Raw genomic sequence first — 72,089 nt, 5'->3', positions numbered from 1 at the left:
CATGTTACATCACCAGAGCTTCAAGGTAGCATTATCACTTTTCTTTTCCCTTTGTGAGATTTTAGGATTTTAATTTTTAAAGAAAYTGAGATCTGACACCACCAGATATGTCATTAGAGCAACCTCTGCTCGCTTCCCTGTCTGCTTTTCAAATAATGCATATTGTATTCCCAGATTTTGACTCAGGCTTGATTCAAACAGCTGCTGTCCTCTATGCCTTCTCTCTTCTGATATGCTACAGCAATCAGTAGACTCAGCAGAGAAATACTCTATAGCATCCAATCTGTTTCATAATCTTTTCACATAAAGTATTAAACAAGAATGAGAGYATTTTGCATTATTTCTCATCATTAGGATTTTAGGGGGAACATCTCTGAAGCAAATAGTTTTCTCTTACTTCCAGCGTTGTGCTATTTTCTGCTGAGGGCAAGTTTGCTTCACTTGTGGGTTTTTTGTTTTTTTTTTTTTTTCTCCCTCTAGTGTAGCCCTAGAAATAATGTCATTTCACAGTGACATTACTATGAACCAGTGTACTGGTTTCATTCATCCATTTTCTTTTCCCTTTCCTTCCTCTCTTTTACCCTAGACAGTAAGAGTAAGTAAGTAAATAAGTTAAAAATAATCTTTCTTCCTCAGAAATTAATTACTCTTGTCCTTTTTTTCTAAAATGTTGTTATACAGTGTATGATTGAGAATGAAATAATGATTACAGAAAGCCAGGTCCTCTTTTTGGATAATTTCTGAACAGAAAAAGTATCATATGCTATCCCAACATAACATACAAACGTGTGTTATGTGTACAAATCAGCTAACCCTTCTCAAAGACACCGTCAGGATTTGAGGATTCATGTGTAAAAAGAAAGTCAGCAACCTGGGGATTAAGAAATTCAAGATACAAAAGCAGGTTTTATATACTTATTATAGCCCTAYTGATTGAGTGGAACTATGGCAATTTAAAGTGACTGCAGATTTATCCATAAGACTGAAAAAGGAATTAAGAAAATGCTAAAGAGCTGAGAATTGGAACACCAACAGTGCCTTAATTTGGTATCTGAGAGTTATGAATGCATTCATTATGAAACTCAGATTTGCTACCACTTTGTAATGGTTAATCAGAAGCTTAATGTAAGGTCTCAGCAATAGAGTTAGCTGCCTTGCACATGCAATTTTTTGTTCCTAGGTACAAAGGTAGTATTATTTTTTGGACTGTTGACTATATTAACAAAACTTGTAGAGTGAATTCTAAAAGAAACAATCTACAACTGCTGATAGCAATTTGCTGCTAGCCCTTTTCATGTCATTATTTGAACACAATGGCTGGGATTCATCTGTTCAAATGTCTGCACCTCAACTAGAGGTTTTCTCTGTGTTTACGGGGAGAAATGGTGGAAAAAAGAAATCTAGAAAAGTAGTGTTCAGAAGTAGTATTCTATTGGTCATGCAAATTCATATTTTAGAGTGCAACTTTCCTGCCAGGAGTAATAAAGACAAAGGTAATGACTTACTGATACGGACAAAAGATGAAAATTCACTGAGATAAAATCCAACTATATGTGCTTCATTCATTAGCAAAACTTCTTCCTGAATACTTCTCATATGATATTTGTCTTTCTTCTCTGCTGTCTCTTGTAAATTCAAGGATATTTTCTGACAACTTAAGCACTTGATTCCATTTGAATCCATCTCATTATCCCCTTAGACACTAACATTTAAGGAAAAGAAATAAAAATGTTTTGTAGATTTTTTCCTTCATGCCAATTGTGCCACATATGTTGTAATTTAAAAGAATGGTTACTCTAAAAGCTGTCCTAATGAAGGCATATGTTCATTTATAGCACACATATATTATATAAAATAGTTAAGATATAAAGATTATATTCACTCTAAAATTTTTATACACAACTGAATCTTTTCCTAAACTGAACTGAATGCAAGGACATAGGAACCTCTCCTTATTCCTTAGTTTTACAGTACACTGCAATAYAAGTTACCTCATCCTATTAAAGCACTGAATTTTTGACAAATTTGAGTTACTTTTCTGCAAATTTTCTTGTTGCTGCTTTTTCCGTCAGATAGATAATATAAGCTATGGCACAGAGCATCTTGAGAATTGACGTCAAAAATATGAAAAGGAATAGGAGACAGCTGTCACACAATATTACATCAGATTCTCGTTTCTAGTCCCTCTGGGAAATGTTCTGATTCATAATTAGTACATAATCAGTTTGTGGCTTTAATTAAAAAGGAAGGAAGGAAGGAAGGAAGGAAGGAAGGAAGGAAGGAAGGAAGGAAGGAAGGAAGGAAGGAAGGAAAAGCCAGGTAGCCAGATATCACACAGAAAAATATTTTTTTCCTTTACCTGGAAAAATAGAAGATGGATAACAGTGATCAGATTTGCCTTATGTCTATTGAATGGAAGTTACCAATAGGTTTGGAGATATATAGAAGTTTTCAAACTCACTTAATGTGGAATCCATCGACATCTTTCGTACAAAGAGGTACCAGTAACTGCATAAAAATAGAGGAAGACTTTGAGTGTTAATTTTCCAGGCAAATACCATATATTATTCCTATTCAAATAATACCTATTATTCCTATAAGCAAATACCTATTATTCCTGTTTCAAAAGGTTAAATCAATATCTAAAATTATTGGAGAATTGTCTGAGGTATACAGATTCTAGGAATATCACAATGAGTTTATTGCACTCTATATAATAAGAATTTGTTCCTCTATTCTTTTAATTATACATAAAAAAATGTATTCACTGAATGACATCTAAATAGAAGGATGATATTCTCTTAATGCAAAGTTTGACTTCATTAAGAACACCTAATCTGAATAGATCATGTTCAACTAGTRGGTAGGAATTTGAGGAAAAACTTGCAAATCTAGAACACACCAGATTCTGGAAGCAAAATAGTAAGTGAAATATCTTTATCTGCAGCCAAATCTTTCAGTTTCATGTTATGAAAATGCCAAAGCTCCAGTAGATGTCTCTATTGCTCTATTGTTTTCCTCATGCTAAAAAAAAAATTAAAAAATGTTAACCTCCTCTCTGCGTTGCCACAACATAACCCATAGCATAGCATACTTGGAAGGGAAATGTGAAGCTTATAGTGAAGCAGGTAATAATATGACTCTTCTCTTCTATTCTATTTACTGTCCTATGTTAGCTTACAGGAAGTAAACAGCTCAGTGCTATCTCACTAACATTATACTATAATACTAACTCTATTCTTCTTCTGAGATGGAGCCTAGGAAACATCAAATATTTCAGTTGGGTCTGTATTCTGGAAATTTTAGAATCCTAACTTGGTTGCCTGAGCAGAAGTCTGAACTGCCAGCCTGTTTGTGTCCGAGAGCCATGCCTGGTGACAGCTTCCTTCCTTCCTCACTTCCTCCCTTCCTTCCTCCCTTCCTCCCTTCCTTTCTTCCTCCCTTCCTCTCTTCCTGCTGTGTTTATGATCCCTGAATTTTTACATTGCTATTATGAAATATCTCATTTATGAACCAGCAAATAAGGAATTGCTGGAATGACAGAAGAACAGCTGTTTTAAGGAACTGATGTGCATGAAAAAAACAAGAAATATTTTCTACTACCAGCACAATATCAAAAACTATAAGCATCATGAAATGTAACATCACTTACAAAGTGATTTAATATTTAACATCTGACCAATGGAAACACTAACAAAATATTATTGCAAAGTGAGTCTAATTAATAAAGTGAATAAAATGTTTTTACAGTACCATATCGCTCCTTTAATTGAAAGTATTTGCTGAGTTATTATTTGAGCAGAGACCATATTTTCTGAAGGACAATGGATCACTGGAGGATCTTTACATCAGAAACATAAAAAGCAAACAAAAGAAATCTGTCTCTTTACACCTGTGTTTGAACTGAAAGTATCACAACCCATTTGGGCCTGTTCAGCCAGGAGAAGAGAAGGCTGAGGGGGGACCTGATCAGCGTGTATAAATACCTCAAGGGAYGGAGTGAGGAGGAGGGGACTGGCCTCTTTTCAGTGGTGGCCAGCGACAGGACTATAGGAAACGGCCACAAGCTGAGGCACCAAAAGTTCCACAGGAACTTAAGGAAACATTTCTTGACAGTGAGGGTGACAGAGCCGTGGAACAGGCTGCCCAGAGAGGTTGTGGAGTCTGCTTCTCTGGAGATCTTTAAAACCCACTTGGATGTAGCCCTGTGCCACGTGCTCTAGGTGACCCTGCGTGTGCAGGGGGGTTGGATTAGATGACCTCTGAGGTCCCTTCGAACTTTAAGCATTCTACGATTCTACGATTCTATGATTCATTTAGTAATTTCAAGAAAAAAAACTTGAAACAAGATTAGCTAAGCTAGCAGCAAAATATTGCTGGCAACACACTTTGCTTTTGCTTTCAAACAAACATAAAAGTGCTCACACAGTGTCTAACTTTATTCATTTCRAAAACTGGAGTAGACAGTTGGTGATTGCAAGGGATGAGTAACAGTGCAGCAAGCGAGGTGATAAAATTGACTTGAAAATGGCAGTGAAATCAACATTAAAACTATTCTGTGGTCTAGGATTTATTTGGAGAAGTGGTGCACATTGTTCGGTCTGTGTACTCCTGTTTCTTATTTTTTTATGCTTCATTTACCACTTTTCTGTGATTTGTTGATCAGGAAACACATATCCTGCTTAGTATCTCTATCTTTGAAAATTTTCTCCTCACAAGATGGAGTAGTGAAGGAAATAGTCATTTTCTCTGATGTCTTCCTCAAAAATATCTCTTTTTAATCCTCACCCTCCTTCCCATAGTATTAATTTATATTTATATCTTTTCTGTATTGCTCAGGTGTATAAGAATGCTTACAAATTTTAATTTACCTCATTAGGACATGATAATGAAATCTTTCTACCTCCATTCTCATCTTCTTTTAGACTAGATATCTCATCTGAATGCCTGAAATACTACTAGGAGCAACAGAAAAAAAATATATAAATATATAGAAAAGATTATATTGGGGAAAAAAAGGATAAGTGTTCCCTGATGTAGCATGAAACTTCAAGAAGCAGTTTAAAAATAATCTSAGAAATCTATTCAAAGCCAAGGATCAGGGCAGTACTACACCTTTACCTTCCTTTCCTTTTATATATCTCCTTCTTTTGTCTACCAAGAAACACTTGGTCTGGTAAAAAGATAGAAGGACCTCAGAAGACATTCATATTGCAATTTTAGCCTAGCCTGAAATTTCCTTTGAAARATATGGATATATAATTTATCTGAAAATGAGTTTAGAAAATAATTGTCTTATTATCTTGCAGCCATTGAACTTAAAGGATATTTTGACTCATAGAATATTTTAGAATGACATGTGTATATGTTCTTTCTCCATTGCTTTGTTCATTGATATAGAATAGAGAGGGAAAAGTCAAAGCTATGGCAGTGACAATAACAAAGAGTACAAAAAAAACCCCAAAACATAATCCAATCTCCTTCTGAGATTCACATCCTCAATTTTAATATTTTATTTTATTTTAATGAAAAGTGGTTTATTCTTGGCTTCTGTTACTTGTGAAATCATTTAAAACTATTTCTTTTTTGTTTTCCATTTCTAGCTACAGAGAAAACAAAGAGAGAAAGATCTCCAGAAAGAAATGTGCGCAAACAAGAGCCTTAAATAAGACTGCTCTAGTCTGAATGCCAGATGTCTAGATTTTTCAAGATGACTCACAAGTAGTACAAATAGATTACCAATAAAAATATAAAAAAGAGAAAGGGGAAAACAAGCTAACAGACAAGCAACATAAAGAAGATATTAAAGAAGACCAACACACAATTAATGGCATAATTCTAGGACCAAGGACAGTGTGACATAAAAGTTCGCTCTCCGCTTCTAATTCAGAGTGCAATCACCAAGGAACTGGATAGTCAGTGCCATTTCTGCTCCATGTGTCAAGTGCTTGGAGCTCAGCAGCAGATAGGCAGCTCTTCTGCATTCAGAACTATTGGCTTGTTGTGTGTGGTACTTGTGTTCTTTAGCTACAGCTACTATTTGACTTTTACTTATTTCATAATAAAATAAAGAAAAAAACATCATATTTTTGTATTTCTGTCAGATTCATAGATACTATTTGGAATAAATATTACAAATAAGACTATTTGAGGTTAAAAAAAAAAAAAAAAAAGGAAATGCTTTAGATTTAAAACTATCAACCAATTCTTAGATATTCAGAATCATATACTAGATTTTATTATGTGCATGCACCCATACTGATAATTAGCTGTAATTTTCTCTGGCACTGGGATTATATTGTAATAATAGAGAGCTAGCATGGGAATAAAATGGTCCAGAAACCATGATCTTAAATCAAATCACTGTAAGTTTAAGAATATAGAGATATTGTTTCCCTGGATTATCATCACAGAATCACAGAATCACAGAATCACAGAATAGTTGAGATTGGAAGAGACCTTTAGAGATCCCTACCCTAGGGATCTCCCCCCCAGTCTGGTCCAACCACGCTGTCCAAGTAGAAACACCTAGAGCACATGCCACAGGGTGGTATCCAAGCAGGTTTGGAAGACCTCCAGAGAAGGAGGACCTTCCACAACGTCTCTGGGCAGCCTCTTCCAGTGCTCTGAAAAGTACCCTGTGCCTCTCTCCCCGCAAAAAAAAAAAAAAAAAATCTGTAATAATTTCTACTAAATATCTCTTTCTATGAAATTCTTTCCAATACATAATAATCTTATTTTCATAATGAGTGGGAGTATAAGATGTCATGAAGCAGCTGAACATATTTTTTCCTAGCATTTCAAAGAGACAGCTTCAAGCAGGAATTCTGTTTTCTTCTTAGTTTTTATTAATATTATATTTAAAACATGCAAATCCTGCTATAAGCATTAAAACACCTGCTGCTCCATGAAATTATGCAGTACACAATTTATAATCCCTTAAATTCTGTGGTTTTTTTTCCTGCAAATCATGAGATTTGTCTATTAAATTCAAAGTAGTTCCAGCATTTAATTACTATATATTTAGTAATTTTAGATCTTTATGCAGTTTAACATGATAAATGTGTAGTCAGTCCTTAAAATATCTATCTATCTATCTATCTATCTATCTATCTATCTATCTACCTACCTACCTATCTGTCTGTCTGTCTGTCTGTCTATCTATCTATCTATCTATCTATATGTGAGTGTAGGAATATCTATATCTATACTTGACAATTATTGGCACAGCTTAATAGATAATGTATTTACCTTAAAAGGATATGAAAAAAAAAAATGCTAATAAAAGAAGCTTTCTTACATATTGAATAAAAAACATAAATCCTTATTTTGTACAGATTATGGGAAACAATAGCTCTAATGGTTTCATGTACTTTTGTGTTGCAGCTGGAACCTTGCATTTGTGACACATGGCGTGATGGCTTATTTCTTCCTCCACAATTTTCTGTATAATGCTGCATGTAGCTGGGAATCAGAGCAGTCAAGCAGCACAGAGGAGCTGCCCAGCTGCTTGCTTTGCCTTTGCTTTGCCCCTGCAGAAGTGTCATGTGTTGGTAGGAAGCTCTGCAGAGCTCCTTCCAGCCCAGAGTGCAGCTAAAGAAGGTGGTGATGACACAGCAGGATTAGGCAGCAAGGAGTGAGTCAGCTGCATGGGTCCTGGTTGGTGTGTTTCTAAGAAAATCAAAAGAACTGATTGTAGCAGTAAGCAGATGCCAAAAAGTAGAACTGAAGCAATGAGATTATGGGAAACAGATGACCTTTTGAAGACCCTTGAGATGGCGGCATGAATTGAAGTTAGAGAATCACTGTAAGCTGTTTAACTAAAAAGAAAAATGGAAGATCAGGGCTTTCCTTAGAGTCATTCTGGGTGACTAAATACCTGCAATACCATGTGTACCATACCTATCCATAGTAATCACATGTACAATAAGCAGAGCAGAGTACTCTGAGCTTTTCACTTGCCCTGTGTACATTTTTGGAGGAGTCTCTAAATGATTCTTCAGAATAACTCAATGTCAGCCTAAAGTAAATTTGGAAATGTTTCTCTCCAGACGAATGACAAAGATGACCATTGTTCCAACATCTGAGTTCTGATTCTGTCTTTCATTCTCTCCTGACTTGTGCTTTCTTTCCAAAACCTGCAGTCAGTGCCTTTATGTACTGCAGAAAGAGTATGGAAAGGGATGAGACATACACAGAAGTTTTCTATAATCTTAAAGGAGGTGAATGACGTATGCAACAGAAGCAATGGCTCTGTTAGAGACCCTACACAAAATTGTTTTGCCATGTGCAAGTAGGCAGGTTTGGGTGCAAATGTGCTATCTGACTGTGACTTTAATGTGACTATTTGATTTGAGATGAAATTTCAATTTCATCTCAAATTATGTATGGATTATATATGGAACCGCCATTATATGTGAAATTACGTGAACTCTGAATTGTGAGTTTAACTATCAATATTTTAAAATTTGGCTAGATTAATACACAAAAACTGTCATAAGATAAAGATATTTGAAAAAAGAATATTAGCAATAATCAATATATTTTAAAATTCTGGTTAAACCTATTCTTCCTTCTCCACCTTTATTTTTCTCTCTCTCTTTTAATTATGGAGCCCTTAGAGGTTTTGCATTTTCTATAATAATTTGAGAAAGATGACTGGTATTGGCCCCAAACTCTTATGTGTGCAGGTTGTGTAGGTTAGCAAAAGTTAAGTAGGTTCCACAATGGAGTTGGCTGCTTACATTAAAATGCTGCTATGCTGAAATTTGATTATTTGTCTAATTTGTGGAAAACAGATGTTAAAATTATACAAATAGTTTGTACAGCTGGAAACTCTCAAAATGACTAAAATTGAGAAGCCAAGGGTAAATAGACTTTAGACCTAACTGGTATTTTTTGTTGAAATAGTGGTATAAAAAAAAATCCTTGCTTAATGTACAGTTTATTTTGTGACTCAGAACTTCTGCCTGCAAGCAGTTTTGTGTGGCAGTCCGCACAAGATTAAATCCAGTGACCTGAAATGTGGGTGCTGACAGTATTGCTCTGCTAAGGCTCTTTGGCTTCCTAATCTAAAAATATCGAGGAAGAAACTGGTGTATTAATTGACTTCAGTAAATGCTCAGCTATGTACTCCATATATATATATATATATGTATATATATATGTATACCTTTCATATATTTCTAATTTGAGAGCATAATTGTGCTCTGCTAATTTTTTTTCAAGAAGATTTTATAGCCACCTTTCAATTTAGTCCAGAAAAGAAAAACAAAGTACAAAAGTAATCTATTCTATTGTTCTGGGGCTGAAAAACTCAGTATGATACTTTACATTCTAAGAAATAAMAACACTGCTGTCATGAGGAAAGAAGTGTGCCCTTGTGGATAAGGCGGCYAATGAAATTTGGGGTACATTAAGAAGAACGTCTCCAGCAAATAAGGGAGGTGATCGTCCCCTTCTACTCAGCCCTGGCAAGGTCACACCTGGAGTACTGTGTCCGGTTCTGGGCTCCCCAGTATAAGAGGGATTGGAAGTACTGTGAACTACTGGAGAGACTCCAGCACAGGCCTAAGAGGACGATCAGGGGCCTGGAACATCTGCTGCGTGATGGAAAGGCTGCATGATGGAAAGGCTGAGAGAGCTGAGCCTGTTCAGCATGAAGAAGAGAAGGCTGAGGAGGAATCTGATCAGTGCCTGTAAAAATCTCAAGGGAGGGAGGAGCGGACTGGCCTCTTTTCAGTTGTGGACAGCTATAGGACTAGAGGAAACAGCCACAAGCTGAAGCACCAAAAGTTCCATAGGAACTTAAGAAAAAATTTCTTAATAGTGAGGGTGACAGAGCCCTGGAAGAGGCTGCCCAGAGAGGTTGTGGAGTCTCCTTCTCTGGAGATCTTTAAAACTCACTTGGATGCAGCCCTGTGCCACATACTCTAGGTGACCCTACATTTGCAGGGGTGGGGGTTGGACTAGATGAGCTTTAAAGGTCGCTTTCAAATTTAATGATTCTAGGATTCTGTATTGATTTTGTACAGTTTACAGTGTACAAAAAAAAGAAGCAGCAAATGGATGGATTGTATATGTGTATGAAAATCATCACTGCTTATAAATTTCTTATTTAAAACTTAGGTCACAGTTTAAAAAAAAATCATATTGCTTTTAAATGAGGTGGAAAGCCATCCTTAAATTTGGTGGCAAACATAAAGAAGGATTGTCTTCACTTAATTGTATTGATTTATTAATTTTAATTGCTGTTCCTATGATTAATTTTGCTCTTAGAAATATGGAAATAGGAAGGATCTGTTTGGCTTTGGAGTCTAAATCCTGCTAATAGAGGAATATTTTTTGCAGACCAGAATATCCTTTATTTAGAAGTTATTTAATGATTTCTAGTTCAAAAAGACTCACAGCAATGCATATCCATTTATACCTCTTCCAACATTTTTTTTTTAACATAAATGTGTTATTTTCTACTTCTTATCCCGATATGTATAGGAAAACAAACCATATCTCCTGTTAGTGTTTATTTTATCAATTTAGCAATCCAGGCATTTTTAGTCTCCACTACTAAAATAACAACTCTGTTCCTATTCTTGCCCTAGCAGACCATCTTTGTACATGCTCCACTTTGAATTTCCTTTTCTGGACTATATTTGATCATAATTATACACAGTCTTCTGATTGTGAATGTTTTCTCATTTTTACTAGCAGTGCCTCAAAAGATATACCTCAGTACTTCATTTTCCTTTTTCTTTTCATCATCTAAATCATAGTGATGACTAGCTTTCTTCTCTTAAACATGTTTCATCTTTATCTGCTTTGTAACAGCCTTGGACAGGTCACTATTAAGTTTCATCTACTTTTATTGATGCAATTCTTAGAGTTTAACATTGTTCTTTCTAATATTTTGATCAATCTATATTTTTGATGTCTTCTAGCATACTACCATTTTGAAGTTTCTCAACTAACTTCTAATTTTGTGACAAAATAAATGATGAGTTTGTAAATTCCTTCTAGCATAATATATCACACCAATTTTGTCTACTTTGGATAGTTTCTCATTCAGTTTGAAGTAATTTTCTGTGTTATCATTCCCTAAGAAATAATGTGATAAAGTAAACAATTTCTTCAAAACAAAAATGCCACCAGACATGCTATAGCAGAAATTTCTGGGATAACGGAGGCCTATCAGTTTATCTGAYCTTTGCTCCTCAATCAAATTAATGTTATCAAACCTTTATCTAGCCATTAAATAACTTGACTAAGCACATGCAATCAGGAGCTTTTCATTGTTTTTTTCACACAATAAATCAGTTTCAAAGATAAAAATTTTTTGCATTTCATAGATTCCTGAGGGTTTTTTCCTTTTTTTTTTTTTTTTCTTTTTTCAAATATCATGACTGTGTCTTATCTTTTCTGGGCTACTTTTTCCCAGGAGAAGAAATATGATATTTTTATGATATGAATTGCTGTCATTTTTCATTAAACTGTCATTTTTCATTAAACTAGAATTATTTATTCCTGAAATAACTAGACATTTTTTAGACATAACCTTTAATCTTCACTCATGAGCAACACATAAGCATTCCCTTTATTGAATAATATACACACATTTTCAAAGAATTCAGGATCCACAACTTTACTGTGCTAAGAGAGAATATTCACCACAAACTGAGGCACCAAAAGTTCCACAGGAACTTAAGGAAAAAAATCTTAACAGTGAGGGTGACAGAGCACTGGAACAGGTTGCCAAGAGAGGTTGTGGAATCTCCTTCTCCGGAGATCTTTAAAACCCACTTGGATGTAGCCCTGTGCCATGTGCTCGAGGTGTCCCTGCGTGTGCATGGGGTTGAAGTAGATGATCTCTAAAGGTTCCTTCCGACCTTAATGATTATATGTGAATGGGCCTCCTCAAAACATGGTGCATGGAAATCATGAAAGCCTTCCAGAATGCCAACTGATGAATTAGAAAAGTCAACTTTTTCTATATCATACCTTTGTACATTACTTCATAAAAAATATTGTCTTTGTTTCTCCTTTAGCAGCATCTCAGATATTCTTTTATAGCATTTTGAGATAATATTTACCTACAGATGTCACTCCTTATCTCTTCTTTCTACATATCGTAAAGAAATAAGCATTTCTGAATTAAAATTCATATATTGAAAGAGTATATGCGAGGCAAATATCACTCTAAGAATTTTTACATCTCACCAGTAATTTTTTAAAGAAACTTTGATGATTTAATATCATTTTTGGCATATAAAGTTGAGTGAATCACTTCTTTCAGCCCATAATTGTAATAGTCCACTCTTACTCTTTCATTTATTTACCCTGTTCTTTTTATAGGAAAAAAGTAATTTTTTCCATATATTTGTTGGTTCTGTTGTCCTCCAGAATTTTAATTTGTGATCTTAATCAATATTAATTTTAAATATGGTAGAAAAGAAGATGGGAAGAAAGAGGAGAACTAATGTTTCCATCACATCAAAATTCAGGTAAATATTTCAGTGAACTATTGTAAATATTTTGCTTTCAAAAATTCTCAATGTGTAATTTATAAATGACTTATTAACATTAAAAGAAGAAGAGAGGAAAACAGCAATGACAGACACCAAGAAAATCTAACTGTTAAGAAAAARGAAGCGCAAAAATTTCATAAGCAACACAACAGAGTCAGAGCAGGACATCGTGCTAACATGTTAGATTATTCTGCGAGATAACAAAAGTATTTTCTTTTTTATTCAGAAGCAGTTCCCTGTCAGACCACACTGCATTAACTGGTTTTGTCACAGAGGAAAATGACAGAGCTGTTACAACACTCAAAAGAGGTGGCATCTTGCAAGGACAGTATCCTGCTGGCATATTTCTGTGCCACAGCAAAAGATATGAAAAGATGTTGTATGATAAGCAATCAGACTTGAAATTCAGGAAAGATGAACCTGCTATCAGAGCCCTCTCCCCACACACACACACATACATAGCAAAACTAAAAAAAAATAACAAACATCTGAAAGGATAAAAGAAACCTGGACTTCCTGAATAAACAGATATAAACAAGATATGTTCTATTGTTTAAAAAAAAAGACAAAAGCATCAAGAAAGTGCTCTGATGTTATTAAGTGCTTAAGCTAGATTTAAATCAATCAATCCAAAGGTCTTCCTTTTGGAGAGGAAAGATGTTTAGTTTATTAATACTGATTTCTATAAACTTTTCAGTTGAACAAATTGCAATTCAAAATCAGTTTACMCATCTTTCCATAAGCTCATGCATGTCTTGCTTTAAATCGCTCAATCCTAGAAGCTTTAGAAATTGCCTAAACATTTTTTTTTTAATTTTACATAGGAAATTTTCAACTCGTACCTGTGCGTCTCTTAAAAATAGGGTCGGATGATTAAAAGAAGCAGTCTTTGAGGTATCCCTCCCCTAGTGTAGCAAACACTAAATTAGTTTCTTATGATGAGTTCTATTGTCATATCTACATACGTATGATTTCTATTAAAGCAATTCTTTTTCCAAAGAATCAGACACCAATATACTTCAGTGGATATGGATTTATTTTCCCTCTACTCTATTGATCATTAAAATAATAGTGTTTCTGTTTATTCCCTGGACTTCTCATTAAATTCATTTGCTACTGTAGCACTAAGAGTGGAAGAGTGTAACTAAGAGTGTAAAATTTCAGTGATTCTTTGAATTAGTGGGAAAGAGTTCTCAGCAAGATTCCCTAAGAAACTGGGACTTAGCAAAACAAAAATAATCACAAGTGGCTGTGAAGATGTTGCTTTAAATTACATTTGAACAATTATCTTTTTAAGCAAGCTAAAAATTCAAAACCCATTTTCTCTATATTCAAAATAAATGTATATACAAAAACGTGAGCAGAACATGAGATTTAAGAGGACATAGTACAGTAAATTCTTATTTCTTCCAGAAAGCACATTAAAAGTTTATATCCTAATCTGAATCATTCTCTGACAAAAAGTGCTTTGTCATCTATATTTTTAGTAGAGATCAATAGAAAGCTATTTTTCTGACAAGAAAATAGTGTATAAACTTATATATTAAAATTACAAATAAATTTTGCTCTTAAGGATATTTCTGAAAGTATATTTCATAGTAGACATTTTTCATATTATAATCAGCTCTTTAAATCTTAGTGTAGAATTTTTTTCTGGAAAAAATTTTAAGAAACCTGAGAGAATTTTGTGTGTCTAACTTCTTTTGTCCAAGTCAAATGGCATAATTTGTCAACAGCAAACATAATCAAATGCAACTGGATGAATGATCTTGTATAATTACGGAGCAAGTTAGTTAAGAACTCTTGTGAGTGAGTTGATAATATTATAACAAGTGCAATTTTAAGTATCTTTATTTGGTGACTAACTTGATAAAATATTTATAGTACATCAATATGTCAGGTATTAATAAAAGTAATGAATCCTTTGTGTATGTTTTTATTTTCGGTTAATCTAGCAATATTTTGTTTTTATTAGATATCTGTTACTGTTCTTTTTAAAAAAATACAACTTGTGTGTAGAGCTGATGGAATTAAAAGAACAAACTCAAAGCATTTCATGTTTTCATTTAGCATTTTGGGTAAATACTCTTTGATAGTGAGATTATTATATTTGACAATACACTAATTAACAAAATACAAGTGACATATCTGAAAAAAAACTTCAAAGAAGCACTGATTAATAATTTAATACTATATTAAATATTAAATATTAAATATTATTATTAAATTTTATCAGTCTTCTGTTTTTTTTTTCTCCAAGAAACTTCTTTCTGAGGGGCTGCATTAGGAGTCTTATTTCTTTACCTCTTCTGTGATTTGACCTGTTTTCTCTTTTTTTTTCTACCTTTTTCATAATATTTTTGTATTATTTGATGCTTTCAGAAAGTGTGAATTAGCTTGTCAGAGAAATCTTAAGTGCATGTGAAGCATGGATGTGAAGTGTATCCTATGAATTCTTAAGTGCAGCAGCATTTTTTATCTCCTATCATCTCCTGCAAGTTAGCCAACCATATAGATATACAAAAGCACAGGTGTCCTTCACAGTATTTTTTTCAGACAGCACTGTTACAAGGCCAAGTTAGTCAGTGACACTGGTTATGTCTTGCTGAAGGACAATGACAACTGCAAAGGACCTTTTGTGCAGGGTGAGATGAAGTGTCTGACATGATCATGTGGAAAATCTATGAAATACTTAAAGTTCCTATCTTTCCTTTAAAATTTAACTGAAAGCAGTTGCTCTTGTATATGAAAGGCAAGTAGCAATGAATAAATGACTACCCCTTGTCTAGCACAGCTACACCCTAAGGCGTGTAGCCAAATATCAGCTGGATACTTGCTGGAAGGTTTGGTGGTGGGGCATGACGTTTTCTGGGATCGCTCTTACTGGGAGCCCAGTGACTGYAGTTACATGGGTGTAGATGGACTCAAGGCATCCTCTGCACTGTGTGTGCTGCTGGAGCTCTGCAGGCAAGATCTATGCCATTGTTGCTGTGCCAGCTGCTGAGTCTGAGGTATAAAAGTAGTTTGTTAGCTGCCATCATAGGAATAATCATTGCGGTTGTATGACTAATGAGGAAAGCTGCAAAGTAGCTGGTGAAATTGAGGCTTTGGGGAAAAATCAACCACCGCTTCCCACAACACACAAACACACACACACACGCACACAAAACCTCTATTTCTTTCATATAACAATACAATGAATTGTTAGAACAAACTGGAAATGTACACTGAAAACAAATGACGTCAAAAGAGCTTGCTCTTTATGAAATTCTCACACTGCATGTACTGGCAACTGTCCTGATGGAGAAACCTCAAGAAATGGATGTGATTATTCTATGGAAAAAAAACAAAGTGTCATTATTACCTCAAAATTTTTATAAGAGCCAGTTGTGACACAATTACGTATTACAAAAGGTTTTAGGAAGACAATAAACCATTTCTTGTTTAAGGACTGGAGTTTTAATCAAGAATAAATTGAATCAAGTCTTAAAAGCTTAAAACATCATGACCAATTTTTAGAAAAACATCGAACAAAGCTCTTTCTACCTCTTCAACCTCTTTCATGTGTCTAGAATAGAAGAATTGAGCACTTAAAAATTTTTCCCAGTTTCCTAAAACTTCTTATTTGTCGCATTTACARGTTTGCTTTTAAATATGTCTATTGGTAATATATACGAGTATAATATGAGTAATATGAGTAGACTCTCAGCATGCACCCAGGATTGTTGGAATTGAATTAATATAACTTACAAAGAAATATATTTCTCATTGTTGCAGAACCTTCCTATGATCTCCTGTAGCACCAAAAGCGGTCCCAAAACACACCATGGAATAAGTTCTTCTAGGTTTTGACACTTTACTCACCCTTGCACAGGTGAACACTTCCACTCCTGGCACTTAAGCATAAAAGCAGATATATTGTGAGTCCAAGCTGGTCACAGCTCTGGAGCGGCTTGGGGGAACCTGAATAATGTCACTTCTTCATCATGCTACACAAGGCTTTGGCTACGCAGGGAATTGTAACTGTAGGGAATACATTCTTCCTTTTGGCCCTTAACTGGTCTCACACCTGCAAATATTTCCACCTAAAAGATAATTTGGGGTACAGAGTTAGACTTGAGTGACTTAATGCCAAAAGTAATAGTTATAGGAAAATTTTGCGTGTATCTTGAAAAAATTGCAGTCAGACCAAGAAATGCTTCTGTGTTATCTGTGGTGTGCCTACCAGACTTGTAGGTGCTATCTTGCAATAATCCATTTGCAATTTCATGCTGTGACTACCTGATAAAAGTGTTATACATGTTAGCAGATGACTATCAAGGTTTGTGCTTGTGACATGTTCCCTTGTACTTTGCAAACACTAAAATTTCAAGAGCTGCAACAGTATCTAATTTTATTTACTATAAGCAGAGCATGTAAAAATTGCTGACACTTTTCATCCTAAGACTCATTTTCAGTTGATTGGATTGGAGTGGAATTTCAGACCACAATTTCTATGTAGTATACATTTTCCCAAATATAAATTAGTTTAAATTTTCTTTTCAAAATTGCAGAGAACACTGTTCAATCAGAATGAATTTGGGAACTTGTGAATTTGGGAATTTGTGTTCCCATATAARAGAAACATTAAAACATTTTAGCATGATACTGGAGTACAGCGAGAAGTGAATGCACATATGCATGTTTCAGAGGCCTGGTGGAAAAGTGCATTTGTTCATGTAAAATTCAGTAATATTTGACCAGATTATGACCATCTGAAAAACTTGCTTAGTTGTGCTCATTAGAAAAAATAGGAGTCTTATGATTTACTAGGGCAGACACCTACAAGCATGTGCCTGGCTTCCCAGATCAGAGTATGTGTTCGAACTATACTCCAGGTAGAGTATTATCCATCCTGCTGTGGTAGGATGTTTTAAAGACTCTCTCCATGATTTTAGTATTCATTGTTAATACTCTTAGCATGATCCAAGATTTCCCAGTGGTTACCAAACTGCACTAGGGAGAGATGCACTAATCCTTTGCTTCATAATGCACAGAACTCTAGAAGAATTTTGCTATGCCCAGATTGCTATAGTTTCTTCCTAATTCTACATTCTGTCCTACAATGAAGGCTATACTAGTTCCCTGTGCGTTTATCAACACATAGCATATAGATGCCCTGCTTGTGCATTTATGTGCATCACACAATCTTTATTTCTTAAAATAAAATGGAAAAGAGAGAGCATCAGTCTCCACTGAAACACATATATAATGTCTGCAAGGAACATTTTCATCCTCCTTTACAGCTATGATATTCTCATCAAGTAGAGTCTCCTTTTAGACTTTACCATATGCAGCTCAGATTTATACCCACAGCATGGCATAAGAATTTAAGACAACAGTTCACACAACTGTTGCTTCCAAGTCACTTGCACATGCTAAAGGCATTATTTGCTCCTATGTGTGTAATGCCAACTATGACTCAGGGCAGAGGTAGGATATGTCCTAGAAACCCATACACTATACATCTGAGCTCTCAGGCTCTTCCATTTCTTCTCGAGACCCTGTTTTGCCATGTGCTGGATTACAGACCCAAGGCAGAACAGGCTTAGACGGCTTGAGTGCCTGAGCAGAGCRTGCAGAGAATGTATCTTTCTTGCCCATGATAAGGGCACACTGTCACATTCTGGCCCTGTTCTTTATTATATCTTACTTACTTGTTATTTGGGGTCCTTATGCTGTTCCCAGTGCTGGAGTTTACTGGAGGTCTTCTTAGGCTCAGCAGAAATAGGAAACAGAACTGGGGACAAACAAATATACTGTGAGTAATCACATAAGCGTAAGCATGCATAGACACTTCACTCAAGAGATTGTAGAAAAAAAAAAAAGAAGCAGCTTTGTTACAATGATGAAAAAAAAGAAAAAAAAAACGAGTATTTTCAGGACATATTCTACAATCACGATTTGTAAAACGCCTCATATACTAAGGCTTGAATCTACAAAATAGAAAATCTCCCTTGACACAGTGGTATTTTGCTCTGTGAACAAGTGGCTCTACATGATCTGATCTCTTCTTTTTGCTTGTTTAGAGGTACAGCTTTAGAGATATCTGAAGAGATCTGAGGGTACCTCCAGTTGTGGTCTGAATTGGGGTGGGGGGCAAATTTGTTAAGAGATGAATCCAGTTGATCCTCAGAGGTTAGAGGCTCTGTCATAACTTCTGTTAGGCTCTAGTTTTTTTTTGTTTTTTTTGTTTTTTTTTCCCCCACAACTCTTGCCAGGAACAGTGTTTTTTTCACATTATCCACAGATTGGTCTGTTTGCAGAGATTTTTACCTACCTGTATCTATGGTAGTTTCAGTTGGCATTTTAAGCTCCAGTGAAAAGCTGTAGGATGTAATTACAAATTAAGAATTTCTACAATCTCATTTTCAGATAAAGGAAGCTTTAATTTGTAAATAGAATAGGATCCAGAGAGAGAAAAGGACTTTTATTATCCTCTATTGATGAGAAAGGGGAAAAAATCAAAATCTTTCCCAAATCTGGGAGGACTCTTCTTTAACATTCGGCAGATCATTTATTGTCCTTATTAGGCTGATTTTCTGTAAATGTATTATACCAAAGAAATTAGAATTTATACTTTCTTGAAATGAACATGTAGTATCTCCTACAATTAAAGCAACATATTTATACAGAATGCTACTGGACAACATAAGCAGAGACATTTTTCTAACATGAGCCAGTTAGACCCTCTTTTCCACATTCACTGAGAGACTATTGTTCCCTATAAAGAATCAGCCTTTCTTAATCAGATCTTTCCTTCAATTATCTCTCATCACAGATGATGCTATTATAATTTTCTATTTGAAGATAAATGGTAACTATAGTAGGAGAATGTTAAGGGAAAGTGTGCTTTGAGAGCTGAATTGTTTTGAACTAACTTTTATAATCAGCACAAAATTTTTGCTCTCTAAAGCATGCATACAAATTACTAATTCTAAGTATGCTACAGCCTGGTTTGTTGACTCTATCAAATGTAGATCCTCATCTGTCATTTAGCAACCATCTGGTCTCTATTGGCAAAGCATCACTTTATCATCTGTAGGATATTGCTCATGTAAGGGCCCTAGTCCCAAAGCAAATCTTGAGGTATTAATGCTTTCAACATGATCAGTTCTTATATTTGCTCTTACTGTTCTATATTTGTGGATTATTATTGATATCTGAAGTGTCATTTTCAAGCAGAAGCACATATAACGGGGCTTCAATAATCATTGAGGCTTGTAGGTAGATATCTCCATGTTCTTCTAAAAATCTTCAGGATTTTTAGAGCTAGTCAATGTGTGCCATTCTYGCTTAGTCTAGTCAGGCTTTGTGCTCAGCTATCCTCACTATTCTGAGCAATATGTGTTGATGTTCAGTGAGGTCATTGACATTTGAGTGTTAAGGGTGAATTGAAGGTAGTAATTTTAAATAACACTGAATCTTTTTTTTACTATGCAGTATAACTGACTATACAATTTTTTTGTACTACTATGCAATAATTTTCTCTAAAAAAACAGCTTTTTCCTAATGTTTCTCTAGCTTCCAACTGTTGCTTTGAAATTATATTGTTGTTTAATAGAATATAGCTAAGGTATCAGATTCATTTGGAAAAAAAAACAGAAAAAATAAAATGATGACTTCCAAAAAATTCAACTCAGTGCCAGAATTTGAAATTATATGCAAGTATAATATGAAAATTATGCATGGTTATTTGCTAAGTGCAGAATACAAGAAAGTTTTAGAAATAATACCAATGTTAGAATATATTGTTATTCCAGTCTTTTTGCATGCTTACATATAGGCATTATCCTGTTTCCCTATCTGTTGTGATTTTGTTGTTTTGGGAGGCTTTTATTTGAAAATTGATAAATTTAAAAATTCAGCCAGAGTCTCTCCTTCTGTGCTACTTCCTCACTCAAACTTGACTGTATGTCCTTTTTTTTTTTTTTTTTTTTTTTCCCTGTGGTCTTTTCTCACTCAAAAATCTCACTAACTACAAATTTCGTAAGACAGAATTCCCATGCTCTTTGAATATGTATAAATATATCTCCAGCATATTTGAAACCTGGTACTTTTCAACGTTTTTCCTTTTTTGAGAAATGAGTTATTCTCAGTTATTCAAAGTCTGCAGGTTTTTGTCCTTAGTTTGGGTATACGGCATAATCAGAACACAGTTGTCACTAATAAGTTCATGAGTATTCATGTATGGGTTGTAATTAATAATGTGCTTACTCTGAAGTCAAAAGGACTTGTGTATGGGTGGTGTTGTCACTATTGTATCTATGGCAGTAGGAAGTACAGCATGTACTAGCTGCCGAAAATGATTTAGCAGCTTCTGCTTAGCTTGGCTATACTGCTGTGTGTAGCTAAATGAAATTTTATCTTAGGTATTTGTATGTCTTCATTTGTATTTCTGTACTGAAAGTTACTAACCCATTTCAAGTTACTAATGTCAATAATAAAACTTTCCTGATGAGAAACAGTGAGAAGATATCTAATTTTAATTTGTGGAAAAGCTTTCAATTCTTCTCAGCTCTGATGCTTCATTTTCTTGCTAAAAATTCTTGGAATACATCATCCTGCTTAGTTAGAAATTTATCTTAGACACTATCTTTTTCTGTCATTATCTATTTGAAGATAATATTTTGTAATGTGCTTATTGCTTAAGACAGAATATGCCAAAAAATCACAACTTTCATCATTTATTATCCAAATATTCACAAACAAAGGAACTTTATTTCAACACTCTAGTCTATCCCTTGTCCCTAGATATGTCCTGCTTGTTTTTCGATTATCCAAATACTGAATAAGAAATGAACATAGAAATTTGTGCAAAAATGATATTAAATATTCAAATTTGGCATATTCTATTTTGCTAAAATAAAGTTTTGGCTGAATTTGGTGTAAGTTAGGAGCCTAGAGCAGAAAAGGACTTAGAGCACATTCAAAATCAGAATTGATAGTGGTCTTCAATTGCTAATTTCAGGCTGATGCAACCTTTATTTAACTCTGGTGTATGTTAGCATAACTGTTTGGGTTGTGAAAGGAATTCTAGAATCAGAGGTAAACTCAGATATAGATACAAATCAGCTCAAACATTTAAGAGTGGAAGTAACTATTCCTGTGAAATGTGGATATGTCCTGGTATTGTATATTTGGCTGCCCCATGTTTTCTTTTATAGAAATACCATGTGAATAKCTATGGGCTGGTATGATAGTTCAGAGAGAGGCAGAAGAACCTCAGGGCCATTTCTTTAAAGGGATTCTTCCAGCCACTAGGACAAGCAGGATTAGAGGCAACTTGATCCCATATTGAACAGACAAGCATAGATTGATCTCAGGCCTCTCTTGGTACCTGAATGTTTCTTCAGAGGAATAGTAATGTCAAGATACAATCTTACCTGGAATTCGGGGGAGATTCAATTAATCCTTCTTCTATTGTCATCAGTAGGCAGATGTGTTTCGTACAAGCTTTATGAGTTTACAGTTTTCTGCACAGTACAGTATAAGACAATCAGCCTGTACTGTTAACTTTACCTTGACAGTATATGAATACTAATTCTACTTGTCTGAAGACCTTTGTGATGACTGATAACACAGTAGAATTTAGAAAGGAGATTTTAAGAATCTCCATAGTAAGGAGATGGGTAAGTGACCTTCCCTCCCTATGTGAAATACAGTTTGGGTGAACCACTAATACACATATATAAAGAGATACTCAAATATATATATATATATACAAATATATACATATATATATATATGTATGTACACACACGTATTTATGCATGCATGCAATAAAAAAAATCATTTTTAGCAGTTGGATGAGGATGAGCTCAAACAAATGACAAATGAAATAGTCTGTTGGAGATGGGACAGTGAAGTGTGAATACAGCAGTGTTCGGGTTTAGGTTCATAAATATTCCCTGTGCCATCCTAGTTGTTACAGCTGCTATGATTCCATTACTTTTACTTTTCTTTTGAGATGTCCTCTCCACCATTGTTGTCCAGTGGACTTCGTTGTCAGTTTTGCATCTTTGAAGAGATACCGCAGTGAATCTATGGATATGTGGCATAGAAGCCYATATTTCTTCCATGATAAACATGTCAGATGACTATGATTCAATTAGTCTTTTTCTTTTTTTCCTGACTTGCAATGGAAACAAGATATTACAAAGCATAACTTCACCATTAAAAAAAAGTCTAACCCAAAACTGCATGTATTTATGAGGCCCTATACTGGGGAACAGGATTCTTTAGAAAGATTCTTTAGAAAGCAAAAAGCCTCTGAGCACAACTCGGGTTCAGGCACAGTTGAGGTTTGACCATGAGCAGCTAAGCTCCAGATAGATGGGGATCAGCTTTTCTCTGTTCCCTCCTGCCTTTTATATGTGCTGYCCTGTGCCACTTCCTCTTTTTATGTGTGAATTTAGCACTCCACCATACTGTGCATTATGAGGTGCCTCAAATCATGCTTTACATCTTTATTATTATTTGACCTGACCTAGTCCTTGCAGCTTATTTGCTTCTGGCTCACCAGGAATCTATAAGATAAAATGCTTGAAGTCCTGAGCTGCTTTGCTGTGGTGAAGGGATGGCATCTCCACATCCATTCTGCTTCCTGTGCTCTTTGACCTTCTTGTCTCTAAATCTTCCAAGCTATTGTGTGTCACTCCTTAAATGTCACCGATTTTCCTTTATTCTACTTTTTTGTTTGTGTCGTTTGATCTACTTAAAAAGCTTTAACATTTTCCTCCTACTGTAATTTTGTTATTGTGCTATTATATCTTGCTATATTGCTTGCACTTTTTTTCCCACATTATTTTCATTTACGTTCTTGGCAAATCTACTGTAAGATAATGTTTTTCTGCTTTCTTTTTGCTCCAGAGATTATTGAACAGCAATTTAAAACCGTCCTTTTTTTTTTTTTTTTTGGGGGGGGGGATGTTTTGAGACTGGTGATGGTGTTCACGTTCTTTTTCGTATTCTGCACGTTAGATGGCTTTTATACCCTGCTGCTTGGTGCGAGGCTGTACTGCCAGATGGGAACATGGTCCAGTTCTTTTCATTTTCAGCAGCAACGTCTGGCCAGTCTTTAATGTACATTTTTTTGTTTCCATTTCTTGAAAAGTATTTTAAGAAAAAAAAAATTTTGAGGTTCAGCATACATTTCTTGCTAGTAGTCTTAAATATCTGAGGTTGTATAGTTTTAAGTTTAATAAAAGAAAGCTGGCAGCAAAAGGGCTAAAATCTGCTCTTGAAAAATCAGTAGTTGTACCCTATACATACATGCATTATCAGAAGATGCTCTATCTCATATAAATATTAGTTTCTTATGTTTTAGTTATCTACAACTTTGCAGCATGCCCATACTTGTAAGTATACATGCATATTTTTAGATAAGAGAAATTCCTCAGCTGCAGGAGGCTGTGTTTATTAATTTGGCTCAGAGATTTGAGAATTTAAACAGAATCATGGGGAATTTCTACATGTCCATCAGAATTAGCAGCTTGATACCCAGCTCTTAGATTTGTCAAAGTTGAATGATTTCTTGGGGATACCCCAAAGTACAATTTTCTTATGCACAGAAATGTTTGTTGTATAGGTAGGTGACCTGACAGTGCCCTACTTGACCACATGATCCTATTTCCATCCCCACAGTGGTACCCCACACCCCYGGGCTCAGGCTGTCCCAGCTTGGCTGGATCCTGCTCCTTTAGGGTGGAGACACCACTAGATCAGCCCCACCAGCAGCCACTGACACCTGCAGCCGCCTGTGGTCCCTCTGCATCAGCCTAATGGTGAGAATGTAGAAGCCAAATGTATAAAAACATTTTCTTTAGCTTGGCTCTATGTAGATTGAACGAAAGTGATAGATGTCCAATCTTGGGTGGCCTGATAATTCTTTTGGAAGCCAAAGTGTGTCAGGTAGAAACCATAGCTGCCACAGAAGAATGAGATTGGAGAGGCCTTCAGGAAAAGATTTGGCATACTTTGGGGAGAATTCAGCGGTATTTTTCTTTTTCAAACACAGAGGGCACTGCCAGTATGGCAGGAAGATGTGCTGGGCATTTCTTACCTTATCATGGTATTGGCAGGAAGCTATTTTGTGATAAGTCTTATGGCAACAATGATCAAAAACAGATTCACACTAAGTCAAAATACTAGTTTTAGTAATTTACACAGAATCACAGAATGGTTAAGGTTGGAGAAGACCTCTAGAGATCATCTAGTCCAACTCTTCTGATCCAGCAGGGACACCTAGAGCATGTGGCACAGGGTCACATCCCAGTGGGTTTTGAAGACCTCCAGAGAAGGAGATTCCACAGCCTCCCTGCGCAGACTGTTTCAGACAGTAAAAGAGATTTTCTTCATGGAACTTCTGCTGTTTCAACTTTTACCCATTACCCCTTGTCCTATCACTGGCCACCACTGAGAAGAGTTTAGCCCCATCCTCCCTACATTCTCCCCTCAGGTACTTATACATATTGATCAGATCTCCTCTCAGTTTTCTCTTTAGGAGAAGAAGAAAGGCATCACACTGTGCTGGTTTTTGTTCTGATAGACTTACTTGACTTTTGTAAGTGTCTAGTCCAAGTTCTTTCTTATTCTTTAACTTAGAAATCACAACTTGTAAGTGCTTTTCAGCATCTTGTCTGCATTAACATGTCTGTCAAACTGGTCTCCAATGTGTCACTTTATAAGACCAGTCTTTCCTTTGGGTTACACTATTTAATTAATGGAGATTTTGAAATTAATGTCTTTACTTCTTCAAAAGCTTTTTCCTGTACTTCTGTCCATTTCCATAGATGACTCCATGTAATACTTGACTCAAAGTTCCGCTCTTTTTTGACAGATGATTAAGAAATTTCAGTATTATCCCTGAGGCTCTTTGAATAGAATATATTTATGGGACAGAGCATCTTTGTGATATATTTTTTTTCAACTTGTACTTTAGTTCTTTTGTCAGCGAAAGTGTGACAAATAGCACTTTCCCTTACTAGGCCAAATTGAATGCAATTTCAGGTTAACCAGGTTCTGTTTGATATTTTTCTCCCTMATTTAATTTCAGCTTCCCCTCATGAGATCTACATGGTGCCTTGTTCTCTAGTAATGAGAATGTCAGCAATTATTTGTGTAATAGTCAGACAGTCTTTCTTGACCTCAATTTAGTTTTGGTCAAGTCATCTCCTACATGCATAGTGTTTTTAACTGTATATGGCTACCTAGTACCTACTAGAAAAGTAATTAGGTAGCTTGGTGAAATGTTCTTTGCAATTTAGATTTTTGTTCAGTTATCATGAATATAAATATATTACTTATATTCTTACTATTAACTTTATCTGAAGAATATATGGATCTGATTAGTGTTTTCCTTCAAAGTTTATATCAGATTTTTTATGTCTTCTTTTTAAAGCTTTAAAAATAGTCTACTTTCACATTATTAACTTTCTCAAAGGAAATCTGCAGTGTTGCAGTCCTCATTCTGAAAAACGATTTCCCTGATACTTTAGGAAGGGCTATGTGTTTATTTTATCACTGAGTTATGCTTTACTTTTTAGGTATGTTTCTGAAGTGCATGCGAAGCTTAATTTTGTGTGAACTTTTCTGTCTTAAAAAAGTGGTTCTGTGATTGAATCAAATTCAAATACATTGTATATATTTTATGGTCATTTTTCATTCAATATAATTTTTATTTCTTGTATATTGTTTTTAAACATATATTCTTGTTTCCTTATTCTTTTTTCAAGTTTATTTTTTATCTATTCTCATTCATTAAAACTATGATTATGATGATGCTGTGTTTGCAGTCAAATTAGATACCTTCAATATTCTTTGTCCAAAAATATTCTAAATGCTTTCAAATTCATTTTAGATTTTTTTTTTTCAACTCTTATTTTAAAACTAAGTGATTTTATTTCCTTCTCCTTAACTGCTCATATTTCAGGGATTGTTTTTCTTCTATGTTTTTCTGCTCTCTCTTTTTTTTTTTAAGAGATCTGAGATACAGCTTAACTCTAGGTCACCGAAGTATCTGTGCAATCTTCTTATAATTATTGCTTATGTTTAAGAGGGTTTTGAAATGTACCAGGCAACTTTAAAAACTCATACTCAGTCTTAAATATTCTGATGATATTGATAGACTGCCATTATGCAGTTATCCATATTGAATAGAAGGAATACTGTTATTTATAATTTGTAAAAATCATTGCAAASTGTCCTGAAATCCCTTAAGGTGAAAAGATAATGACATGAGCTTGAAGTTTTTGTTGGTCTGTTYGTTTGTTTTTGTTGTTTTAATAAGCTTGGAAAATTATCTCCTACTATTTGCTTATTTCTTTAAAAAAATATTTGAGGTGAGATTGTCCATGTGCAACCATGGAGCCCTATAAAAAAGTATTGTTCTGGTTATTTAGGAATAATTTCACACATTTTCTATGAAACTAACAAAAATGGGATGACTTTGAGTCAGAGAAGATGAAACAATAATTTGCTTGCAAGAAGAAGAAGAAAAAAGTGTTTTATCACTGAAATAGGTAAAGTTTGAAGATAATAAAATGATTTAATGGCTTCTGTTCATACTTCAATCTACTTATACCTCCAGAAATCCAGGAAAAATCCATCTTGTTCTACTCTCTTTGCAGTATAATGGTTTCTCTCTAACTTATAGTGGAGGACTTCTCCACATTTATATATAAATTGTTAAATCATACAGATTGTGGTGGTGTGYCATCTAGTTTTGCATGTATTAAAGATCTGGATTACTTCAAGCCTCAATTGATGGCAAAATATTATGTTTTGCTATCATACTTTCAAAGATGTTTCTTCTTTGGCAAAAGAATCAGTGAAAGCTGTAAATCCTTGTTATTTTGGAAAAGGTGTCTGTATTTGTTTCAGGTAAAGTTTGATTCTTCAGTGCACTGTTGAATTTGTTTAGCTGCACTGTTGAGTTTGTTTTGCTATTTCAGTCATCATCCAGGATTAGATGGTCTCTCTCTTTTGGAATATTTCTGGTGAATTTTCCAATTAAGCGAAGCAATATAGTTATCTTCTTTACATCTTTACTCACAAAAAGTTTCAACATAGCAGTTTCATAATTAAAATGCTTAGGAGAATTCTCTATATCTTCTATACATATATTATTAAAAAATAAAAATAAAAGAAACATTTGGAAAACAGAAAAATAAGGAATCTGAGTAATAAAGTATATGCATAGTACAGACCATTGGCATGTTCCTCACTGAATATGCTGCATTGCATACAGGTTTTGCTTGCCAAAAAAGAAAAAAAAAGGCCCTAAAAGCATGTAATCATGAGTTAAGCTGGAAATTGCTGGTCTAAACATAGAGCTTTCTGAAGGGGCATTCAATTTTGATACGAGAACCATGAATATAGCCTGAATCAGAGATTTCAATGGCTTTCATTTATTTTTCTGTTTTAAATAATATGCCAGTTATGTGGTATCTGAAGTTTTTTATCTTTGATTTTATGTTGCTCATTTGTACTTCTCTTCCTTGTTGCTTTGTTCTACTTTACTTACCTCAGTTAAGCTAGCCCTGAAATGGGAGTCGGGTAGTATTTTGAACCATGTCTAAAATTGAAATTCRTAAAATCTGTGCTTAGCTGCTGCCTGCTCAGAGGAGATTTCCTCCCCTTGAGGGGAGCCGACAGTCCATAGCAGACTTACTTTCTACTTTAAAGATTTTTGACAACTGGCATTGCATCTTGACAAGCCTGGATGGCTCAGGATATAGCTCACATTAAGTTCAGTCAGATTTAGGAACTATTTGTTCCTCTACCAAAGTCCCTTGGTAGGGTCACTTTTTTTTAGAATCATGTTAAAGCACACCATCAAGACCACATTCTCTGAAAAATGCAACAGTGACTCTGTTCTCTTTTAAAAGCAGAAAAGAAAGGCTTCCTTTTTGATGCAATATCTTTATTATTATTGTCCCCTGTCTTGTAGCCTGTAGCGCAGATAAACGTGTTTAGTAATAAACTGCAGGCTTGTACTAACTTTGATAAACCTCAAGATGGAGTTTTGCTTTGTCAGAAGTTGTCCTGTTTGGCTTTTTTTTTTTTTTTCCCCCCCCCTCTAAGATTCTTTACATGCAATTGTAATTTTTGACCTGATTTATTTTATTCTTTGATGCTCTTTAAAATATAGTTATAGAGTGGCCATGATTTTATATATAAACAATAGAAACAAGTAATTAAACAGTGTAGATTAAATTATTTATGCTTATAACATATCAGCACAGCTTAGAGAAACATGGGCCTAATGTGATAGTAGACATAGAGTACAAGCATCAAATGATAAGAAAATGGACACTGGAAATCCCAGGGATAAAAACAACTCAGTAAGGTTAGTAAAAGAAATCCAGATCRGGAAGCTGATCAAAATTGGGTTTATGCTAACTATGAGAACAGAGAACAAGTATCTGACAACAAAATAAACCATATGCCAAACATTTGGATGTAGTTAGAGCTACAGGCTAATGAAAGTTAAGTGCATAATAAAGGATACAAAAATAGTGGACCTCAAAGTGAGGAAGATACTATCAATATAAAAATCATAGTACTCCTGGCAAAAAAACAAAAGAAATGGCCATGGAAAGGTGAGCACGACAACAGAGAAAAGGGAGCGCTAGGAAGTTTCTGTATAGCAATTTTCAACTGTACTATTTAGAAGTTTTTTTCGGAGTTATTTGGACGATTTAGCATTATTGTAACCAAACTAACCATACTGTTTGTTGTATCTTAATTTTACTGTTTAAAATGTCAAAAGTTCATGGCTAGAACTGGAACAGAGAAAATTGACTTGTTCCATCATTCAGGAAGTTTTAGAAGCTTTTGAATAGTGATGATTACACCCACTGTATTCCAGTTTAATTCCAGTTAACTGAATTCCAGTTTAATCCTTTAACATCATCATATTTCTTTGCTCTTTCTCACAACCTAGAGATTTCAGTTTTCCTCTTGTCTCCATGGATTGGGAAAAAAAAATGGATTAGAGGCACAATACTATCTGGCAAATGAAAATTGTATAATGTCTTYCTGCTGTCCAAATATTTCCTTCTTTCCTGACTAGCATAATAAATATTTTAATTCTGTGACTTTCATCTGTGTAAGAAGTATAAGTAGTAATCAATGTGTGACTGAGGAAGGTATGAAAATCTATGACTGCTGAGGGCTGATGATAGAAAATAATATGATAACTAGGACAAGAAAACAATATGATAGCTAGGTCGTTAACTAGGTAGTGATACCAGGTAATACAAACAGAATATACTGAAAGGTTTCAGTGTAAGTCCTGCCAATTTATCTCTTCTGAAATTCTGATTTCTCAATCTGATTTGAAGATATCTCTTCTGATTATTTCTCACTCTAGCTCCCCTTAAGGTTATCTGATAACCTGTAATGTGTTGTTGAAGCTTGGGCATCTAGTTCACCTGTAGGTATCTATTCTGCAGAGTTCTCAAATGTCTGAATTCACATCAACTAGAAGAGATAAATAATGTCTAAAAGCTTATATGTGATTAGAATAGCTTTAAAACTTCCAATTAATGAAGTCAAGAAATATTTGATTCCCTTGCTATGGAAATAATCTTTGATCTAGACTGATATCCCTTCTGTAAGTGTTTTAGAAGACAGAAGGTGTTGGTTCAACAGAGAAAAAAAAGCTGACTTCCTCTGGTAAGGCATATGGCTCAGTGGTTTAGAGAAAATTTTGCTTCAAGACTAAGTTTATTTTCATGCAGAAGGTGTGCAAACTCCCACTAGGAAACACAGTTATTTKCATGAACCCTTGAGATGATTTTATACAGCTTTCTTTACTGACAGGAATGACAAAATATTGCTTTCTTCTTTTGGCTTGTAATTTGCCTTGCTTTTTTTTAAATCAAAAGGAAATCGTATAAAATCTCTGGAAGACCTTTAGATCATGCCGTGATCAATGTGAAAAAGTATTAAAAACATTTCCAACTTCTGTGTATCAATTTATATTGGAGAAGAGAGACATGAGCAGAATGAAATTCGTACTGGTATTCCCTCACAGGACTGGACATTTCAATTAAAATCCTCTGTTTAAGTGGAGAATTGGCCACCATGTTTAAGACACTGTCTGCAACTAGATTTAGTACATTTTGCTTTAAGTTGAGCATGGTGAAATCTGAAAAGATTTCGAAACTCTTCATAAGAATGCTACTACTACTACTACTACCAATACTACTAATAAATAATATAGGAAGATGTTGGGCAATTATTTGGGCAATATTTGGACAATTCGGAGACTTTGAAATAACATACATGAATTTTGAGATACAGTCAATTTAGTGCCTTCATATTAATGATTCAACAATCTACCACTTTGAAATTCCTGTTTGGCTCTGTTACCTGTTTACCTGAAAGATATGAATGAACAAAACATTTCTAACAATTTCTCCTAGGTTTTCATTTTTTCTTTAGGTTTATTCCTAAATTTGGTTCAGTGGATTATCTTTATTCAGGACATTTAGCTTATGTCAGCTATAGCCTGACAATATGGCCACAAACTTTGGGCAGAGAGGAACCTCAGGAGGTTCAATAAGGACAAGTGCAGGGTCCTGTACCTGGGGAGGGACAATCCCAGGCACCAGTACAGATTAGGGGTCAACCTGCTGGAAAGCAGCTCCATGGAGAGGGACGTGGGAGTCCTGGTTTAACCATGAGTSAGCAGTGTGCCCTCGTGGCCAAGAAGGCCAATGGGATCCTGGCCTGCATCAGGAGGAGTGTTGCCAGCAGGTCAAGGAAGGGGATCCTGCTGCTCTCTTCAGCTCTGGTGAGGACYGCACCTGGAGTACTGTGTGCAGTTCTGGGCTCCCCAGTATAAGAGGGACGTGGTGTTCCTAGAGAGGGTCCAGTGGAGAGCAACAAAGATGATTAAGGGACTGGAACATCTCTCGTATGAGGAGAGACTGAGTGAGTTGGGCCTGTTTAGCTTGGGGAAGAGAAGGCTGAGAGGGGATATGATTAACATGTATAAGTACATGAAGGGGGAATGTAGGGAGGAAGGCGCCAGCTCTTCTCATTGGTGGCCAGTGATAGGACAAGGGRCAGTAAGTTGCAACACAGGAAGTTCCATCTCTATGTGAGGAAGAACTTCTTTGCTGTGAGGGTGACAGAGCACTGGAACAGGTTGCCCAGGGAGGTTGTGGAGTCTCCTTCTCTGGAGGACTTCAAAACTTGCCTGGATGCCACCCTGTGCCACATGCTGTRGGTGTCCCTGCTTGAGCAGGAAGGTTGAACTAGATGATCTCTAGAGGTCTCTTCCAACCTTGAACATTCTGTGATTCTGTGAATGTTTGTTCTTCATAACTGTTCTTCTCTGTTACCTGTGTAGAAGAATTGTCTGAAAATGGGAACTGAGAGGAAAATTAGGGCCTAACAGAAATTTTAGGATTACAGAAGCTTGCTTGGGGTGAGACACTGTTGCCACTTCCAGGATGGCTGGTACGCACGGACTCCGCTCCTCCATGGTTGCCTGGGCAACACAATCTGCCCTCCTCGCAGCTGCAAAGGGGAGTAACAGAGGATGGAGCRGAGTGAAGACCCCACGGCCAAACTCTGTTGCACTCCCTGTGCTGGGCCACTGATAAGCTGCACAGTAGCTGTCCAATAGGAGATATATGATAATAAGTCCGGTGCTGAGCCACAAAAGTGGTAAATTACTCCTTTCAGATGAACTCTGCTTCAACTTTGCTCATTATACTCTCATTATAATGCCAACACACACCTCCATTCCAAAATTTACCCACCTCCGAGGTACCACCACCCCTCACTGAACACACGCTCTAGATTTTCGATTGACTGTACCTTTAAATGAAAGCGAGAAACTTTTCCACCAATCAATAACAATATTATTAAGTATGACTCTAGCCACTCAAGCTCCACCTAAACATAAAGAAAAGTATAAAAGGTGAACAAAGGACTAAGAACCATCGTAACTTCTGCATCAGACGATGGGCTGATCCCCCTTCCCTTCCCTCAGGTTGAGACACCACCTGAGGAGACTAAGAACTTGGGGAGAAGACTCCATCGTAACTCTTGGGTTAGTCAATGTGCTGATTCCCCTTGCCTTCCCTCGGACTGGAATATGGCTGTCTGAGAAGACTAAAAACTGAGAAGGAAGAATCCATTGTAACTCTTGGGTCTGTCGATGGGCTGATCCCCCTTCCCTCCCCTTGGGTTGAGACACCACCTGAGGAGACTCAACAGTGAGAGCCCTCTCCCATCTTCTGGGGTGAGTGATGATTGCACATTTGTACATCAGAGCTAGCTAAAAGATCCCACGCTGTAGTAGAGAATTTCCTGTACTGACATCTGAATCCTGCTTTGTAAATGTTGCATTTGAATAAATCATACTTTTTGTGAACTCGACAACCTGTTTGGTGGGGGGAGGTGATCGGACCTACAGTTGACAGACCGTTCGTGAATCCGTTACTGCCAGAATTGAGTTTACAGCTGATCAGGCTATTTGGGAACTCAGTTCGCTCCTAGGAAGGCGATTGGACTTATGGTCCACGGTCCGTTCGTGAATCCARTACTGCCAGAATTGAGCTTATAGCTGATCGCACTATTTGGGAACTCAATTTGCTCCTAGGAAGGTAAATGGACCTACGGTCCATAGACTGTGAATCCGATACTAATTTGATATCTCCTTCATCCCCTCTCCCCCCACCACTACGGCTTTCAAACTGCAACATTTTTACACACCTGTTTTAGAAGGAGTGGGGAAGAATTGCATATAGATGCTAAAGAGAAGATTCCAGTAATTTGTTTTAGTGTTACTTGACATATGATTCATATCATCGCTTACTCTTTTCAACCTTGATCGATGTAGGGGGATTTCATGAAGAAGGTGATATCTTACTCTGTGTGCAATGGTCTTAGTCTATTGTTATAATATGTTATAATAACTATGTTATATGTTATACATGTATGTTATATGTTATAATAACTATGTATTATTATAATTAGTATAATAAGGTATATAATATAATAAATGCATATATTATACTATACCTTTTTGATAGCTCTAATATTGTCTTCTGCACAGTCTTTATGGGACAACTCTTTTAAASCACCATCATATGGCCATATTAATTTTGTCTGTTTCCTTAAAAATGTAGAAAGCTGAGCTGTAAACAAGTCAGGTGAATGGTAAGTTTCAGCATATAAGCATAGCACAGAAGTCATAGCTAATTGCCAAAAATAGTTACAATTTCAGACCTCTGGACATCATTATAATATGCTTACATGTCTTACATATTGCTCTGTAGATCAAATGAGGTATGTGAACTGACTTCAGATTCTACATCATTCTATGTGAGCTGTACTTTAGCAGAGAGTAGGTATTATATGCCAATAGTAGTGTTGTTTGGATATATAGAAACAGATTGGAATCTAGAAAGATTTTCTCAGTTTGAATGTCAGTAGTGTAAATCCTTTGTAACCTTCTCTGCCTGTCAGTGTTGTCTACTGATACCATTAAATTAACCAGTATTTCCTTGGAAACCAAAATTTTTATATGTTCTCTAGCTCTATATAAGATATTCTGAACTAAGCTCAGACTGGTAATACAAAAAAAAAAAAAAAAAAAAAAAAAAAAAACTATCTTGATAACTATTACACTTTACATACATTAACACTTTGATTTGCTCAGATACTTATTTTGCCTGTATTCTGAACAATACTTTATAGAAAGCCAACACTTACTTATTAATTGTCCCCAGATTGTACCAAAGGCAAATAAGTATGCTGTGTTTTGATTCTAAACCTAGTGAAAATCTATCATTAAATCTATCATAGCATTTTAATTCTAGTCTTTTMATATTGATTTTCATAGGATAAGATTTTCTTCTCAGGCCCCTTCCACTTTGCAATGTACCACTGTTTATATCAAGACATCTATAAAATGTCTTTAAGATAATTTCAGATTTGAAATGATTACTATATTTTTTTTCCCTTTGCCCTTTCTACCTGACATCATTTGGTGCTTAAGAGGAGTAATTTATTTCAGAACCATGTCACTGGTAATTTGTGGGAGCAGCTGTTCTTAGATATCTTTTCTAAGGCATGGAGAAGAATGGTCCATTGAGAAAAGGGAGAAGGACAAATTATGAATTTGGAAGGAACTACTTCAGCCTGTGGGAGAAAATGGCAGAAAGAAGGATAAAAAATATTTAAAATAGTCAAACAACAATCTCTTCTAAGTTCATRTCAATAGATAGATAGATTTATAAGACTATATATATCTCGAGTTATAACCAAAGGAATGAATGGGCTTGTGATTTTATAATATTTTTACTGTGCATGGTCTTGGATTGTTTATCATAATTTAGATTTCTTTCATATTTCAATAATATTTGAATTATCTTTCTATGACTAACTTCTCTTTGGTTATTCTTAGGTATTTTAGAATTAGTTGTGCATTAGGAAAGCAAGAAATCATGTCGCAGAAATTTCTTTCAAGATGAAGACTTACTTCGCAATCTAGTTTTATTTCCCCATTGGGATACAGTAAAATAAGAGTCTATACAGAGAGTAATGGGACAATCAAAATCATATTTAAGTTATGCTGAAGACGATTGCCAGTGAATTTTAGGAGCTGCAGCAGGATCAACTACTTTTCTATACTCTTGATCCTGTTACTGTGGGGAGCAATGGTAATTATTTAATTGATTTTACTTGAATAGAACTGAATTTCACTGCAATGTCTAATTACCAGAGAACTCAAGTAAGGTGCCTACGACTCGCAGCTCTCTCACTGGTGTCCAAAGCATGGAATACTGCTTGTGATACAGACTTCTTTTTTTAAAACAGATCATGGTAATGTCACTCCTAAACTGATTCTTATTTCTCTGCTACTTTAGAGAGCAGGTTTGGGAAATATCTTCACTTTTCCTTTTAAGTATACCAAAGATATATCTCCTCTAACAAATAATTTAGCTTGTGGCCCCTAGTCTCCTGATAGCATGCACTGGATAGATATTCATTTACTCCTATATTCTTTTTTTTTCAAGTAAAACATTTAATTTTTTTCCAAAACAAAGCCTGAGTTTTGTTGTGGGGATAAGTTACTCAAGAGGATTGTCTTATTAGACAATATAGACAATGCCGCATTGTATCGGTTTTGTTGTGCCTTACATCTAGCACTTGCCTTACATCTAGCACTTGCCCCAGCAGACTTTCTCTCCTAACGCTTCCTCATTAAACTGACAGTGTATGAATATGGCATGCATAACCTTATTTTCATTCCAAAAGAATCCCCACTCTGGTCCCTTATAGCACAACTTCACATTGTTTGGGATGCTTCAAATAAAAATAATATGATAATAGTGTCCTAGGACTGCAGAGTCRGCAAGTGTCTTCTAAAAAATTAATGTCTTCATCCAGCCAAGGTGGCCATCACCATTCATAACCACATAGCCTTAAGGCAGACTCTGACCTCTGAACTGGCTGCATTTACAACTTTTAGAAGCATTTATATAAAAGTTCTTTGTCTTCCATGATAGAACTTGCTAAGTGAGTGAGAGATGGATCTCCACTGGTGAATCCTCTACCCTCTGTTTTCCTCATTCTCACAAATTCCTTTCTGCCTTAATTTGTAAACCATGTATTGGATGTGATGTGATGGGATAAGGCTGTTTTAAATACTTTAACATTATGCAGCAATGTGATTTCTAACTTGCTGGCACTTTTAAAGATGTTATATATAACACATAATCTTACTGAAATGTGTGAATGGATTTTGGAACCAAGTTCTTCAGTTTTTGCTACTTTCATGTGAATCCATATTCACAGATTTCCCCATGAGTCTTTCATTTTCTCAGTTTATTTCAAGCTGGGAATTCTCAACTGCTTAACTTGCACTAAATTTAACAGAAAAAAAAAAGCTGTGTAGACATCTGATATTATCTTACATTTTACACTGGTGGACCACAAACTATATTTTAAATAGATTGAATAATAGCAATTTAATACCATATAGATATAACTTGACTCTGTGTTGAGGTATGGAGTTCTCTGTGATAAAATAAACCATTTAGAACAAGATGTAAAAAAAAAAAAAAAAAAAAAAAAGTAATAGTAATTTCAAGTAATTTGCCATAACTAACAGATAATAAGTTAGTGGATCATTCATATATAACGTAGGTTTTATATATGATATGAAACATCTATATATTTTTATACTTGCATACACACAAATACAAGTGTGTGTGTGTATGTTTATATAGATATATGTAGGAGTGTGTTTTTTTATATATGCATATATGTGTGTGTGTGTGTGTGTGTGTGTGTGTGTGTGTGTGTGTGTGTGTATAAAAAATACGTATGTATGTATAATGTCATTATCCAGATTGGCACTTTGTCCAGAACACAGATCAGATTGTTGCCACATCAGGACCAGGACATTTGCAAGTTTCATCTGAAATAAGATATTTGCAGCAGTCCTCTGCCTCCTCATTTTGCGCATGTCATGGATTCTTCTTGGCTTATTTTAGCAATTTTGCACATCTTCCATATAAGTTTAGAATCAAAATATTGTTGCCTAAACAATAGGCAACATCAAAGTTAAATCCAAGGGAAATTTTAGCTACAAACTGAACATCTTTATTTCAGACATGCCTGCTTTCCAATTTAGTATATTTGACTTGAAGCTGTGAAACTGCACATTTTCCATTTTTTATGTGAAAAAGAAATAAAGAGAAACATATAATTAAATTTCTTATGATATTTAAAGAGAGAAAGAGGATAGAGAGAGAAAGCATCTATATTACAAAATAATACTGGATCTGCTTGTTTTAGAATTGACTTCAGATGCTGGGAGAAGACTGAATTAACCCCTATCAGGTTTGTGTATCCAGATTCACTTCCAGAAATGTGGTCAGAGTAGGAACCATGATGCACTCAAAAGGGTAGGGATGATGAAGACACCCAGGACATACGTATTCTTCCTCTGTAATTCCACTGCTTCATCAGTGCTCATTTTGGAAACAAAACAGCAGGATCATTATTTAACTATAATGGTAGTGTTCAAAAGAATAATCACAGTCAGTACTGATGTTCCTGTCTGTACTAACATTCTCTATCAGACTTTAAAACTCTAAGAAAAAGAAAGATCTTGCCTTTGAAGGTATACATGTATATTTATTAATCTTACTTTCAAGCAATAAATTTAACCACCTCAAATTATTAAAACTGATTGTGCTTTGTCATTGAACACATAGTACACATTTCCTACAGTCTTCGCTACTGCTTTTTATTCCTTTTTCTTTTGGTACTGCATCAACTTTTTGTCACTGATAAAACTGATGAAGGGAGAAAGTGCAGAGATGTGTCCAATACCAACAGAGAAGAGTATTTTAGCAAACAATTTGCAGCATGGGAACTGCTTGGGATATCTTCAGACTCAAGGAGCCCTAACAGCTAGTAGGTTTGTTTTTTCTTCTTTGAAATCAAGCAGTTGAGAATAGATGAGGAGTTTAGATATGTGGCTTTTCTCCAGTTTATGAGGAATAGATTTTTATTTAATACATGCTTTAAAGAAAAAAATATTTTTCTTTCCAAGTCATTTGTTATTGAACAAGTCATTGAAAGCAGAGTAGAGGATTTAGCTACTTGCTCTCAAATATAATATCTGCCAGGATTACTTTTTGGGGTCCTCTGGAAAATTCAAGTGTTTTGCAGCTGGTAATTAAGTGTCAGGAATTCATCTAACCAAATGCAAAATGAAGCCAATTAAAAAAAAATAAAAAGTTTATTTTAAATGTCAACCTTCACGAAATGGAATAATAATATTTTGTAATGCATAACCACTATAAAAGAAAGAAGTGCACAGAGATTTAACTTTGTCAGTTTAAATTATTTTAACCATACTATAATGCTATTTCTCCTTTAAATTACTTTAAGTCTCTAACTAGTATCACGTTTTGTTATATGACAGGAGAGGGCTATGGTTTGAGAACAAAACAAGTAATGAAGCAGTTAAATGAATTGTTATAATGTTTAATAAAGGAAATTTGCTTATGTTGATTGTGCATGACAAAAGGCTTAATAATGAGATATTTTTGCTATATTCAGTAATTGGACAAGAAGACAACAACACTTATGGAAAAATGAGAACTGTATCCATCATGAGGAGATTAAAATATAATTAGTCTGTGCAACAAGGGCCTAAATATTAACGTGATATGAATAGTTTCTTTAAAGTACTTCTGTAGTGAAATGCATGTGTTTCCAAAGTAACTAACAAATCTTTCTAATTCCTTTAAAGGTAATTGATATTGTAATATGAAGCTGGTGCAAAAATCATGGATTGGATTAATGCAATGAACTTTCAGCCTAACTGATTATGTCAGTAGGAGTCTCCTTATTYCAAAAATGGACAACAATCTAATATTTTAAACATTGTTCTGCAGTGTGCCTGGAGTGACAATGAATATTGTATCATTCTGCTACAAGCGATGTTGGCTCTATTGAGCACTATTAATCATTCTACACACCAAGCTGGATGGAGTGGCCAACACAGAGGGCTGTGATGCCATCCAGAGGGACCTGGACACGCTGGTAAGTTGGGCAGAGAGGAACCTCATGAGGTTCAATAAGGACAAGTGCAGGGTCCTGCACCTGGGGAGGAATAACCCCAGGCATCAGTACAGATTAGGGGCTGGCCTGAWGGAGAGGGACCTGGGAGTCCTGGTTGTCACCAAGTTAAGCATGAGGCAGCAGTGTGCCCTCGTGGCCAAGAAGGCCAATGGGATCCTGGCCTGCATCAGGAGGATGTTGCCAGCAGGTCAAGGTGATTCAGCCCGTCTACTCAGCTCTGGTAAGGACCACACCTGGAGTACTGTGTGCAGTTCTGGGCTCCCCAGTATAAGAGGGACATGGAGCTTCTAGAGAGTCTCCAGCAGAGAACTACAAAGATGATTAAGGGACTGGAACATCTCTCRTACGAGGAGAGACTGAGTGAGCTGGGTCTGTTTTCTCTGGAGAAGAGAAGGCTGAGAGGGGATCTGATTAGCGTGGATAGGTACATAAAGGAGGAATGTAGGGAGGAAGGCGCCAGCTCTTCTCATTGGTGGCCAGTGATAGGACAAGGGGCAATAAGTTGAAACGCAGGAAGTTCCATCTCCATATGAGGAAGAACTTTCCTGTGAGGGTAACAGAGCACTGGAACAGGCTGCCCAGGGAGGTTGTGGAGTCTCCTTCTTTGGAGGACTTCAAAACTTGCCTGGATGCCACCCTGTGCCACATGCTGTAGGTGTCCCTGCTTGAGCAGGAAGGTTGGGCTAGACAATCTCTAGAGGTCCCTTCCAATCTTAACCATTCTGTGTGATTCTGTATGACAGGAAAAATCATATGTTGAGAGATCTAGATTAAGGCCAGTCTCTTTCCAGTTATTCACTGGACATTTACAAGTTAGATATTATGTTGACAATGGTGATAATAGTATTTGCAGCCTGTAAGTATTCCCTTTTTCTCCTTGTGCAGTTGGAAGTTGATCCTTCAATACCGCAGTCCCCAAAGTTAAGGTTAATGCTTTATGATCAGAGGAACTAGATATTTTGATATCAGCAGTGTAAATCTGATTGCATAATGGCTTTTGCATCTATTGTTAGGACACATTGACCTGACTCAAAGAACCCTGCAATTGCTTTGTCATTTTGTGTATTCCAGTGTCAGAGCAATGCTGAAATGTGCTAAAACAGCTTACAGTTCAAAGATATATTTTTTGGATACTAGTATATCYTGACTATATACCTTAATCATAACCACATCAACGAGTGCACGAGTTTCACATTCTAGCCCACTATTGCACTATTGCATTTGGCCATGTGTGAACCACTGTTCCCCTCACACTCTAAAGTGAAACAGGTATGTGTGCAGTGTAGTGTTTGTTTTTCTATCTTGGGGAATGCCTACAGTTTTATGTTTATTTTGTAGGATGSTTGGAAGAAATGCATCATGTCATCCTGCAGTGAATCCTGCATCCTAGTGGGACGTCATGTCCCGCTAGGTAAGATATCTGTTCTCCTTAAGGACAAATGTAAGAGAGAGTAGGATGCTGTACTGGATTGCAGTCTCCTCTTCTCCAAGCTCTGTTAGAAAAACAGATAAACAAACAAAAAGAAGAAACAAAAAACAATGTTTCAGAAAGGAGTGGAAGGTACAGGAGGGCATTCAAGTCCTCTGAATGTCACTTTGCAACTTGCCCCTGGTGACAGACTTGCCTTCTGACATCTTCAAGCTTTATATTGTGCAGAATGTGTTTTTAATGAATGCTGCTCTCATACTTCAATTTTCTTCGTCATTATTTCAGTAAAAAGTAATTGGAATCTCTGTTGATCTATAAACCTTGCATGAACCTTTTTTTTTTTCCATATTTGGAGACTGCCTCCCAACATCCTTCCAATTAGTATCGAATAATAAATATTAAATAAATAAATAAATAAATGCATTCTCTATCAATCCTTGGTACAAAATAAAGCCTTTTTGGTCACCTGGTGAAAATATGCACATGCAGTATAACTATTTTAACCTAATATATAAATGTAAATAAATGTTAATGTAGGCTGCAGGTTACTGTATCATATAGTACATGCTTAAGGCACCTGCTGTAAAAAGCAGAGATAAAAATGGTCAAATGGTAAAATATATTAATTCCATGTGTTTTTAAGAGCTTTCTTTAGCAGAGTTGACTTTAGGTAAATACCTGAGGAAATCCTTCCATTTTATTAGAAAACAAAATTCCTTTTTTGATGAAGATTCTAATTCAAAGAGATATATCCACTATTGTTAGTAATAAGGCTTTCCAATCTTACCAGCCTTGCATGCTTATCCTCCTGCACCTAGTTATCACACTGAAAGGAAACTGTCCTCTGCCTTCATCACAAAAAGGCAGAGAAAGATAAAATTGCGAATGGGTCAAGAACATTGCTCTGACTACAAAACAGAACATTTTTTTTTTTTTTCCCCAAAGCTTTGACCTTTTTACACAAATGCCTTCCTAAAATAGGATGTCCAAGAAGATCTCAGTGCTTGGGATTTCGTTCTGTTGCAGTTTGAGCGATGTAATTCCGTTGCAGAAACACTCTGCCAACTCTATGAGTAATTATGATTGAAACTACAGCATCTTTTCTAAAATGATTTTTTGATCACATTTTACCTCCAATAACCATTGAAATAAGGAATTTTTTTTGTTTGACTGCATTATATATTTGTGTTAAAGGTGATAAACTCATGTTCAGTAGAAAACATGCAATTATCATTACTGGTAAAATGCTAATTTGACTTTTCTAAGCTTGAAAGGCACAATTCATTTTAATTTTGGATACTAGCTCACGTTTATTCCTCTTATATTCTCGATGTAAAATTGTAAGTGTTATATTCTTTCCTTTAGCCATGTAATATGTTGAATAACAGAACTGAATAACATAATTTTTTCCAATAATAATAATGGAATGGAATATTTTTTTTCCAGATGGATGCATTTGAAAAATGGTATCCACTGAACATCAGAAGTTCTTTCTAAGCAAGCTAGGTGATATTAATGAGGAGTGTTTCTTTTTGTTCGAATAGTTTCATTAGGCAGTAGATTGTGTTGGAGGAGATATTATCTGAAGATTCCTTATATATTTTTTAATCTTACATTGCATCATCAGTGGAATTTATACAACTGACAGACAGAAGAATCTATAATTGTTAAAATATACATCAGCAAATAATTAAATTGACCAAAACAATATTATTCGTGAAGAATTTACCTGCTGGAATTTAAAGCAACTGAAGTTTCTTTCATGCTGTAGAAACAATACAGATGCATATCCTAGGAATGTTCTAGTCTGAAGAATAAGTTTTGCCAGTAATTCAAGACAAAACAAAATATATTATTTGCCTTAGCATATTTAATAAACTTATATTCATCTTCCAAAACATTTTCTGGGACATTTCAGTTCAAGGTTTTGGGGATTGCATTAAAAATTTACTATTTGGTTTTACTTGTGCACAAATTCCATGCTTGTCAGCATCTTTATGCAGTTATACTGAGGCTGCTTGTTCATAGACAAAAATCATTTGATTTGCTTTTTGGTGGAAAAAAGAAAATGGTGGTTGATTTATGAAACATGGAAACATCTTTATTTTGACATCTTAGAGTATTTAGGATCATATCTGACACAGACAGCTGTATATGTGTATCATCTAGCATACGGGGACTAAAAAACAGAACTATTTAACTATTTAGAACTATTTAAAAAATGGAGAATGTTTCAGAAGTCACCTGCATTAGTCCTAAATAGGCAGCTATGTCTTTTGGCAAGACAATTTTCTTTTTTTCTTTTTTTTTTTTTTTTTACGTGAGATATTAGCTAAAGACAAAAGGGGGAAAAAAACAGATTAATAGAATCTTTTTTTTTTTTTTTTTTTGTATGGAATATGCAAAGTACAATTTGAAGCCTCAGGTGTGGATATGGCAGGATCTCAAAGACCTCAAGCATTTCTGCACTGTGTTTAGCAGGCACCATGCAGAAAGAATAGAAGAGTATATTCTACCTCTATTGTGTACCTCTTGAAAATGCAAGAGGGACATAAATGCCAGCTATAATTTTAGATATCTCCTTTGGGAATATAACACGTTAGTATCAGCTATTTCTGTGCTGTTGTTGCAATTGTATCCACTCTTCATTTTTAATGCATTTTTAAGCAACTTTCTCCTGAGAAAAAGCACTAAACCATTCCCAACTCAACACAACTAATATAGAAATAAAGGATTTATCCTATAAGAGAAAAAGAGCTCATATTTAATGAGTTTAACTAACATTTAAAAATCCTAGTAATAGTTTAGTCCTTAGTTGTAAACATAAGTACAACAATTTTATTTGAATTCAGAATAAAGAGATAACTATTATTTCTAAATATTATCCATTGTTTCTGTCTGATATTTAATTCAAGTCAACTGCAATAGATTAAAATGTTTCTGTGGCTAAAAGTCATTAACAGTCTTTATACATTAATTTGGGGGATTTATTTCATATAGGGAAAAATTTGGAGAATGGTCAAATTACATCAAAATTAATTCCATTAATACTTTCTGCTATAAGGAAACTTAATTAAAAGCAAAGGAGTAAACTAACTGGAAAATATATCCCTGTATTTAATTTTATATATATATAATATTGTATATATATCAACATTTATAATATTAGTTTAGCTTGTGAAGGCTTCATGACAAAATTCATTCAACTGGAATATAATGTATTTCAAGCAAATTGGAATGGATGATTTATGGTGCAATTTTAGATTGGGAAGGCACTGTGATGCATCATTTCTATTTCTGCTTGCTTACACCTGAAATTCTTTTATAAACACCTGTTCTCTGATTATTTTTTGCTCTTTTTTTTTTTTTTTTTTTTATACATGAACAGATACTGAACAAATGGAATGGGTGATAAGTAAGTTGAAAGATCTGAGTAATAAAGAACAGTAAAATGTCAATCCTATATTTAGTGCTTCAGGCTAGAAGCTGGTGGTTTATCTAATTTGGCATTTGCTTTGTTAGCATGTGCCTTCATAAGGATACCCTACGAACTTACACAGAGTATTGCTAGGAATTGCAAGGAATTTCTGTTTAAACTTGTTTTTCATCATACAATTCTGATCTACTAAAACTATGTTTTGGGGTTTATTTTGCTTGTTTGTCTCATTTTGTAATGTACCCTATGGAACACTGAGATAATAATTTCCATTTTAGGCTTGATCCACCTTTCAGTCAGCCAATCAAAATGAAAATGTAGCTTGAAAATAGGGCATCTGAGGTATGAAAGGAATTAATCAAACTCTTCTACTATTAGTTATTTTCATATCCTTGTGGACTTAGGAAATTTCTAAAGGAGTTGATTTCATTTCAATTAGATTACTGTATTTAAGTATTAAAATTTTAATATAAAAATAATTTTAATTTGTAAAAAGAAAAGTATTTTTTCTTGCAAGTTTTAGCAGAATAGCAGAACAAAATTGAATAGAGACTACATTCTTTAGCAAATCACTATTTTGCTAAACAAAAGTTGAAATCATTGGAGGAGGTGATGGGGTTTTTCCTTTCTGTGGTAACCAGATAAATATGTTTTTGATCATTACGACCTAAAGGTCACAGTCTTTATATTGGCCTGCCAGAGCAGGGTCTCTGAAATTGTTTGGTCTTGCCAGATGATTACAATCTTAAATTTTAGGCTAGTGGCCAAGTGACTATTGTCTGTCCTGACCTAGACCTCTGTGACGTGTAGAAAAGACTTGACTGACCCAGCATTGTACAGTGATATTCCAAAGACTGAGGGAGGCTGTGACACCACCTCCCAAAAGCAGCTGGGAATCAGTGAGAAGGAAGTAGACCATGGTAAGAAAACACACAAAAATAGTCTCAAAACTATCCAAGATTGAGAAAAAGGGACTTTCACCACTCCAGTCTTGTGCTATCTGGGATGCCTGTGATGTGTCATAGACAACTCTATTCCTCTTGAGAAAGACTGGTGCTGTTGGTTTTTGTAAACGTAAAAATTAAAAAAATAAAATTTAAATTTTAAAAATATTTTAAATTAAAGATTTAAATTTAAAATTAGAAATTGAAAATGTAATAATTTTAAGGATATTAAGGAGACATTTCAGCTTTAATTTAGATAGTAAACTGAGTTAAAAATAACTTTTTGTTGTAATTTTCTTGGAATGTTAAAACTGTAAATGAACTAAGAGCAAATTCTTTATTTTTTATGTACTGCCTGTTCCTTTTTCTTTTTGGCCCATCATAAGATTTTGGATATAAAATAATCTGGAAGTCTGATACGGTCTATTTGGCTGCTTTCATTTTATACAATCTGGACTCAACCAGAGTTTTTGCCAGTATGTAGCAGAGAAAGATTACTTAATTCAGACACTTTAGACCAAACTAAAAATGAAGTATTTAATGATTTTATTAATGACACATAATTAATCAGCAATCAGTGAACAAAAGATTCAAGACCAATATCTTCAGTTCAACAGATAAATACTAGACAAATTGTTAATGCTTGTCTATAGATTTCAAAAATATAGATTTCAACTGTATAGATTTCAACTTCTGTTGCAGTCTGAAAGTCATGGTGGGGCTAACATCGCTATTATGTTAGCTATAAGCTCTACTCTGGCAGTATCGGATTTACAAACAGCCTGTCAATCTGTGTGATTGCCTTCTTAGGAGCAAGTCAAGTATGATTCCAAGCAAGTATGAATAGTATGATTGACTATAAGCTTGACTTTGGCATTGTTGGATTCTCAAAGAGTCTGTTGACTGTAGGTCCAGTTGCTTTCCAAATAAGTAGTTGAGTTCACAAATAGCATGATTTATTCAAATGCTACGTTTACAAATGTCAGTACAGGAAATTCACTACTACGGTATGGGATTTTTTTGCTAGCTCTGATGTACAAATGTACAATCATCACTCGCCCCAGAAGATGGAAGATAGCTGTCAATCTTGAATTTCCTCAAGTGGTGTCCTGATTCGAGGAGAGGAAAGGGAGTTCAGCCAGGAGTTACAATGGAATCTTCACTTCTCCCTCTTTCCTCCTTAGTTCATCTTTTATGCTTTTCTTAACATTCTGGGGCAGCCTGAGTGGCTATAGTCATATTTAATATTGATTGGTGAAAGTGTCTCATTTTCATTTAAAGGTATAGTCAATTGAAAATCTAGAGCACATGCTTAGWGAAGAGTGAAGACAGAAAAGTGTCTCCGAGGAGATAGGTAACTTTTGAGATGGAGTTGTGTTTTGRCATTATAATGAGTTTATAATGAGCAAAGTTCAAGCAAAGATCATAGGAAAGGAGTGATTTGCCACCCTTGCTGGCTCAGCACCAGACATCTTCTCATATATCTCCCATTGGACAGCTACTGTGCTCTTTATCAGCAGCCCAGCACAAGGAGTACAACAGAGTTTGGCCGCGGTGYTTTCACTCCGCTCCACCCTCCATTACTCCTCTTTGCAGCTGCAAGGAAGGCAGATTGTGCTGCATAGGGAAGCATGGTGGAGCAGAATCCATACATACTAACCATAGTGGAAGTGGCAACTGTGTCTAACTTCAAGCAAGCTTCCGTAGCGCCAAAACTTCTGTTAGTCCCTAGTTTTTCTCTAAGTTCTCCCTTTTGAAGCAATTCTTCTACACCATCTGTAACTAGATCTGAAATACTTTAATCGCACACCCACATATACACCCCCAGACACACATATCCTTTGTGATGTGCAACCTCCCCTTCTCAGACCCTTCCTGTGGGAAACACGAGTACTCCCCACAACCTATCCACCTAGATGCCAGTGAGAAAGTGCTCTGTGGTCAGCTTTGCTCACTCTGTCTCTCCGTAGCTGTAGGCCCCATGAGCTGTGCTGCTTCCTGACCCAGGCAACCGTGGGCCATAGGGTCATACCTATTTGATTTGTATAATCAAATTCCTATTTTAACAGATATTGTCATCCAGGCTATTTTGTCACCAGTGTGCTCTGTGACTACTGCATGTATAAGTGAATAATCAAGTAAGTAAGGAATAAAACACAACATTTTAAGAGCAGAATAGTATAAAATGGTGGATGAAAAAGGAAGACATTCAGAAATATTTCTAAGATATTTTCCTGATTGCTCCTATGGCACAACTTTCTCATACTACCCTAAAGATATGGCTTCCTCCCACTTTCCACATGACTCCGTTATGCATCTGCCACCATCTCCCATTGCTACCTGAATGTTAGGTTCCACAAAAGATATATRTATTTTTTTAATTGCAGTTCACTTTATTCATGTACGTCAGAACAAAGTGGATAAAATCTYGTTAAATCAGAAAGGTCAGAAACCAGAAATCAGAAAGATCATCACTTTGCAGTCACTGCACACAAAAGTAATTGGCTGCATAGAGTGAAAGGCAAAAAGATACCTTGCTCAACATATCTACAGCATTTTGTAGCTTAACTCACTTAATTCCTCAAAGGTTGTGTGCATATATTCAGCATGTTTAAATTCAACTATCTGTATATTTTTAATCGTATACAAATAATGGAATCAGAAGAATAAGCACTTGAGTTTTTCAGTGTAACTGATAACTTCCCAGATTTTTATACTTCAGAATAGAGAGATGAGAGAGGAAATGAACATTCTCAAAAGACATAATGAGATATATTTTGGATGTGAGTATTCATGTGCAATAGCGCTTATGAGTCCAGCTGGGATTGAAACAAATGGGAGAGTGTCCAGAAGATCTGGAGAAAGCCTAGATGATGCTAGAAAGGGAAAGTCTACAAGAGTGGTATTTAGCAAAATGGTTATGGAAGAAAAGAACAAAGGGATGCAGAGATCTCCTGGGACATTTTTATGAATGAGGTCTGGCATCAACAGATGCCCAATGTGATGTTATAAATGCACTCATTTTCACAAAGGAGGAACAACAATTCGCACACAATTGGAAAAAAGAAACCTATGACATTATGTTCTCTGCATAGAAAATAAAGCATATGCTTATCTTCAGCATTGTACAGCTCTGCTTTAAGGACTAGCTGCCAAAATTAACAAAGCTTTTCTGAAAATGTTGGGATTTACATGCTAAGCATGTTGATAATGATGTTTGTTGACCTGCATCATTGTAATCAAGGTTTGTTTTCTTCCCAAAGGAACTACAGATATAAAACTGTAAGAAGAAAAATAATTCAAGTAAGACCAAATTGTTCTTTTTTTGTTAAGAACTAGGTCTAAAAATGGTAGTAGAAATGCCATGCCCTTTTCTATCAGTGTTCAAGACCTGAGTAGATTAAAATGTCTTTTTTTTTTTTAAAGTATAAAGTATTCAGATAGCATATATATATAATATATATATGAAAAACATAATCACATACAAAGCAATAGCAATATGAAGTACCAATTTGACTAAGATTTTGTTTATTAAGATTATTAAAACTGTTAATTTAAATTTCATTTTAATTTCWCACTAGTATATCTCCAAATATATTTTTTGCTATGGTTATTTTTTGTGTTTAGGACTGGCAGATTGCTTTTTTAGATTACTTTAGCAAATTTATGCTAAATTTCATGCAGGCAATGCACGCTAAAGAACTAGAAAGACCAGGTGAGTTGTCCAGCAGGTAGTATTGTCAAATGTGTGATGGACTGACCAGAATTAAATTCTGAAGTTCTTGGAAGAGCTTCTATAACTTCATTTGAAAAATTATTTTTGAATTCAGAATGTGAGCAAATAACGTGCATTTGTTTGTGTTTTATCATTTAAATTCAAAGTGGTGGTCATAAAGGCTGCTAAGCCTCAGTTTTCTAAGGGATTCCAAAAGACGTTATCAGTGAATCACTGATGATCTTGTCAAAAAATAATTCTTTTAAGTAGCGGAGTATTCCCTATGCAGTCAATAGGTGTAAAAGTTCCTGAGCAATTTCTAGTCAGATATAAAGCTAGCTGTTATCAGCTTCATTGACCTTATAGCACTCAGAATTTCTGAAAAYTGAGTATCTCAAAGAAAAATACATAAGTACTGATCCTGGAACCTAAATTGCAAAAGGGAGATTCAAAATTAACGTTAGAAAGATGGATTAATGTTTCAAATGACTAAATTCTGAACATTAAAAATTCAGATAGTTCTTCTGCGGTCAGTGTATAAGTCCAAACTTTTAATAACTTCTCTGCATCTCCCTTCCACAATTTCCATTGGAGACTGGCAGAGAAAAATTTGTGTTTAAGAGAAATATAGTTTCCAGCTAAGAACCTCAAGATCCAATGAAAATTAGACCCGTTGTGGAACATGTACTGCCTTGTTTAAAATTAAAATGGAGTCATTTTGTGGCAATATGCCGTGTGGGTGTACACTAAGCTAAGCAAAATATATAGGAGTTAAATAAGATATCAGTTGTTTTTTAATGTTTCAATTTTCCTGAAATCTTATTTGTACAGTTTCATAGCTAGTAGTACTCTGAATAGCATGACCTGATGAATGCTTTCACTCTCTTCCATAAATACAGAAAATATTATAACATTAGAAATATCCCAGTGAGTGCCCTTGATTAATCACTGCTCAGATTCACTTCCTGCAGATTATATCTTTATTTGTGCTCTTCGTACTGTCTGAAAAGTCTCTTGCTTTTAAGCCAGATCCTTTCCTTTCTGATAACACTCTTACATTATTTCTTTTGTGTAAATTAAAACTCCCATTGATTTCTCTGATAGTATTGTAGAATTCTCTGGTCAAAAAGCTGTCAACTTTTTCTTTACAATAGGGTCCCTAATCACATTTTGATAGATTTCTCAAGTTTTAAAGTGGAAAGGAAAATAAAGAATGTTTATTCTGACCACTTGCACAACACAAACCAGTCATAGAACTGCACCAGTTAATTACCACTTTATTCTTTTAGTATAATATCCAATTTGTCTTCAGGATAAATAAAATCTTCAGGAGTATAAAATCTGCAGTACATGCTGGTAAAATGTTCCAGTTGTTAATAACTCTGACAATAGGTTTTTAACTATTTTATTTTATTTTATTTTATTTTATTTTATTTTATTTTATTTTATTTTATTTTATTTTATTTTATTCTTATATATTTTTTAATATTGATAGTTGGTCCTGCTTTTTGGGTTGAAATGTGTATGTTAAAAATATTTCTACTATTATGGATGTATAAACCCTGGCCAAACTTTTTGACCACATTCCAGATGTCTCCTTAAGTTCTTAATGAGTGCAAGGCTGAAGATCTGCATATAATATTTATTATAATGATAGAAACTTGTTTACTACCGATTTAGCCTCCTCATTATTGCTGATGATGCTGATTAATGCTAAAAAAGGCATAAATGAACAGCATGATGAAAGAAAAAATGTGTACTTTGTGATGTGCATGTCAAATACCCCAGGTAGAATTTGAATGTTCTTGCCAAAAAACATCTGTCTAATGACAAGATTGTGCTGTAGTGCTGAATAAACAGGAAAATAATTTATTTAGAGCTGTCACTACACACAAGCACTAGGTTTTAGTAAAACTTCTGTGACTAGCTTTGTAAATCAGATTTTAGAAAGTGTATCATTCTTATTATGATTTTAATTTTCAGCACTGTTGTAGGAGTGTGTACACGCACACATACACACACACACACAAATATTATATATATATATATATATATATTTATACACATAGCACAAATGGATACATTGTCTCAGTTGCACTTCCTTACTTCAGCTTATACGTTCATGGTCTATTTTTTTACGAGCCATGGCATCATACTCTGAGATCATTTTTGGCTGGTTTGTCACTGCTTCTCGTAAGGTTTTGAATAATTCATTGAATTTTAAAGTACAGCTTTTAATTTTGTGTGTGGTTGACTCTAATTGTCAGCTCTTATCTGACATATAATAAGGCGTTAAATTACTTTTGCAGTTGTAGGGTGCTTTTATCTTCTGGATGGAGTCTCCATGAATTCTGGCATACAGGACAAAGTTATCACTAATGCAGTTATCACTAATACAAAATTATCACTTGCCTATATATGACAGAACAGATTTATAATTTCCTGAGTTGCATCAGAAGAGTTTATAAATGAGTGGTGGTAGAAACATTTTGCTGACTTCTTTTTTTTTTTTTTTTTTTTAAATCCAATGAAATGAAAAGTACTCCAGTTATAAATCAATGTCTTTCTGACTTACTGGTAGTTGCAGCAATCATTTCAGCCACCCTCAGATTAACATGGCAACGAAAAGGAAGGAATGATTATGTATTGTTAGCTTGATCTGCCTAGCAAGGCTAATACTCACTCTGCAACACAAAGATGTAGCCTGTAGAATATACCATCAAACAGAGCATTTTACCCAGGGTTTATACACTTGAATGGATTGCTAGTCTGTTCTGCCTTCAAAACCTCAGTAACTGCATTGTCAGAGAGAAAAATCATCATTACATCCTTACTCTATGACCGCAAGTTAAATTTCCTTGGTCAAAAACAGATTCTGATAAAGGTTAAGCTGATGTGAATATGTTAGACATGATTTAGAAACTGGTTTTGTATTATCTAGAACTTTAAATTTAGACATGACACAGCCAGAACAGTGGCCAGCTAGGGAGTGTGCTTTAGAAGCATGCAGCTTAAACGTGTTTAGTATCTAGACAGTCATTTTGGCATAATTAAACAAGAGAAATGTTAAAAAAAAAAAGAAAAAAAAGACATCACATTCCTTCAGACTGCTAAATACCTATGGCTACATGAATACACCRTATGTATTCATATGATGTTCCATATCTGCTGATGTTGCATAGCTTATTACACCTAACTTTTCTCCCTGAAAAAGGGAAAGGACATCTTTCAGGACACCTGAAAGATGACCTTCCATACTATCATTTTCTAGAATTTTGTAACACTGTCTCATCTATCTGATTCCTCTTCATTTTATTTCTCCCTTTTCCATCTATTTTTTTCTGACTGTATATAATGCTCTTTTTATTTTTATTTTTTATTTTTATTTTTATTTTATTTTTATTTTTATTTTTATTTCCACCTTCCTTTTTTTTTTCTGATAGCTCCTGAAAGATTAGAGTAATTTGTTAATCTAATGATAAATGAAACAAGATAGAAAAACACACTATTTATTTTTAATTTTTATAATAGCATATAAATTTTGGTTTCTTATGAATAGTATGCATCAGTACTTGGACTCAAATGAAATGCTGATTTTTGTGAGCAAGTGAAATTCCTGGTTAGAGAGTAATAGCATAAAAACCTGTGGGAGAGCCTTCACTAGCTTAGTTCACTGAAAAGGCTTTCAGCTTGTTCATTCTCCAACATATCATACATAGATCACACAGTAGCTGATTTTAAGCTACTACAAGACCAACATGAAAATAAACTTTACTTCCTGCCTTCCTGTGGTCTTTATCTAGGAGCCCATACAAACTCGTGTGGAAAAGAAGGCKGGATCTGAAAACAACAGAATGTTTCCAGCAATACATAAAAGGATTTATTTTTTTCCTGTTAACTTAAGGTGAAACAAAACTAAAAGAAACTTATCAGGTATAACATTTGTTTCCTCTAAAAATGAAATATTTTCTCTAAATTTAGAATTATTTTAAACATACACAATATAATGAAAAAAAGACCTCAAATCAAAACTTCTGTACATAATATTAAATGAATGACTTCCATGTTTCGGGGGACAGAGAGAATAGAAATCTTGATAAATGAATGTGATATAACCTTTGTTTAAAGATGCGTTAACATACAAGGAACACCACCTTGATATGATACTAAATCAATGTTATAGCTAATAATTTGAAATTGTTCTGCATAAATGTTCATGTTAATGAAAGTATGTGTTGTATCATTGTATCTATCTGCGTCTACACCATTCTGAGGTTAGTGTTGCAAACCAGATATAAAAATTATTCTCCAGCTTCTAGCTTTGATTTGTGATTTTAGTATTGACCACCACTCCTCTTTGCAYCCAAATATCCTTAATCTGACCTTTATAATACTGATTCAGGAATAACATGTCTGATTTTAAAATGTTGAAATTTATCATCTCTTTTCTCAAAGCTGTGGTTTATCTATTAAAATCTAATTGATATCCTGAGCCTTTCTATTGTCAGGTCCTTGCAAAATCAGTCCCAAAGASATTTACTTGGCAGGTCAAGTAGGAGCAGACAACAAAGTACCCTTAAGATTTGCCAATACCTCTAATCTCACGGTCATTTTATTTTTTGTTTTAATGCGACAGCCTAGTGTTTATGATTCGAAAAGCAACTTTAGTTCATGAAAAGTGGAGACCATAGGCTTGAATAATGGTGGAAAAAAAAAAATCCTATTGGTTATCAATTTGCAAGAAGCATTGCCAAAAGCATAAATTCATTAGTCAAATATCTATTAGTCAAAAATATAAAAGTATGAATGGGTGAATATAAAAGTATGCTAGACTTCACAGAAGTAATGGTGTACATTTTTCTGTATTCATTTATATTTCACATCATGTTCTTCTGTTGTTGCCAAGATGCACCTGGGAAACATTTATCTGAATCCTGTAACTCCACCAGCTGTCCAGAGATGACTGACTATTATCTATTAAGGTGAAAAAGAAACATGGTAAAACAAAAGATAAATATATTGCTGTACTTTTATTAAGAGACCGGATTCTTCTACTGTGCAGAAGTTTTGAGTGGTTTTTTTTTTTTTTGAGAAGTGTTAACAATAGTGCTAAATGCTGAAGTTCCTTGAACACATTGTATTTTTATATTTTTAGTTCGTATTCTATATTTATTTTTCTGTATTTTTTATTTATTTTTCTGTATTATTCTATATTTATTTTTCTGTATTTTTAGTTCGTTTTCTATAACGAACATCTTGTTTTCTTAACAATCACAACAAAAAATATAGCTTGCTTTTAAACTTTCACTATTGGCAGGTTGAAGATGACCTATCAGAACTCCAAGAATGGGACATCACTGTCACAATAAGACTCACCAGCATTTCAGTATAGTCTACTTGATTATCTTATACTTTATAGGCAGTTCATCCTTCTGAATTCCTAAAGTCCTTTACAAGGCCACAGGTCAGCTTGTGCAGAACAGGATAAATAAAATTGTCAGGGAGTTAGTTGCTGTGTGATCTTGATTTTACCTGCTAGGACTGAGATCTGTTTGTTAACACATTCCATCAAAACTGATGGAGCTCTCCACAGGACTCTGAAACTATTAAAGCTTTGACTCATAAGCCAGTAATGCATGAGAAATGCAGGGACTGTCTTACAACATCTTAGGAAGGACTTCTCTCCTTCTTCTGTCTCTTTGAAACCTTGTGAGAGGGTCCTCAAAAAACAGCATTTCAGCTATGAAGCCCCTTTGCTAAACTTCATACAAGTACATCAGTTTGTACCATGCTTATACAGTATATAACTTGTTTTATTGATACAATTAAATTTATTTGATTATCTCTTGGGTCCTATTAACAGAAGACAGTACTAAGAAGCCAGCCAAAAGAAGTGCTGTTTGTTTCTCACTAACCTTGAGGTTAAATCATAATAGCTTCTGGCGTTCAACTCAATGACTAATAACAACAGTGCCTCTTTCAGTGTTGCAACTTCAGTAAGAACAAAGCAGATTAGAGAAAAAGAACAGATGTGCAATAAAATACCTATTGAACTGTAAAAACCCTAGTCAATTTATCATATGTCACTTCACAAATGGGTATTTTTTGTTCTTGTGCCAAGCTTCTAAGTCTTTTTCTGCAGGTTTTTATTATTTTGCACACTTGCAGATACTGGTCTATGTATTCCTTTTCCGAGTGTAATACGTGTTTCACTGAAAAAAAAAAAAAAAAAAGTTTAATTCCTCTTTAAAATGAAGAATAAAAAATTGGCCTCACAAGTACCTTAGATTTTCCAACTCACCTAGTGACATCAATTCTCTAAAGTTTTAAATTCCTATCTCTTACTAGAATTTGTGGGAAGGCTATTTCTCTTTTTTTGTTGTTTATTAAATTTGCTGTTTACTTCAGTATCCTAAGTAATATTAATGACATAAAAATAATTTAATTGATAAAGCAGGAAGATTAATAGTTTCATGGTAAATATGTTAGCAGCATTAATGAAAGAACAGCAGCTCTTTCACGGAAGCTCTACATTCATATGCAAAATCAGTTTATTGGTGTTTCAGTTTCCACATGCTAGCACATGAAGATATCTCAGTTCTAGATCATCCCTCTTTACGTAACCCTGTGTCACATAAAATAAATGATGGTTACTTCAAAATCATCTTTTTTTTTTTTTTTTTTTTTTTTATTGAAAGAAGCTAGCCTAGGAGAAAAGTCTACTGTTATGCACTTATATGTAGTATCTGCCTAACATGCACCCTTTCAGGGAGTAGAATAGGTGGTATCTTAAAGGTTCTTTTGCTCAAGATTTTCAGAAGATTTTAGAGTGTTAAAAAGATTTGGTAATTGATTACTGCAACATCAGGACCACTTCTGCATCCTTCAGAAAGGAGAGTCTGTTGAGTATAGAGTTCCGAAAACAATCCAAATTCATGATGACTGTAGATCTCCTCAGCAGGCACTTCCACAGCATCTGAATGTCCACACCGGTGGATTATTTTCTAGCTCCTCAGGATGAAAGAGATTCATGAAAGGAGCAGGCCACAGGAAAATAGACATGCTAGCTTTTGAAATTCACCTCACTCAGCTGCAAATAATGTAAGGTACAAACCAGCAAGAATTTAGTTCTGACTTTATTTCTGGTGATTTCTCATAAAGTTTCAATATTTTAACAGAAACTATAAGAAACCTCTGAATATACTGAATATACTTCATTAGTGCACCACTAGCCAAAACACTGCTTCAAGTTTGATTTGAGGGGCATTTAGGGGCAAGTTTGATTTGAGGGGCATTTAGGGGCAAGTTTGATTTGAGGGGCATTTAGTCATTTACTTATCTGCATGTTGCCATGAGAAGAATATCGTGTGATTTATGCTTTGTTCAATGACATAACTTACTCTCATTCTTGACTAAGACATTCTTGGAGGAGATCTATATAGATCTCTTCTGCAACTATCTTTCTGGTCGTAAGGAATTCTGGAGTTCACCTGCAATGAGGTGGCCAGTGTGGTGTGTTGCAGTTTGAAGGCAATAAGAGTTTGAGGCAAATAAGAGATGAATCTCCTTGCATTCCAGGCAATCCTCAAAAGTTAGAGGGACTAAGAGTTTCTGGACTCATCTCCTCATAGGGATACCAAATACTATGGCAACTATAGAGCTGACTCTGGCARACAGTACTGGATTCATGAGCAGTCTTGTCAACTATAGGCCTGACCGCCTTCCAAACAAGCAGTCAAGTTACTGAATAGCATGATTTATTCAAATGCAACATTTACAAAGAGGTTTCAGATGTCTGTGCTGGAAATTCTCTACTACAGTGTGGGGTTCTTAGCTAGCGCATAGTGTACCTTTTATATATGAGTGACTCTAGTCATACTTATTTTTGTTATTGATTCATTTAAAAGTATCTCGAGTCAATCAAAAACTGAGATAGTATGCTCAGTGAGGAGTATTTGTTCCTTGAAAGCAGGTAACCTTTGGGATGGGRTTGTATATTGGTATTATAATGAGATTATAAAGAGGAAAATTTTGAGCAAAGTTCATTGGAAGAGACTGATCTGCCATCATTGTTGKCCAAGGACCAGACATCAATATGACTTACCAGCTGCGTGGTACAACGGGGAGTACAACAAAGTACAAGGAGTACAACAGAACACAAGGAGTACACAGAGTTTGGCCATGGTGTCTTCATTCCACTCCACCCTCCATTCACTCATCAGCTGCACAGCACCATCAGATCACCACCTCCACAGGGAATTCCACAAAGTTTGGCCATGGTGTCTCTGTTCTTCTCTACTCTTCATTTACTCTCATTAGTACATGCTAGGAGGACACATTATATTATGAAGGGAATTGTAGAGAAATAGATTCTGTACATACCAACATCCTGGAAGAGTTAACTGTTTCTCACCTCAAATAAGCCTCTGTAATACCATCACTTCTGTTAGGCTCTGGTTTTTCTCTAATTTCCCCTTTCATGAGCAACTTTTTCACATAGTGTTACCTGATTACTCACTTCCGTAGGAGAATAAGCCATTTAAAACCTTCACTTGTTGAATTTTGTCCTTTATTATGAATTTTGTCCTTCAGACAATGCATTTTGTCTTGCCAGTTAAACCTGTGTTATTGGTCAAGTATTTGGCATTGTCCTTAAYTACCTCACATTTGGTTTTCCTAACTTTCCTTGTATATTCCTTTGCCTAGACTCCAATTATTTCTTACTTTACTCGTTTTCTTGCTYTCTTTGATTCTCATTTTCCATTGTGTGAGTGCAACCACCTACCAGTTGGTGTAAAATAATGTAAACATTGACTTAGAATATTGATATGACTTGAAGACTGATCCCACCTTTAATGAGCTTGGAATAAGTGCTGCATAATTTAGAGCTAATGCATCTCACAAACATAGGCTATGAGTAGGCGTCTGCCTCTCAGAAACACCTGCAGTACAATCGATTGATGATATATGCACAGATGCTCATCACTCACCCTTTTTCCATAACAKTTTTTTTTCCTCTCCTCTTTTTCTCATCCATCAAACACAAGACTAGACAGACTTTTGTTGCACGGTCCTTGGCTTTCCCTGGCTTACTCAGTTCTTTCATAAGTCCTTGGACAACTTAGTTTTTCAGAGGCACCAATTGCTCAGCATTCAGTTGCATTCAGAGAAGTATAATTTAGTCTACCTATATCTACACCTACATCTATGATCTTTTTTTGTCTTTTCCTTTTTTCCTTCAAGTCTTCTTACGTTTTATCTACAATCTGTTCTGTTCCAAGCTTGGAGTGTCAACATAGCCACAGGCTATCACTCACAGGCAAGAGTGATCACTGAAGAAGTGACCAATGGGTAAGGCCTGCTGGAACAATGACAGGCTTTACTGTATTCTGCTCACTGCATATTATGCCATTTTTATTAGAATAGTAGAACAGTACTTGGTTGTAGCCCAAGGATTCAAAATTCTGGAGGCATCTCTCAGAAAAGGGCCCTGTCCAATTCCCTATTTATATATGGGGTCATAATATCTTGTCATTTAAATCTAGATCTGAGTAAAACATAGAAAGATCTTTCATGCAAACTTCTTCTAAACATGAATTAAAACAAAACAAAAAAGATATATTTTTTTCAGACAAAAAATTTATAGACAGAATATTGTCAAATGGTTTCAAAGTTACTTTAGAATCTATATGTATTCTGTTATTTCTGAAAAGCATCCAGAGTTACTAGAGGGAAATGCTTGAGGGCAAGACTCCTTGCTTCAAAAAACAGATTCCCATCATAGATTTCTCCGGTTCAAGTAAGGCAATATCTTTAACCTTAGTATTCCACGTACCAGTATATTGCCTATCAAAAGTGGAGGGAGAGAGACTCCTATATCCCTGATCTAAAAAAATGAATTAATAAAAGAAAAAAAAGATATGAAATGCTTCACAAAATCTTTTAGTTTAAAAATATACCTATATAATGAATTCTAGTAAAAATTTTAATTAAAGGATAAAGGACTCCCAACACCAATGGATGGGTTTCAAGGTGCTGTAGTACTGATTACCTGTAAGTATATATATTACCTGATGAGAATTTTGGTTTCCTGTCTAGACCTTGCAGATAAACTGCTAAAACATAATGTATTTCTTATAAACTTCCGTTATTATTATTGGTTCTCTTGAAGTAAAACTCCCAGAGAGACATGTAAAATTTCTTCTAGTATTGACATGGAATTGATTTTTTTTTAAACAAGCTTGAATGAAGGTATAATCTGTCTAATTAGCATGCTAACATAGATAAAAAAAATCTTCTTGATAATAGAAAAGTTTTCTTTATCTCATGCTTTTTTGTTCGTGGTCATTTCCTAATACTTTTCTAAATTGCCTGTTCAATTTGACCTTACACCAGTGCAAAAAGTTTTGCCTTTTTTCCTCCTTTCCTTCAGTGCTTTCCTCTGCTTATTTCCTCTCTTTTGCTTGGCTGCTCACCCTCACAGTGTTTTCTGCAGACTCAGTGTTGTCAGAATCTGATAAATTAGGGCTTCTTTTTGGAACATATTCCATGCCTGCTAAATCCCTAATCCATCTGCTTATGACAGTGATTCTTGACAGCACTGTTGCACTGGTGTTTCTGTCAATATTGTTTAACTATACCATAGACTGCAGAACTTCACTGCTTCACAGCCTTTGCTATTTTATGACTATTTTTTGAACATCTTATAAGAGACTTGAGTGGTCCCTAAATTGTGAAGAAGTTAGGTGTTTTTTAAAAAAAGCAATTGAAAGTATATTGCATTAATTGYATATTGATGGTGCTTCAACTCTGAGCAACTTGAATGCTGATATAGCATAAAGTGGCTCCAATGACAGCTATCCTTAAAAAGAACACTTCCATAATTTTTTTTCTGTAAAATTCCATAAAATTACAGAGCTTAGAGTTATAAATGAAATGGTCATAACAATCTATGAAGAAATATGTTAATTTTATTTTTTATGAAGGGTATTTTTTCTTATTTAAACTAATACTATTGACTTTGTAAGTAAAAGTGGAAGAAATATTTATAATGTAAATCAGAAGTCATGAATATAGACAATCATCATTACAAAGAACAACATTTTGTGTCAAGCTTACTAGTTTTAAGAATTCATAATATAAAATATGTATTTCATCTCAAATTCAGAATAGATTGATATTTACATCATTTATATGTATTTAAACTAACATCATTTTAAACTGATGTATGGCCATAGTGCACTAAAATTGCTTTTTGATTGTAAACTGCTTAAAGAAACCTATGTAAATAAGTTAAATTGGAATCATAAATTCCTATATCAAAAACCTTTTACTGCATCAGTGTCATTTTACTTTTGTTATGGTTAACATAACATTTTCCAATAGTCCATAAGCAGTGAAACTCTGCTTCAGTTTCAATTCACAGAGTGGAGAGCTGTAAATAAAGTATGTATCTTCAGCAGTAAATACTGGGTGATGGGCATTATATTAAATTTAGTGTAGTCCAAGACTCTGAGACTCCACAGAAGCAGTATATTTGGAAAAAGCTTAGCACTTTCTGGAATAAGTAGCTCCATAACTACTTTAGGTTATTGTCTGAAAACCAACCAACCAACCAACCAACCAACCAACCAAAATAACACCACCACCACAAAACAAACATATAAAAAAACCTTKTTTTTTTTTTTTACTGGATTAATGTGATGATGGTCTGTGTTTCTGTCTGTGAATACAAGGAGGAAGAAAAATGTAGACAATATCATTGAAGAAGTTTTGGAGAGATATTAGAAAATGTTTTTCATTTTATGTGCTCCAAATATTTATAAGGATTTTTCACCTCTTCAAGAAGTTTTTATTTTGTGACATGTATGTGATTCTCAAGAATATTACCAAATGCTTCATAAATCAATACTTCATTATTCTATTAGAAATTAATCATATTTTATTAAATGCTAAGTGCAATTCTTTCATTTATTTTTAAAGAAAAATATTGCAAACACTTCCCTGCTTGTCTATTTTTATCTTTTCCAGTACTGCATAATTACAGAACACTCTACTTCAGTAAAATATAACCTGTAACTTGTAATTCATATGGTGAAGGTGTATTTGCGCATCCAGAACTACAGATTTTAACCTTGCCTTTTACCTTTTTTTTTTTTTTTTTTTTTTTTTTTTTCCCACAGTAGCTTTTAGGCTATAGGAAGAAAGCTCCTGTAATTTCTTCCCCCCACTACAGAAATTGTCCATGCCTATCAGAGAGATTGGTCTGAGGGATTTTCTCTGTCCTTGTCTCCTGTCATGTCTGGATCACTGCCTCTTTTCTCCTCCTCAGTGCTCTCAGTTATATATTTATTATGCTGTAAAAATCACATGAATCAGTTTGATGTGTGAATATAATTCTTCTATCTCTCTTCCCATTGCTCTTTAAAAAACAAGCTTTTTTTTTTTTTTCTGTTCTCAGGGTAAAAGTTATTGAGACTTTCAAGAGCATAAAAAGGTTTGTTTTTCTTGAGCAATCATACATTTTTTACTGATTTACTGTCTTTCTGAGGAAACAAGGATTGAACGACTCTTATGTACTTGAGTTTGTAGGAAGATGTAAAGCCATCCTTGGGGATGTTGAAGATCTGGCAGCACCCATTTAGAACACAGGTGAAAGATGGAGATTTYTATTTTTGTGAAAGAATTGGAAAGTATATTCACATTTTGGAAATTTTTATCTTGGGCAGTTATATTATTTACAGTCATCCCATACAGATATCATACAGATGGGAAAGAACATAAATGCAACAGGAATATGAAGTTACACTAGCAGACATTTTAATGCAGAAGACACATTTTGCAATAGTTTGACTGTCCTGCAAGAGTCTAGTTTGTTGAGTCCAAGAAAAAAACACATAAGATTAAATAGTCTTAGGTTGAATTTAGTCCTTTAAATAAAAGATGGTAAAGGAACTTTCATAATTGTGTACTATGTTTAACTAATTGATCAAGTTACTGTAACATTTCTTTTTAAAGGAGTACTTAATGTATGAATTACGTACGGAAAAATGGTGCCAGTACATGGTATTTTCCTGCATCCAGAGGCTCATTACAAATGTGGCTGTAAACCACTGTGGTAGCAATTCAGTTCTGATGCAAACATGTGTGGAAAAATATAGTGCAATAGTGTTTCATTTCCAGCCACTAAGTCTTGAAAAACCAAGAAAATTCAGATTGGCAAGGAGTATTTAGTAACAGTCCCGCAGGGTCATCTGGATACTTGCAATTGTAGCTGTTGGTGGGAGAGTAATGCCTTGGCTCACTGAGAGTGGATGTATGAAATGAAACAGCAGATGCTGAGGACCAGCATTGAAACCATACATAGATAAATGGGCAGAGGGATTACTTTGGAGTTGCCTTAGCTCAAATTACATTTGAAAGCTCATCACTGTACAGAACATGAGTTGCACTTTTGGCAGTTTAATTTCATGTGAAATAAATCTGGTTCTCATAGCTCTATAAATATGTCAGCAGCAAGAGAAAGGCCTGGGAAAGTGTTAGTGCAGTGTTGAATGGGGAGGGGGCCTTGGTGATGGAGGATGCCAAGAAGGCAGAGTTACTAAATGCCTTCTTTGCCTCTATGTTTACTGCTAAGGCCACTCCCCATGAACTGCAGGGCTCAGGTGAAAGAGAGAAAAATGGACAAGAGAAAGACGTTCCGCTGGTTGAGAAGGATTGGATGAGAGATCACTTAGGCAAACTGGCCACTCAAAAATCTATGGGACCGGACGGGATGCACCCAAGAGTGATGAGGGTATTGGAGGAAGTTATTGATCAGCTTCTCTCYATCACCTTTGAGAGGTCCGGGAGAGTATCACAGAACCACAGAATATTCAAGGTTGGAAGGGCCTCTAGAGATCATCCAGTCCAACCTTCCTGCTTAAGCAGGCACACCTAGAGCATGTGGCACAGGGTGGCATCCAGGCGGGTTTTGAAGACCTCCAGAGAAGGGGACTCCACAACCTCCCTGGGCAGCCTGTTCCACTGCTCACCCTCACAGGAAAGAAGTTCCTCATCACATGGAGATGGAACTTCCTGTGTTTCAGCTTATGTCCATTACCCCTTGTCCTATCGCTGGCCACCAATGAAAAGAGCTTGGCCCCTTCCTCCCTGCATTCTCCCTTCATGAATTTATACATGTTAATCAGATCCCCTCTCAGCCTTCTCTTCTCCAAGCTAAACAGGTCCAACTCTCTCTGTCTCTCCTAATATGAGAGATGTTCCATTCCCTTAATCATCTTTGTTGCTCTTTTCTGGACCCTCTCTAGAAGCTCCACATCCCTCTTATACTGGGGAGCCCAGATTGTATATGTTATATACAATAAGTGCTTGATGTTAAATTTCCAGTTTCCAATACAAAATTTTTTTCATCTTTCTTTTTTTCTCAAGCTTTTGAGAAAAAAAAATACTCACAGTGTTTTCTAAGTACATATGAAAAAAATCATAATCATTAATCATTCTTACTCTAGCTTTATTTTTATATATTTTCCCTTATTTTTATATGCTAATTTATACTAGCTTATTCTAGTCAATTCTGACTGCTTGCCAAATCCACTATTTCAAGAGAATTTCACTATGTGGTGACAATTCCACTAACACAATTCTTCATTTTATTAACCATCTTCTTAACAGGACTGGCAGGATATATAGCTTTAAAGAAGTTTTTATTCTTCTTTCTTTCTTTCTTTCTTTCTTTCTTTCTTTCTTTCTTTCTTTCTTTCTTTCTTTCTTTCTTTCTTTCTTTCAGTCATATCTTGATTGTCTGAGTCTAAGGAATGGTTTCCCATCCATAAACACCTCCAAAAAATACACAATGTTTTCATTTTCTCTTAAAGCAAGTCCCTATTGATTGAAATGAGACTGTTTTTAAAATGAGACTGTTTTAAAATGAGACTGTTCTTAAAAGTGTTAAGCAAGCTCATAGCTTGAATAAATAGAGCTCATAGCTCACTCAGCCTCTCCTCGTACGAGAGATGTTCCAGTCCCTTAATCATCTTTSTTGCTCTTCTCTGGACCCTCTCGAGAAGCTCCACGTCCCTCTTACACTGGGGAGCTCAAAACTTCACACCGTATTCCAGGTGTGGCCTCACCAGAGCTGAGGAGAGGGGCAAGATCACCTCCCTTGACCTGCTGGCAACACTCCTCCTGATGCAGGCCAGGATCCCAGTGGCCTTCTTGGCCATGAGGGCACACTGCTGACTCATGGCTAACTTAGTGTCAACCAGGACTCCCAGGTCCCTCTCCGTGGAGCTGCTTTCCAGCAGGTCGACCCCTAACCTGTCCTGATGCCTGGGGTTATTCCTCCCCAGGTGCAGGACCCTACACTTGTCCTTATTGAACCTCATGAGGTTCCTCTCCGCCCAACTCACCAGCGTGTCCAGGTCCCTCTGGATGGCAGCACAGCCCTCCGGAGTGTCGGCCACTCCACCCAGCTTGGTGTCATCTGCAAACTTGCTCAGGGTGCACTCCGTGCCCTTGTCCAGGTCACTGATGAACAAGTTGAACAGCACTGGGCCCAGTACTGACCCCTGGGGGACACCACTGGCCACAGGCCTCCAACTGGACTCGGCCCCATTTATCACCACCCTCTGAGCTCTGCCATCCAGCCAGCCCTCGATCCACCTCAATGCACTCGTCTAGTCCACTCTCCTGGAGCTTCCGTATGAGGATATTATGGGAGACAGTGTCAAAAGCCTTGCTGAAGTCAAGGTAGACAACATCCATGGCTCTCCCCTCGTCCAGCCAGCCTGTCATCCCATCATAGAAGGCTATGAGGTTCRTCAGACATGACTTCCCCTTGGTGAATCCATGCTGACTGCTCCTCAGCAGCTTCTTCTCCTCCATATGCCTGGAGATTCTCTCTAGGATGAACCACTCCATCACCTTTCCAGGGACAGAGGTGAGGCTGACCGGCCTGTAATTGCCCGGCTCCTCCCTCTTGCCCTTTTTGAAGACTGGAGTGCTGTTGGCTCTCTTCCAGTCCTTGGGCACCTCCCCTGCTCTCCAGGACCTCTCAAAGATGATGGAGAGAAGCTGAGCAATAACCTCGGCCAATTCCCTCAGCACTCTTGGGTGCATCCCATCTGGGCCCATAGATTTTTGAGTGGCCAGTTTGCCTAAGTGATCCCTAACCCAATCCTTCTCAACCCACGGAAGGTCTTCCTCTAGCTCATTTACATCTCTTCCACTTGAGCCCTGCAGATCGTGGCGGCTTGCCTTAGCAGTAAAGACAGAAGCAAAGAAGGCATTTAGTAACTCTGCCTTCTCGGCATCCTCCGTCACCAAGGCTCCTTCCCCATTCAACAGTGCACTAACATTTTCCCTCRTCTTCCTCTTGCTGTTGATATACTTATAGAAACCCTTCCTCTTGTCCCTGACATCCCTCGCCAACTCTAATTCCACCCRGGCTTTGGCCTTCCTCATTTCGCATCTGCATTCTCTGACGATGCGCCTGTATTCTTCCCACGTGGCCTGTCCCTTCTTCCACAAGCTGTACACTCTTTCTTTCTCGTTCACTTTGCCCAGCAAAGTCAACTAGTCCAAGAACTTCTCTTCTTTCATCCTTTTGTTTTACTTTCAARCAAGAATTATTTCAAACAAGAATTATCATCATCTTTTTTTTTTTGTTTTTCTTTTTTAAACTTTTTTTCTCTGCATGGTTTCGGATATAAAGTAATATCCAAAGGAATTCTTTTGCTGTAACATAGGCCTTATTTCCATTATCTTTGCAGTATGACRTTCACAGAGGTGCTCATTCTATACTTTAGTCTAAAAAACCTTGGCTATGTCATCAGTCTATTACCTAATATTTTAATTCTAAATTTAATGACATTGTCATTTTATGGCATTGAATTTCCTGGTATTTAAAGGATGGATTCCTTTCMACTTATCAGTTAGATACCACAGTTTTGTAATATTTGTTTTCCTATATGATTTGCTTTAACTTACTTGAGAGTTATAAATGTTTTATTAGTAAATTTTAAAAACTGACTTCTTCACTAACATGGTAACTACTAGTGACTCACCAGTTCCCCAATAAAACCATTTAAAACGATATTTTTTTTCCACCACACATATCTTCAGAGCTTTCAGATTTTAGTGTAAAGAWTTTCTCCCATTTTATTTTGTTTTCACTTCTCAGATAATATTCAAAATAGATTACAGTTCCTTTCTTGTGTTTTCTCATAGCCTATATAATGTTAAATATTAATGTTTCTGCTCTATTAAGTATTAAAACTTACTTCTTACCTATATCAAAGATGGTTCATTACATTCTTCTAATAGTTTTTTCAATACTCTAGCTTAATTTTCCAAAAAATATTTCAATATATCAATATTTCAAGCCCCTTTTGACCTAGAGCTTGGCTTTACTTGGGTTTGCTTTTCTTTAGTAGTTCTGAATGTGATATTGCCCAGTACTGTACTTTTATATGTCTTTCATAGGAARTTGATTCAGTTCAGGAATAATATTGATTTGATCCTCAAGTGATAGAGTACCTTTGATAGAATACCTTTGATAGAGTACCTCAAAGTACCTTTGAAATTACTGCAATCTTGTTCCTTGTTCATTCAGATTATTCATTTTTAATAGTTTTGGGAACAATAAATTCACTGTAATTACAGAGCAGACCATCACTCCTTTTGCCACCTGCTCCTGTTCCAGAAGTGGATTATAGCTGATATCTCAAAATTTGGAAAAAAATGTTATTGGATTTCACTAACTGTTGAGCATGTGATGAAGCTAAGAGTGCTAAGGATCAACAATTTGTGTTTATAATGGTGAAAAAACTTAACTCAGCCATCAATKTAAGTAAAATGAATTTTGAAGACATGTTTTTGATGAATTAAAGATAACATACTGCAAATCTGTTTCGGGATCACATGTATTACATATATATTCTATCTGAACTGTCCAGACTTCATATGTTTTCAGATGGTGATTTGAGCCCCTTTGAGAGTCACATACATCTTTGGCATCTCTGTCTAGCCTAAGCTTTTCATTTTCATARCTGTTTATATACATTAACTAATCAATTTGAGGTAATTTTTCAAAATTATGAAAAATAGAATAGGAAATACCAATGTACACTTCCAACATCCTATTTTACATCATATAATATTTACCCTATGAGATGAGGACAAGTTGTGTAGGGGACGTAGGAAAGGATTTGGCAGTCATATGATATAAAAAAGTCTGAGAGCCATATGATATAAAAACGTGTGAGAGAAGTCAAGCTGAGAATAACATTAGGAACATGAATTGTAGTAGCAATAGCAGTAATAATGTCAACAGAGCTGAAAGTTCTAATGAACAGAAGTTTGATGTCTTTCACTTGAGGATACACCAGGTCAATTTGAGGACGTAKTGTAGGTGAAGAAATTCGTCCTGGGGAGATGTATATGAGAGGCATAATCTTAGAAGTAAGTAAAATATAGGATTCACTCGATAGATAAAATAAATAAATAAATCACTTCACTCAGCTTTGCGGTTTGGAAATTGGCTGGCTGCTCAGTGAATTGGCTGCTCAGGCGTCTCACTTCTCATTACAAACTATCTATCAAATGACAGTGGCACAGATTMTTTCGAAGTTATTTTTCCTCATGCTATCTCTTAACTAACCAAGCTACATTTCTACTGCTTTGGAGATAAACTAGTTTAGTATTAAATATGCTGACTCATGATGATTTCCTATGCAACCATATAACACAACAGATTAAAGCTGATGGTAGACATTTTCTCAGATAAAATCTGATTTTTTTAACTTATCTTTCTGGAATTTATTRATGTTATTTAATGTATTATGTATCTTTTTATCTGGAAAAAGAACATAAGTAACTTAAACTGAGAAGATTTATAGTGGATTAATCTTCATCAAGTTATGTAAAGGAAAATAATATCATTCTAATATATTGTTCCTCAGAAATACATTCCCTTTTACAGTACATGCTAGTTCTTTATTATTTAAAAATATATTATTAATTTGCAATAATGGCTGAGGCTCAAAGTTAAAAAATTAAAAAAATCAAGATAGTCTAAATTTTATTTTTTGGAAATCACAATTTACATACTCTCATACAGATGTAGCTTTTCAATATCTTATTGTTTAATTACATTTGTAAAATTGCAACAACTGCTATTTGCACATCTGTGCAGCTTTTTTACTTGTCAACAAACATGCAGAGAGTTTTTCGCATCCAAACTTTAACGTGTTCCAGAAATTGTTCAAACTGGGATAAGTCTTTAAATCTCATTAAAATCTACCAAAAGGTTCTATTCGTCTTTATGCTTGTCTAATTGTTTTTTGTAATGATCTGCATATGGAAAAAAAAACCCAAAAACATCAAAAAAAGGAGTGCATACTTATCAACACAGAATAGCGGACACTACTGCACATTTCCAGAACCATATTTTATACTGAATGATAAGTAGAAGTCCAATACAAGGGACTAATTTGACAATAGAAAGTGAAAATTCTAGAAAGAAATTTCTAGAAGAACAGAAAATCCCAGTTTATCTATTACGAATAAAGAGTCCAGTGCAGGTGTACAAGGATGATGAGGGGCCTGGAAAATCTGCCCTGTGAGGAAAAGCTGAGAGAGCTGGGCCTGTTCAGCCTGGAGAAGGCTGAGGGGGGACCTGATCAGTGTGTATAAATACCTCAAGGGAGGCCATGAGGAGGATGGGATCAACATCTTTTCAGTGGTGGCCAGTGACAGCACAAGAGGAAAGCGCCACAAACTGAATCACCAAAAGTTCCGCAGGAATTTAAGAAACAAAATCTTAGCAGTGAAGGTGACAGAACCTTGGAATAAGCTGCCAAGAGAAGTTGTGGAGTGTCCTTGTCTGGAGATCTTCAAAATGTGCTTGGTCACAATCCTGTGCCACATGCTCTAGGTGACCCTGCATGTGCAGAGAGCTTGGACTAGATGATCGCTAAAGGTCCCTTCCAACCTTAAGGATTCTATGATTCCTTTATGCAGTAATGCAGAGAATAAAAAAATGTGTATATGTTCTTGGAAGGACTGTTGAGACATSAGTCATGAAAGGGAAATTCAGGTTCTAAGCTATTATAGCACTTGACTTATTTTTGGAAAAGTACACGAAAGATGGACTTTAACTATYGAAGGGCAGCAGCTTGAGAGTAGGAGCAACTGTCTACTTTTCAGGGACTCTAGGCATGAGAGTCTTCTGAGATTTTATATCAAGAGGATGGGAAGAATTACAGTATTAGAAATTTTCATTACTATTAAAATATGAACTTTCATGAACTGCAAAAGAATTACTTCTACCCAGGTATGGGAGAAAAAAAGTAGTTCATTTGAAAGCTAAGCATAAAGGCAAAATGGCTCAATGACTGTTCCTCATCAGTAAAGAAAATCATAATGTAGGTAAAACTATGGTATGCTTTTATTCTGTCTTTTATTATAATTAGCAATTAAGATCACAGAGCTGTGAATTGTGTTTGCAAGCTTGAATACTTATAGATGTATATGTAGATTTGCATACATAGGCATATAGGTGTTTGTCTGTGCTATGTCATGTTCAAGAAGTCTAGGGCTCTTCCTTTAATAGAAGCAGATCCCCAAAGGACATATCATAGCTGTAGTGGCTTAATGCCTAGCTAACTGCCCTCTCCTATCAGGACTGGAGGTTCTGCTTTTTATTATCATGAATTTATGGTTATCATTGCAATTTATAATTTTATTGTGCTGTAGAAACTGTTGAAGATGACAGCATTGCTCCCTAAATGTGCTTCAAGTTTAGATCTTGCTATGTAACAACAAGACTGAGGAAGCTCCTGAGCGTGATAAAGCATTGCTAAGGATGATAACATCCACATTCATTTCTAAATGTAATTTAGCACTGAACAAACAGACTATGGGAGAATTGTTAAGGCAATTTAAGGAGAAATGAAACACTATTTCAGTGACAGCAGTGCTCATGAAGACTTTGCCTGGGTTTGGACTGGAGCTCCATTATCTCAGATGGTGAAAAAGCTGCCATCAGAGTGGGAAGCAGTTTGCGCTGTAGACCTCAGTTTGTCTGCATAAAAATATCTATGACTAACTCAAAATTATTGTGTGCTTCAGACTCATGCAGATTCTACATTGTTAAATAATGTTAGACAAGCTTTGTGAATAATCTGCTCCAGCACTCTGCCAAAATAATCTTTTTTTTTTTTTTTTTTAAGTTCAATGCTGTTGCTACTCTATAATATTTGATGCAAGGTTTTCAAAGATAAAGCTGTTGTTTATGCTATGTTCAGTAATTGCATTTTAGTTTGATTTGTGGCATCTTTGTGATTAAATGTGCTGAAGACTTTTGGCTTGTTACTGCAAAGCTTAAATAACATTGTTCACTTGAGAAATCTTTGAGATTCTAACTAGCATAATAGAAGTATTCCAAGGCAATATGTTAGATCACTCTGATGAAATGAAACTGATGCTCAGTTCATTTGAGACATTACATTTAATTCTAAAAATACATTACTGTGTACTGTCTTTCTTAGATTTTATTGAGGACACTGATATGTCAACATCTACAGAYTGTAATTAATTCTAAAACTCTGGTGTTAATAGAGACAAATAAGATCAGTAATTGAAGTGAGACAGTACAATTAACATACTGTGCTCCAGTATGTCCTGCTTCTTCCAGGAAGCAGCATCTATCTTTTAATTAACTACCTCACACACTTTTATATTTTCACAACCTCAAGTCATASAAAATGGTTAAGATCAATGGCCAGCATTAGGAAAAAGAGTTGCCAACCCTCAGAATCAGTAGCACTGAAAATGTTACTGACATTTTTGCAGTCTCACAGCAGGATATTCACCTATATGACCTCTGAGCCACTAGTTCATAGAGAAGAAAAAGAAAAAGAAAAAGAAAAAAAAAAAAGATTAAATGAATGAGCTGAAGGATACCCAGTAGCTTTACACTGAAAATGTAGGTCAAACAGGTCATGCTGACCTGTTTTCTCACCTTTGTAGGCAGCATGCCTTTTCACTGAATCCTCTCTTATTCTCAAAATACATAGATGAAATTATGCAGAATTAGAAATATTTTATAATACTGTAGCTTTGAATAAATCACATTGCATTCCTCTGCATWGTCATTTGATATAATTCTCTGTTACACATGTGGGAACTAGCCATACTTATACATACTAGTTATATGTCTAATATATKTCTAAAATATGTCTAATATGCCATTGTCCATAGAGTATATTGTTTTCTTCACTTCATGCTGTTTTCACTCTCCCTGGGATGGATTAAAGTTTCTTGTGACAGAAAATAAATTATATATATTTATATTATAAATTATTTTTTTAAAAAAAATAACATTTAATGCATAAAAATCCCTCACCTCTTACACATTCTGATAAAGTGAACCTAGTTATATTAAAACTGATATGAAGTTTTCAAACAAAACCTAAAAAATACTAAYCCTGTCTTTAGTAAAACAAATGCTAAAGAAAGGACAAAGCAGAAAGATAAATAATAGTAATAATAAAAATGTGGCTTATCAAGTTGGAAACAGTTTAGAGTGTTGTACTTGAAGGAAGACAGTAAATGACAAAAATAATGAGGGAACTGGCACATAGGTTTTTAGACATTGAGTTGAAAATATTTTTAATATATCTGTTTGGAGAATAGTTTAACTCAGTACCTCTATTAAAAAAAAAAAAAAAAAAAAAAAAAAAAAACTGAACTCCAGTCACTAGTTAAAAAAAAATGCCGAAAAAAAAAAAAAAAAAAAAAAAAAAAAAGGAATGAGTGGAAGGAATACTTTGAAATCAGGACTGAACAAAACTCATGGAAACAAGTGAGAAAAAAAGGATAAAATATTACGTGTTTTCCCGAAGGTAGGTCCTGCCATACTGGACTCATAATAAGGAACTCTTTTCTATACAAAAGACAATACAAATTTAATCCAATCAATTTATAATACTTACCAATGGATGGCTAGTAAGGTAATTAGTGAAAGAGATACAATTTGGATAAAGGATCATCTAAACATTAGAACAATGGGTTGTTTGGAAATGTTTGGGGTACTGGAGCCAAAAACAYTAAGTCATTTCCAAAGGAGTGCTGACCTTCCTCATTAATAAAAATTGGTAAAATTTGGCTGGTAAAATTTGTAAACAGAGAGGACAACACATCACTAGAAGCAAATACAATTGCAATAAATAAATAAATAAATGATCCAAACCATATTTCTTTAAAGGATGAAACTAAAAGTAGAAATTGGAAAACCTATGAAGTAAAAACATGAATTTCTAACATAAGTGGAGGGCTTCTCAGTAGAAGAATGACTCAGACACTCAAT

This window comes from Nothoprocta perdicaria, unplaced genomic scaffold (assembly GCF_003342845.1).
Source record: "Nothoprocta perdicaria isolate Ctin4 unplaced genomic scaffold, notPer1 scaffold_199, whole genome shotgun sequence".
NCBI lineage: Eukaryota > Metazoa > Chordata > Aves > Tinamiformes > Tinamidae > Nothoprocta > Nothoprocta perdicaria.
The sequence above is the reverse complement of the archived record's forward strand: the minus strand, read 5'-3'. Positions refer to the sequence as shown.